General features: G+C 31.6%; 9 protein-coding genes and 1 non-coding gene across 13 annotated transcripts; 4 read left to right on the plus strand and 6 right to left on the minus strand.

Annotated features, from left to right (window-relative positions):
* Nucleotides 1-3,514: 3,514 nt before the first annotated feature.
* LOC17888280 (L-ascorbate oxidase homolog) lies at nt 3,515-5,876 on the minus strand. Its single transcript, XM_006296100.2, has 8 exons — nt 5,724-5,876; nt 5,519-5,628; nt 5,157-5,427; nt 4,946-5,045; nt 4,512-4,857; nt 4,065-4,430; nt 3,885-3,963; nt 3,515-3,768 (listed from the first exon to the last, which is right to left on the minus strand). Exons 1-8 carry the CDS (start codon nt 5,868-5,870, stop codon nt 3,565-3,567), a joined length of 1,623 nt encoding a protein of 540 aa, XP_006296162.1. The 5' UTR covers nt 5,871-5,876; the 3' UTR covers nt 3,515-3,564.
* Nucleotides 5,877-7,555: 1,679 nt separating this feature from the next.
* Nucleotides 7,556-8,878, plus strand: LOC17888749 (reticulon-like protein B13). The gene is made up of 4 exons (XM_006295588.2): nt 7,556-7,646; nt 7,741-7,927; nt 8,184-8,395; nt 8,592-8,878. The coding sequence occupies exons 1-4, from the start codon at nt 7,607-7,609 to the stop codon at nt 8,771-8,773; spliced, it is 621 nt and encodes a 206-aa protein (XP_006295650.1). The 5' UTR covers nt 7,556-7,606; the 3' UTR covers nt 8,774-8,878.
* Nucleotides 8,879-9,099: 221 nt separating this feature from the next.
* TRNAM-CAU lies at nt 9,100-9,171 on the minus strand. Its single transcript has one exon. It is a non-coding gene; the product is annotated as a tRNA-Met (tRNA).
* Nucleotides 9,172-9,490: 319 nt separating this feature from the next.
* LOC17890056 (LOB domain-containing protein 10) lies at nt 9,491-10,893 on the minus strand. The gene is made up of 2 exons (XM_006296453.2): nt 10,825-10,893; nt 9,491-10,512 (listed from the first exon to the last, which is right to left on the minus strand). The coding sequence occupies exon 2, from the start codon at nt 10,491-10,493 to the stop codon at nt 9,564-9,566; it is 930 nt and encodes a 309-aa protein (XP_006296515.1). The 5' UTR covers nt 10,494-10,512; nt 10,825-10,893; the 3' UTR covers nt 9,491-9,563.
* A 6,695-nt stretch (nt 10,894-17,588) lies between these two features.
* Nucleotides 17,589-18,261, minus strand: LOC17889725. Its single transcript, XM_006295070.2, has one exon. The coding sequence runs from the start codon at nt 18,174-18,176 to the stop codon at nt 17,682-17,684; it is 495 nt and encodes a 164-aa protein (XP_006295132.1). The 5' UTR covers nt 18,177-18,261; the 3' UTR covers nt 17,589-17,681.
* A 5,745-nt stretch (nt 18,262-24,006) lies between these two features.
* LOC17889678 (cold-regulated 413 plasma membrane protein 3) lies at nt 24,007-25,547 on the plus strand. 2 transcript variants are annotated; one of them, XM_023784968.1, is made up of 4 exons: nt 24,007-24,206; nt 24,315-24,428; nt 24,517-24,590; nt 25,158-25,547. In XM_023784968.1, the coding sequence occupies exons 1-4, from the start codon at nt 24,088-24,090 to the stop codon at nt 25,418-25,420; spliced, it is 570 nt and encodes a 189-aa protein (XP_023640736.1). In that variant the 5' UTR covers nt 24,007-24,087; the 3' UTR covers nt 25,421-25,547. The 2 variants fall into 2 exon arrangements, with proteins under 2 accessions (XP_023640736.1, XP_023640737.1); XM_023784969.1 differs by having other exon boundaries at nt 24,133-24,222.
* A 5,635-nt stretch (nt 25,548-31,182) lies between these two features.
* Nucleotides 31,183-32,044, plus strand: LOC17888446. Its single transcript, XM_006295068.2, has one exon. It carries the CDS (start codon nt 31,378-31,380, stop codon nt 31,870-31,872), a length of 495 nt encoding a protein of 164 aa, XP_006295130.1. The 5' UTR covers nt 31,183-31,377; the 3' UTR covers nt 31,873-32,044.
* A 3,106-nt stretch (nt 32,045-35,150) lies between these two features.
* On the minus strand, nt 35,151-38,912 carry LOC17889676. The gene is made up of 11 exons (XM_006293736.2): nt 38,432-38,912; nt 38,054-38,135; nt 37,870-37,956; nt 37,671-37,784; nt 36,928-37,584; nt 36,479-36,849; nt 36,290-36,389; nt 36,138-36,197; nt 35,962-36,048; nt 35,755-35,880; nt 35,151-35,659 (listed from the first exon to the last, which is right to left on the minus strand). Exons 1-11 carry the CDS (start codon nt 38,461-38,463, stop codon nt 35,354-35,356), a joined length of 2,022 nt encoding a protein of 673 aa, XP_006293798.1. The 5' UTR covers nt 38,464-38,912; the 3' UTR covers nt 35,151-35,353.
* Nucleotides 38,913-48,480: 9,568 nt separating this feature from the next.
* LOC17888501 (histone-lysine N-methyltransferase SUVR5) lies at nt 48,481-54,716 on the plus strand. 2 transcript variants are annotated; one of them, XM_006293501.2, is made up of 12 exons: nt 48,481-48,677; nt 49,444-49,748; nt 49,833-50,135; nt 50,250-50,360; nt 50,462-50,572; nt 50,655-53,324; nt 53,414-53,575; nt 53,717-53,833; nt 53,913-54,016; nt 54,109-54,246; nt 54,324-54,411; nt 54,495-54,716. In XM_006293501.2, the coding sequence occupies exons 2-12, from the start codon at nt 49,503-49,505 to the stop codon at nt 54,612-54,614; spliced, it is 4,170 nt and encodes a 1,389-aa protein (XP_006293563.1). In that variant the 5' UTR covers nt 48,481-48,677; nt 49,444-49,502; the 3' UTR covers nt 54,615-54,716. The 2 variants fall into 2 exon arrangements, with proteins under 2 accessions (XP_006293563.1, XP_023639595.1); XM_023783827.1 differs by lacking the exon at nt 48,481-48,677 and adding an exon at nt 48,846-49,110.
* Nucleotides 54,493-55,443, minus strand: LOC17888543. Of its 2 annotated transcripts, none has more exons than XM_023783829.1 (4): nt 55,243-55,443; nt 54,888-55,166; nt 54,677-54,797; nt 54,493-54,589 (listed from the first exon to the last, which is right to left on the minus strand). In XM_023783829.1, exons 1-3 carry the CDS (start codon nt 55,361-55,363, stop codon nt 54,733-54,735), a joined length of 465 nt encoding a protein of 154 aa, XP_023639597.1. In that variant the 5' UTR covers nt 55,364-55,443; the 3' UTR covers nt 54,493-54,589; nt 54,677-54,732. The 2 variants fall into 2 exon arrangements, with proteins under 2 accessions (XP_023639597.1, XP_023639596.1); XM_023783828.1 differs by having other exon boundaries at nt 54,677-54,812; nt 55,243-55,441.
* Nucleotides 55,444-61,545: the final 6,102 nt, after the last annotated feature.

The following is a 61,545-nucleotide window of genomic DNA, read 5'->3' on the forward strand; positions in this document are numbered from 1 at the left end:
ACAAAAAGGGAATGGGTAATTCAAAAAAAAATATATCTAAACTATTTTTCATCAAAAACAAGCCTATATAAAAAATTTGGAAACTTAAATTTAATTTTAACTTTCAAATATCAAATGACGGGTATGATACAAGAATATGAAATTTTAATAGCAAAAGTAAGTTTCACTTAAAAATTTCAAATATTGGGACAAGAAATAACGGAAAGGGAACGGGTAATTTAGAAAATAAAAAATTATTATCTTAACTAATTATAATAATATACAAAAGGGAATTATGGGTAACGGGCAAGCTGAAGACATACTATTTATTCATGTGGGTGGACCAAAATATTTCAATTTGTTGTAAGACATGCATAGTGAACGGGTTTGACTGTCCTGATATCTATATTTATGTTATTTTATTCAAAAGTTTTAATGTTTTCATTAGTTTATGTGATGTGATAGTTGACAAATTTAATTGATTTCTAATTTATCAGTCTTTCAGTTCACATTCGATCCGAGTCTTATATAATGTCGATTAAAATATTAGAAACTTAATGATAAACATAGTTTTTGCAACTAATCCCGCACGTACGTGCGGGTCCATGCCTAGTATATTATAATATATTATTACCATTAAATTAAAATGATAATACTAATCACAATATTCTTTATTACGAGTGAAAAAATTCTGAAAATGAAAATACATTTGTGTTAACCTAATATCATGTTTTGTTTAAAAAAATTTATGGAACTAGAATTAATTAGGTTACAAAATTTTCAAGATCAGATATTTTATGCACACTGTATACTGATAAGTAATAAGGATTACTATATATCAAAAAATTTGGTTTAAAATTGTGCATAGGTGATCAGCTTATCTTATTCTTACAAGCATTACATATAATTAAGCCTAAAAGTTGACTTTTCAGTTTATAAAATCCAGTCGAGCTGTCAATGAATGCTATGGGGTTTATTGAACAGTCACTGTCACCCAGCTAATTAATAAATTTAGTTGTTTCCTCTGTCATAGTTTGTTTTTAGTATTATTTGGTTAAATTTTGCGTGAGACTTGGAAGAACATCTTATAAAATGGGACAAAAAAGTAATAATCAATAAACTTAGTTGTTAATTGCCATATAATAATGCAGTATTAACTACCCAACAATCCAAAATACATATCACGTCCAAATCTACTCCAAAGAAAAAGATCTTGGTGGATTCTCAATTTATATTATCCCAAAAGTCATAGCTGACCTAAACATGTTAAGATACAAAGTCGTCTAATGATAGAATGGTCCCTATCCTCAAAGCCAAAGAGATGTTTTATGTCTAACACATGAACAAGTAACCAAAGAGATAAACTCTGTTTCGTCAAATTTCAAGTCCCTTTTTATTTGTTAATCGATGATGTTTAAATACACAAAATAGAAGAAAAAAAAAACTACCCATTAAATCTATAATTAAGAACATGACTAAGTGGAGATGTAATCCAACTAACTTAGGATAAGCAAAGACAACATGATCTCAACTCTACCGGTTACATAGATGATGTCGGTTTACTCCGGTTAACCGGTTATGTTCTCATCATCTAACTTGGCTGTATGGTTGTCAAATGTCCACTTATGTTTTATGTTATAACGTTATTAACATGATAAAGTAGAAACCAATAGATTTGTTTGAGAATTGAGATGATATTGCACTACGTCGAGAATGCCTATTTATATAAATGGGGATGAGGTCCATAATGAACATACCCGAGAAATTTTCAGAAATTTATATTAGTAGAAATCAGATAATTAATTTTAGAGTACATCAAACTTTTTTTTGTTCAAGTCTTCTTGGATTGATCGTTCCAAAGTTGTGACTGATCGTCTCATGACTTTGTAGATAGATCGTTCCAAAAGACTCAAGATTTATGATCTTCGATACATTGTGCTCCGAATTGATGAATAAACATTTTGATAGCATGATTTAAGCATCTACTAGCCATAAAGACAGTAAATGTTATTATTAGAACATTTTGAAATCCAAACAACATGTAAAGTGGAGACCTACCGTCCACGTCTCTTTCGTAGAGGACTCAATGATACAAATAAAACATGTGGTTTATATATGGCCGAAGATAATTCAACATTAGTAGGTTCATTCATTTACTTTTTCTTTTTCCTTGTTTTCTCTCATTCATCATTGTTCTTTGTTTTTGATATATTTTCTTGAAGTATTATTTAACCCATAATTTATCATTTGAAATTGACGGATCTAAGACCATCTTTAATGGGGGTACCCCACTTTTTCAAAGAAAATATTTTATATAAGAATTTTCTTTGAAAAAGTAGAGGTATATTAACTAAGATACCCATTGAGGATGCCCTAAACCACTTTATGTGGAAGAACCTAAACTACTCTATATGCATCATGATGTAATCTTTACAATTTTTTCTTTATTTTTTTGCATATATAGCGTGTCAAAATTCATAATTTTCTAAACTAAAATTTGAGGGTATAAAACTAGAAATAAAATTGATGATACCTCAATGTAGTGTATTTATAAATACACTTGTGCAACATCATTAATTATCTCAATTGATAAAAATTCTCCGACAAATCCTATATATATAGTCGGTCCGAGTGGCGTTTGGAAAAATGCTTTCGCCCCAAGTCTAAGAAGATGTATTTGTCTAGGCTAAAAGTCTTTGAGTAATTAAAAAAAAAAAGACATTATTAGTTCCCTTGTGATACATATATCCACTTCATATTACTAGAAAATATGCTTTTTGTTAACTAAATGAAATAATTGAGTTCACTTGCTCTAGCTTTCCATTCTCTGGATAACGTAACGACGGTGACTAGCTCTCCCGTTCCCGTCTATAGTGAGAAGGAAGTACAATAATTTTGCTCCCCACCGGTGGTTGAACCAATTCAACCTCCTACGAAGGAATATGGTATGTTATCAAATCCTCAGTTAAAATGTAATAATAGTAATAATAGAAATACGTTTTTTTTTTTTTTTTTTTTTTTTTTTTTTTTTTGGTAAAAGAATAGAAATACGTTTTCTCTAACGTTTTCCCTATTTAAAGTAAAAATAGAAATATTGAGTGTTAGGCCTATAACTCAATAAGAACATTCATGTTTTCTTTAACGTTTTCTCTATTCACCCGATCTATAGACTTTTGTGTGTACAACGAGTCAACAAAATATAATTTTCCAAAACGTTACATCCTATCTTTTTTTTCCTAGACGCCAAAAAAGACGTACACTTCGTATATTGGTACCCACATTGTTTTACCTCTTGTTAACAAACGTCGTCATCGATTTTGTCTCCGGGAAAAATATAGACAAAAGTAACTTTATTCTAATCTTGTTATATTGTTTTGCAAGTTGTTAGGCTCGTGATTTTGAAACGCATATCAATGAAACTAACAAAAGTGTCTTTTTGTTAAAACGTCACTCACACCATCGTCACCTAATTAATAATAAAGAACCTTACAAATATATTAAAAGTACTTAAATAAAAACAATAACGATAGGGTAATATATTATAGTTATGTATATATATAAAAAAAAAAAAAAAAAGAATGTGAATCAAAAGCGGGGACGTTTGGCTTTGCCGCAGAAGAGAGCGTTAATAGGAGGTTCGGCTTCAGTATAAAGAGACCTCTCGTCGTTCCATACACGAACATAGAGTTCTTGTCCTAAGTATCTCCTTGACCATATTTGTGACCTTAAATTCCACATTCCCTTATTGTCTAATGATACCAATACGCTCGTCCACGACATTGGATATACCTATTTTTTACACACATGTATAGAACATTCAAAACCATATATGTATGCATGCATGTATGTACTAGAATATGTGTGATTTATAACTAAAATTTTTAGTGTTGTTTTTAGGTTTTTACCTGAAAAGTGTGCCTTGAAACAGCATCAACCAAATTGTAACCTCTCCTCTTGGCCAGGTTCCATGTGCCTGGGCCGTATCTGATTATAATTCAAAACATCTTCAACTAATCTAGCAACCAAGTCTGACAAATCCAGAGTATAAAGATAGTTAGATATCGAACAAAAGGCTTAATTATTACCCGACAACATATGCGCTAGTGCCGTCAAGGTGCCAAGATTGTATAGATCTCTCGTTGTTCTGGAACACGAACTCGACGTACTCATGAAGAGCCACATCAAAGACTGAAGTTCCAAGAATAGAGGGTCCTGGTGTAGGAATGTTCATCATGGTTCTGAAATTGAACACCCCGGGAATGTTGAACCAGTCGGCTAGTTTCAGTGGAGTTGTTGGGTTAACGTATGACACACGGTTCACTGTGTACCGGAGTTTACCGTTGATCGTCGCTCTTCCGTTGGCTAAAACAAAAGTTCGATTTATCGGTATGGTACCGTAGTGAAAGGATCCTTGTGGATTTGGCCTTGCTGCATTCGCTGTCAAATTTAACCTAAATATGTATTGACCTTTTCAAATTAGGTGTTTTCATAAAACTTATCAGTTTAGTTTTGTTTGACCAAGTATAACTTACCTGATGCTTCTTGCTTGTTTCATGGACCAATGGATATGGTAAGTAGGACCAATGGGGAGGGGATGAGATGGTCTGATTTTGGAGCCTTGGTAACTGAGGATTCCTGTGGTGGTCAGTACTGGTTTGGTAAATCTTGTTGAAGCCACAACAAAGTAGTCCTTAACTGGAGCTTTCAATGTGACCAGCACGGTAACAGACTGGCCAACGTGTATGTCAAGTGACTCATATACTTCTTGCAGAGTGTGAGAGCCTTCTACTTCGACGAGAGTCATCATATGTCCTTGAATCCTAAAGTTAATTGATGTCGATATCCCGACATTCGATATCCGAAACCTATATATCTTGCCTTTACAAACACATAAAACATAACATCAATAAAGAGTACAATGGAGTAAGAGTAAGGAGAAAAAAAAATCTTGGTTATGAGGATTTACCATGTTGACCGGTAAAGACTAAACCTTTAGAGGCACCATTTATGAGAAGGCCGTCCGGGAGAGGAAGAGCACGACCTGAGTCAAGGCTCCTTCGAAGTTCCTGTCAAATACATCAATGAGGTAAAACTCTTTAGATCGTTTAGTTAAAACCCTAAAAGTAATTATGTTACTTGGAAACAAAGTTAACTCTTTGTATTAGCGATTTTACTACCTTGTGACCCATCTTGTACCAATCACTGACAAGTAGAGTGAAGTCAGCGTCTGGTTTAGGGTAAGGAACGAAGATGACTGATCTCTGGTACACGTTAAGTGCACCAAAAGCACCACTTGCTCTGTGCATCGACGTCGAAGCAAAGTATACATAAGTACCGATTTGGTCTTTGAGTTGAAAATGATAAGTCCAATTCGAGTTTGGTTGGATCGGACAGTTTGTTCCCAAAACTCCGTCTTGCCACGACATCCTCCTCTGTTTAATTCCGTTCCTACGTATTTTTCTAAAGTATCAAGTTCTTGTTCTGAATGGTGATTTATTCTATTCAATATTTAGTACTTATTCCTAAATTTTTTACGTACCAGGTAATGAGGAAAGGTTCGTCAAGCTTGTTAATGACATTAACAACGATGTTATTGTTTGTTACACCTTCAATTGCAGGACCAGGGAACTGGCCATTGATAAGAATAATCTGAAAAAATACAATACCAAAACATTATACTAAAATAAAATTATTGTTTATAAAATAAAACCAACAAAAAAAGAGAGACAGAACAGTGTATAAACCTGTTGAGGAACACCTAATGGAGATCTGGTTCCGTAAGTGACAGTCCAAGTGAAGTAAAGATAAGGGTCCTCTGCGTTTACAACAAAAACTGAGCTGAAACAATAAGCCAGTAAGAACCCTACAAGCAAGAGATTTTTCTGCTTCATTGTCTAGATAACAAATCTAAGTGTTACTATATATGATCGAGAGAGATTTTGAGAGACTTAATTTTCTTGAGATTACACCAATTAAGGTTGATCTTAAATATATACAAGTGACTAGCTAAGTCATGAGTATAGAACAGAGAGAAGAGTAAATAAAATGGAAGTGACGAAGTAAGTTCATATTGTGAATCCCCATGCATGCATATGTATGTACACAAAGGTGCCATTGTTCTTTTGCGCCGTAATTCATGCAATTGCCGCAACTCTCCTTCAAAGTTTTCTAATCGATTTTTATTCGAGTAATGTAAATATGAATTGTTAGTGTTTGATCTTGTAAAAGAAAATAATATAGAGAGTTAGAGACAGTGAAACTTCTCAAGACTTGTAACTTCCAAATCTTATATTTTTAATAGAAAAACTCCTCACATATGTATTCCGTTAACCATATTAATCTGAGTATCTTGGTATAATTTTTAAAAGTATACTTTCTTGTCATGCAAAAATCTTATAATTTTGTTTTGTTCTGTGAGAATATTACAACTGCGGTAATGATCTTATACAATATTAATATACCAGCTGTTGTGTTTGGCCGTGGTCGATGACCCGATGTCAGTAAAAGAGAAGTTATAGTCACCGCCACGAACCGCTTCTCATTTATTGCACCATTGGATCGTGGAATTTTAGATTGCAAGTTTCGTGATTAGAAAAAGGGAAAAAAACAAAACAAAACTCGAAAGCTATCTTTAGATCTTCATCCTAAGTTAAGTATATGCAAATTATATCCATTGTTTTGTTTGTCTTTGACATGTTAAGTTGGCAAACAAACTTGGTAAGAATAAAAGTTTTTTTAGGCTAAACGCAAATACATATATCGATTACTCAATTTATGAATTTAGTTGCATAAACTAACTTAAACATTACTTGCTTCTACACAATTCTCATGAGACACTAATTGGCATTAATTAACTAGTTATTAATTAGCTATGTTTAGTTTTAAAAGTAAAATGAAGGTGGAGTACGTTAATTACCAAACCGAGTGGTAACTTGTGGACATGGTGAGGCATCCCTAAAAGTGTTCACATTGGGAAACCCAATTTCATTATTTAAACCAATCCACACATGCATGCGTAACCAATAAGCTCGGTTTTATCATGTTGCTCTCCTTGAGATAAATTAGTTGGTTTAGTATCTTTTAATAAGAGCATATGTAATTATGTTTTATATAGAACAAAATAGAGAACTCGATCCGATAAAGCCTCCTAGAACCGCCAAATTCTAAACTCGAATGCTAAATTTAGAGGTTTATTCTATTTTACATTTTAAAGAAAGTTATATTTAATTGAAAATATACAATTTATTTATAGATGCATTTTTATGATATTATTACTTACGAGTACCTAGTGGAAATTTATTTTTCAGATGTTAGAATTAACATCTAAACTATATAGATCAATTTTATTTTAATTTGTCAATGAAGACCTCTAAGCATGACAGTACATATGCTTTATAAACCCTCCTTACTCGTCACCGAATAGTAGTCCTACATGTTAAACATGGTTTCATCCTTATCAAGTAACACATATCAACCATGCATGACTACCACGTCACCACAGCTTCACAACGACGTGTTACATCAAGAACTAATACAACTCTATCAATTTCCGATATATCTCGATCATAAGCCATAATTTTCGTATTTTTAATATATCCATATCTATCAGCTATTATCTAAAACAGCCATGTCTAACGACGTGACTAAAGACCCTTCACCAAAATCTGGTAAACGAAACATAATGCCAAAAATCTAAAAATTCTTCACCAACTAATTAAATTTTGTTCTGATTCTGTTTTGTTCCTTGTTATTATTTGATAGATATTGTGGAAGATGTTTACTTATGGAGGAGGAAGAAACTTGCCTTCTCTATACTCTCAGTCTCAACAGCTACATGGGTTTTACTCAACTTTTATGGTTTCAATTCCATAACAATTGTTTCTTGGATCGGTATCGCCGTCGTCTCTATGGTTTTCCTCTGGGGCAGTTTACTTCGCCTTCTTAGCAAGTAATTAATATTCCATCTCAAACTATTTGGAGATCTTATGCAAAGAACTACATATATTTCTTTTTTTATTTAAAGATTTTTTGAAAACTTTATTATATACCCAATATTACACTTACTCAATTAGATATGTTTGAGTGACATGCACCAGCTGATTATGTTAAACATACTGTTCATGTTTTAAAAGGAAATATTTCTAAAAACTAGTCCTATAAATAATCAATGTTGTAACTCATGTTTATGTTTTTTTTTGGGATAGGGTTGAACCGGAACTATCAGGGTTAGAAGTGTCGGAGGAGTTTGTAGCCGAGACAGTGAGGTCTTGTCGGATGTTAATGGAAGAAACTGTTAGGTGGATGTTCCGAGTTGGTGCTGAGAGTGAATGGTTTGTTTTCGCGAGAACCATTTTGGGATTGTGGATCTTGTCAAGAATTGGGAGCCTTTTAGATTTTCATACTTTTCTCTTCACCGGTACGTAACTAGATTTGTAGTACAACACAACTAATTTAGTAATACTGATTATTTTTAGTGTTTTGCGTTTTATTTGGGTGCAAATCTAAGCGTAAAATTCTAAAATTTTTAAGAATACATTAAGAAGACATTAAACTAGTTTTGAAAAAGACATTGAGTAGATGTGATTTATGTTTCTTATTTCTGGCATTTACAGGTTTGGTGATGGGCTTAACAGTTCCAAAGTTGTTGGAGAAGTATGGAGATCAAATTAACAAGCAATTGGCTAATGTTAAAGAGAGATCAAAGGGAGCGTATGATACAACTCATAAGAAGATTCTAATGATGAAGAACAAGTTACAGCATGGTACAGCTGAGAAAGTGAAAAAATCAGACTAGATTACTTTTTACCTGTCTTTCCAAAGTAAAATAGTAAAAATAGTTGTACTACCTACATGTATAAAATCGTAAACAAAATATCTAATACACTAGATTTGAGTATTTTTACATGTCTTTTACCGTTTTCACTACAGTAAAACTAATTAAAGTTTGCATAAAAAAAAATTTAGCGTATATTTTTTATCTTCTGTAAGAAAAAAACCTGATAAAGTTTAAGATCTTATTTAAGATTTTGGTATTGATTTAAAATAATTAAAGATAATGGAAAAAGACAAAAAAAAAAAATGGAAAAAGACAAAACACATAAAATGACAGAAGTAACTCTATATCAGAGCCAGGTTTCGATCCTGGGACCTGTGGGTTATGGGCCCACCACGCTTCCGCTGCGCCACTCTGATTTTTTGTTAGAAAAACCACCAACAGTTTATTTATATGATAGTCTACTTACTCTACGATTCACCCTTATGAAACAAACAAAGCATGTAAGAGACTAAGAGAGTTGTAGTTCCATCGTAAGTGTCTGTATCTTCAGAAATGCATAATCCATATCTTTCAAATGCGCCAAACTTCTAAACCGTAGCGAAAACCCGAGGCAGGATCAAATTCGTTTTCGGTATAGAGAAGTGATGCATATTGACAATGCTGAATTAGTAGTAGCAAAATAGTGAGACTGAATAATAAGGTTGATTAATAAAAAATATAATAACTCAAAAGTGTTAGTAACTATCCAAGAAATGAAGGAAATGTATTTTGTTTCTTTTTATTGCGATTAAGGTGCCTTGTTTGTTTCTTAATAACTAGCTTCCTTGCTCTCAGATTTCCTCCATTTAACCGGTGGTTCAAGCTCTGCCTCCCCCTCTTCTTCATGGAGATTCTCTTGTCCCATTGGTTGCATAAGAAACTGTGCTTCTTCTGTTTGCTCTTGACCTTCTTGTAATGGAGGCTGAAGCATGAGCTGTGTCTGAAGTTGATCATGGTTTATATGACCATGTTCTGTCTCTTGACCCATTTGATAAGGATCAGCAAAGTTTCCTAAAGCAAGAGATGGTCCAGACAATGACCCACCAGCACCATGATCATGATTCACATCCATTTGGTTATAACCTGTGGCTGTAACCGAGCCATTGTTGTCAATTCCGTAACCATTGAATATCCCTTGTTGGTCTCCTCTGTCCATAATCATTGCTGCCATTCTCTGAGCATCAGAAGCTATGTATTGCAACTGATCATCTTGTGGTTGATGCTGTTGAGACAAGTTTGGTTCGCGTATCATCAAAGGTTCTCCATGAGGGATCACTCCAGGTGGCATTCCATCCATAGACATCATGAAATTGGGTGGAGGATTGTTACCTAGAGGAGGAAGATAAGGCGGCGGAATCACAGCATCAGGTCCCATGTAACCAACAAGCTCTTCTTTAGCAGTGACAAGATCTTGTTGGACTTTCTTGAGGTATTGCTGCAAGAAAGAGATAAGACCAACACATCCATAGATTGGGTCGCGTATACGAGCCTCAGCTTCATAGAAGAGGGAGTTAACAGTCTCCTCGCGCTGGTCAGGAGGGAGATCGTTAAGGATCTTGGTAACATTGCTTGCTCCAAAGACTTTGTGAACACATATGAACTTTTGAGGATTAGTTGGTGGGAAATACGGAGCAAACACACATTCTTGTGTGCATTTACGCCTCAAAAGCTTGCATGCTGCACAAGGTGTTGAAGCCATTCTCTCTCAAGAAACAACACTATCAAAAATTCACAAAAAAAAACGGAATCAAAACATAGATGACAACAAGCTAAGATAAATGAGGCATGTCTATCTTTTTTATGCTTTAGCTTAAATTACAAGGAGGCAAAAACAAACTAAGAACATTTACATCATCCTTTGAATTAAAAAGATCACATCAACTCTCTCAACAAAAACAAACATAATAATTAGAAACATTTAGTTATTTTTTTTATTATATCAGTCTTCAACCAAAATCTATCTCATTTTAGAAAACAAAAATATTCTTAAATCAAATGGGTTAAATCAAAATGAAAATAAGAAATAGTACCCGATCCCTGTTCTCATATGACCTTCAATGAAGTACCTGAAATTTTCTTAACAATATATACAAAAAAAAAAAAATATATAGAATACAAAAGATGACCTAAAAAATATAATTACTGGATTAATTGGTGGGAGAGTGAGAGAGGAAATGAAGAAGAAAAGAAAAGACAAGAGATATATTCTAAGTACTGAGGAATCTTGATGGATGGATTGATTTTACAAAGCTAAGGAAAAAATGACGGAGAGATGTTTCTGAGAAAAGTTTAAGGAGACAAAACTTATGATGAGATTTAGAAACCTTAAAATTCACAACAACAAGAGAAGAGAGAGATGAGACATCGTGTTATTTTTAAATATCCTAACCGCTCATGCTAATATTTTTATAATTTTTTTTCGTAATTGATAGAGAATTTGAAAAGTGTCAATTGATAAGTTGGTAGAAGACCAATTCAATTTTGATTAGGGAAAAAAACAAAATTTAGATTTTTAGAAGAAAAAAGACTTATTTTTAGATATTTGTTTCATATTTTTAACTGATTATTCTTCAAATTTACTAGGTCTTGATCAATTTAACATAGATATTTAGAATCTATAAAAGAAGAAAAACACTTAGGTATTTTACATCAACGGTTCAGAATTTTAAATTCATAATGAGAAATTAGCATTTTACATTTGCGAAGTATATTTAAAACAATCAGTGAGTATTCTTTTTGTTTTTTCATATTGAAACTTGGTACAATGTAATGAGTTAAGATTGTTAGTTGATGATAACAAAGGAAAATTTCTTAAAATAGATAAAAAATAATAATAATATCTAACATCTAATATATCTATATTCTTTTTTAGTATTTACTCATAACAGAAAATTAAAATATAAACATTGGTAGAAAAATTGAGTTATTTTTAGATTTTTTTATATATTAATAACTGATTATTATTCAAATTTACTTGGTCTTGATCAATTGAATTTGCACATTTAGAATTTAAAAATTAATATAAAAATGTAGCATATTCTTAAGTATTTTACATCAAATTTTTATAATTTAAATACACATAATAAAAAAAAAAGCATTTAACATTTGTGTGGTTTATACAAAACGATCATTGAGCGTTCATTTTTGACTTCATTGTTTCAAGTATGATACAATGTAATTAGTGAATATTTAAGTGATAATAAAAAAAGTATATTAGAGTGTTTATATATTTCCTTGATTTAAACTTGATACAATGTAAATGAGTGAAGAATTAGGTGACAATAACAAAAGAAATTATATCTTGAATTTTACTTGAATGGGTGACAAAAATATCTTTATCTTTTTCTCTAAATGAACTATATTATTTCGTATTTTACATTATTTTCAAATAAATAATGGGAATTAAGCTTTTACTATTGTTTATCCCAAAAGAATAGGAACTCGCAATTTATGAAAAAAAAAAAAAAACAGAGTGATAAGTGATTTTGTGAGCAAAATGATAAGTTACTTTTGGGCAGCTCTAAAAATTTGTACATTTAAACTTGTAAATTGTAATATACAATAATCTGTGAACGCTTACCTTTTACAGACTTTATATACTTCACTGATTTACACGTGAACATGCAACTAAATAATAACCTAAATAGATTAGGTCTTGAAGTTATCATTTTAACTTGAATAACAAATACTTAAAATCTCTGAAGAGCTAAACTATACACTTTTTAGTACTTTCTGTTTAAATAAATAATAAGTAATTAGCATATTTTAAACTAAAAATTCCCATAAACAATGATCAGTGAACCATTAGTTTGTATCGTTTAACAAATACAATGATTAATAAATACAGATTTTCCCAAAGCAAAAAATTGTTCGGAAATACGTCTAAAGTTGTGATGAATGTTTTAACTGATATTGATAAGTTCTATTGATAAAGAACATGAATTTAAGCTTGAGCTTATCAAAAATCTGAACTTCTGATAGTTTAGTGATAATACAACATTATACCCAGCATGTTCTTTTTAATTCGAAACAAAATCCACAAATATACCTTTAAAAGTAATTTGTTTACTAGTCTATTACATTAACTACTTCTCAAAAACAAAATGCAAATAGCATTGAATTGTATGAGATTTAAAAAAAAAAACATATATATAAAAACAACGTAATTCTTAACCCTTTTTCAATTAGAAATTTCGTTATCAGTATGCCTTTCCATTTTTGTATCATTTCAATGTATTATCTCAACAATTTACAACACAAATAGCTAAAGTATCACCAGTCATACGCGAGATATTGACTTCAAATACAACCATGTTCATCATAATGATATTTCCTTACTAAATAACCTTGTAACAAGCCTAGCCTGAGTACTCTGATGCAACATCACGTAACCTGTTTTTTAGTACAAGAAAACAAAATTTTGAAATGAGGAAAGCCTTCAAACCCAAAACCCTTGCTCCCATTTGGCGTTGTCCAAGTTTAGCATCACCAAGTTCACTTGATCCCTAAGACATCACGACTTGAAAATTTTAAACTTTGGCCATAAGCAAAACTTAGAAGATGTCCTAAGTTTGCGAGTAATAATCTATTGTAGTATTGTTCAACCTTCTAACTGAGATCTCTTTGGAAAAGAAATTTCGAATTAGTTCCAACAAACAAAGTAATGCCATGTAAAGCTTTGTTTCCAATGCAATATATATATCATGCTTATCAGTGAAAACTCACAAAGCCAAAAATATAAAATCAAACTTCATATATAGTATAGATATTTCATTTTTATAACTAAAATTTAGTAATTTATTTACCTGTTTGAAGAAATATAAAGAATATAGCTTCGTCTTCTTTCTTTTTGCCTTTGAGAAGTAACATTACAAATGTATAAATCTAAAAAAACAAAAAAAAGATCAGTGGATGTTTATTTTGATGTCCCTACATACTTCATAGATTTAAGCTTGATACAATAAAATCAGGAAACAATTACCTAGTAAAGTTTCTAAATACTTTATCGATTTAAACTTGATACTATCTAATGAGTGAAGATATATACTAAACAAAATTTATTTCTTGAATTAACTTGCATGAGTTAGAAATATCTAAAATCTATTAAACTATTTTGTCAAATATTGTACATTTTAGTAAAAAGAAGTGTGGTAAACAACGGGGGAGCAACAGCTAAAGTAAGAACGGTATAAAGGTATATAGTTTCCTCAAGCTACACCTAAATACTCGTTTGAAACAAATTTTAGTTTCATAAATAAATTCTTAGAAATAAAATCCACACACATGAATTTTAAATGATATCAACATTCCAAATTTTAGTAAAAATTTTAGTAAAAATTTTGAAATTAAAAAGAGCAATACACAATCTTTTTACGATTTTTAAAAAGAGTTACGACTGATCTTTTTAGAATTTTTAAGTTTAAGTTTTCAAGCGAATGAGCTAACGTAAAAAAGCCTGTCGAAAATACACCTCATTACTTGAAACCCTATAAAATATGTCGTTTACTTCTATAAATACTACAATTTATGTTCAGCCTCCATAACTCCAGAAAGAAAAAAAAGATTAGCTTATAGCTTCTAACATGTTTACAAAATAATATTTGAATATTAATCTTTGTGCTTCATGTTATTCACCATCATATAATTTTTCTTTCCTTGTCGTCTAGTGCTTATCTAGAAAGAAGCAAGATAAAAAATTCCTACATCTTTGTCTTCTTTGTCTAGCCTCACTTCACCTTTTAAATCAGTTATATTCTTTAAGTTTATTTGTTTCATTTTCAATTTTGGTACATTTGGAATAACTTTTTTCTGCTAATTATTACCTTAGCTAATTATTGAAGATGATCTTATAAAAGACGTTAAGTTGGACTTTGGAAATAATGAAAATATCTTGTAAACTTAAAATATCCTGCGGCGCCAATAAATAATCTTATAAGTATGTCGCTTGGAAAACATTAACAACTCTCATTGAATAACACAAATCAGTATGGACCACAAAGAGAGTTTGATGCTAGGTCCAATTTGTTTTCAACCTTAAGTTATTTATTGGCTGAGGCAACTCAATCCGTGATCGTTTCTGAATTTGAAGTAAAAATATTTTGTATGTTGTTAAAATCAAAACTTCACTTAAAATTATAACTTTACTTAAATTATATAAAAAAACCTTAAAACTTAATCGTTAAATTTTACAATACATGATAGCATGTTGAACTTATACACCACTAACGGACCACAAAAGGGACTGGATGCTCGGCCCAGTTTGTTTTCAACGTATTAAAAATTTAACACTTAAATTTAACCCCAAAAAAAGTATTAAAAAATAAAACTATTTTTGCTTAAAATGTGATTTAAAAAACCTTGATATTTAGTTGTAAATCAAAATCAATTGTTCTTAATAAAAAAAAAAATTAAAGTTAGAAAAGTTGAAATATACCTGTGATCTTTAAGTATCCTGAGGGCTGAGGCAACTCAATCCGTGTTCGTTTCTGAATTTTGCTACACATAACACAAAAACAAACCCATCAGCGATTTCACAATCGTCAAAAATTCAATTATTTTGACAAAACTAAAGACAACTATCACGAACATGCTTATATACCTCTGTTCCTCTCTTCAATATATATAAATCCTCATATAAATATTCTCCTAGTCTCCAATGAAGGCTAGATTCAATATCATGCGACATTGATCTTGACTATGAGATTCAGTTCTGTATGTTGCAGACAGGTAATAAAAATTCTATATGTGGTCGAGAAGCAACATGAGCTCAGTAGTAATAAAATAAAACAAATGCCAATGAATCTCCCAAATCAGATCAGTATACCTCGGTTATAAATGTAGTAATGCTGATGCTACATGATCATCAAATCTTCATGATAATAGAGAACAACATCAAAGACCTGCAAAGACAATATATATATATACTAATAACTAAAATCAAAACCAAGAGAACAACAACAGAGAATTAGAAACTAATAGCTCACCAAGAACAAACATACCTCCTCCTATCAAAAGGTCTGAAACCTTTGTCTACAGATCCATGGATTTGTAATATTTAAGCAAAAGAGGAATTCTAAAGGAGACAGAGAGAACCACGAATACTCATTACAAAACCAAAGAGAGGAACACTAACCAAACACGTAAATCATAAGGCCAACATTGGCTTCCATCAATCTTATATACATATACGCCTATAATATTCAATGAAGACACAGAATCAAATCAAATTAATCTTAATTCCAAAAAGCAAAAAGATGATGATTGCTACTTAATATAACTCCTAAAATTAGATAAAAGTTCAATTCTAAGACACAAGACATCAACAACAAGACCATATCCAGCACAGAGGAACAAGAAGAGATAGAGCGGTACCTTGAAGGGAAAAGAGGAAGCAAGAGCATCACCATGAGGAAGAAGCAGAGAAGAAGCAAGAGCACCACCGTGAGGACGAAGCAGAGAGGTAGATAGATCTCAAGAGGAACTAAAAGAGAGAGAAACGACGAGGAACCAAAAGCCTCGACGACCACAAGGTCTCAAGCCACACCACCGTTTGATCTCTCTGCTTCATATCTTTCTCAGCCTAGATCATCGAACCATATCTCAAAAGTCACAACAACAAATCAACGAGAGAAAGCTAAAGGTACAAGCTTTTTCAGCAAAGAGGAATCAGAGAATCTAAAGGTACAAGCTTTTTCAGCAAAGAGGAATCAGAGAATCCAAAGAGAACAAACAAAGGAGATTGATTTAGTTTTGGTTTAGGGTTTAGAAGATGAAGAAGTAGAAGTGGTGAGAAACAGAGAATTTTGATTTCTCTCGAGCAAGGAGAACGAAGAAGAATCGTTAGAACTAAGAGAGATTAGTTTAATAAACAGAGCAGTGTACCTTGAAAGGGAAAGAGGAAGCAGCAACACCACCATGAAGACGAAGCAGAGGTAGATAGAGATCCCAAGACGAACCAGAAGAAGAGGAATCAAAAGCCTCGATCATCACCACCATGTCTCAAACCTCAGCATTCTATGATCGCCCTGTTTCTCGATCATCAAACCGAATCTCACAACAACAAATCAACCAGAGGAAATCTATAAAGGTAGAAGCTTTACACCGATGATGAATCAGAGAATCGAAGGCGAAGAGTGATATGCTTTGTTGTTCGACAAGAGAACGAACTAAGGAGATTGATTTGTAGGGTTTAGAAGAAGAAGAAGAAGAAGAAGAAGAAGAAGAAGAAGAACAAGAAGAAGAAGAAGAAGAAGAAGCGTTGAGTCGAGAGAAACAGAGAATTTTGATTTCTTGATCAAACGGAAGAATGGAGAAGAAGCATTGAGTTGAGAGAAAGAGTATATTTTTAATATTTAAAAGCAAAATTAATTAAGAAGTTAATTAAAAGAAAAGAAAATTGATAATATATTAATATCACAATCACAACGGTTATATTAATATGAGTTTAAGGAAATCAATACCAAGATTTTGTTTCCGTTAATTTTTTTCCATCACAACGGTAACAATTTAATTTCAAAATGTAAAACATTTAGAACCTTGTTTAATTTTAAAAGAGAATTTATCGAAAAATAGATATATTTAGTTTTCAATTAAATATAAAATACAAATATTATTGTTACCATTGATCAATTGAAACGTTATGTAAAGCTAAAACTTATTATTATAAGAGCCACACAATTTAGTTATTTTTTTTTTTGTCAACCCACACAATTTAGTTATTTTGCATGGAAATAAAAAGGGAAAAAAATCGAAACTAAAACAAAATAGACCACATAGTTCCTATCTTCTTCATCTCTGAGTTTATGATATTACAAAACTTTGATTTAACATAAAAATTATTTAGACAAATCTTTTCTTTAATTCCCAAACAGAAAAGTACATTTCAATCCTAGGATTTCTGAGCTTCTGGTCCTAAAATCCCATTCACCACTGACGTGGCGACAAGAACTCCGACTAACTCAGCAGCCACGACTGCTCCGGCCTGTGTCAATCCATTAAAACTAACCGCCGTCACAATTTCCTCCTCCGCCGTCTCTACACCTCTCTCCGCCGCTTCTAACCCTCTCTCCGCCGCATCAACACCTTTCTCCGCCGTCTCGAAGCCTTCTTTAACGATCTCCACCGCTTCTTCTTCTGCTTTCTTCAGCTTCTTTCTTATACCGAAGAACGGAATATTCTCCGCCATTGATGCTGGCTGAAGTCCCGTCACCACCGTCGCTGCCGTCAAAGAAAACAACAGGTTCCTACGAGACGCGCCGGATAGTGAAAACGAAGGAGGCGCTGGTTTGCTAAGATGCGCGGCTCGTGGTGGGCTAACATGCGCACGTGCCTTGAGAGCTCCGCCGCCGCCGCTGAGGAGAGAAAGCGAAAGAGTCGAAGCCATTTTTTTCTATGATGATCGATAAGAAAAATGCTAAGCCAAGCAAAATTGATCAATGTGATGTGATACAGAAAAATTAAATATATAAGATAAACCATATAATTTTATTGACCAATTGACATGCCACGTGGTCTTCTTTTGGAGATGAAAATTTTGTGTCACTCTTTTAATATTTCTACTAACTATGAGAAAACAAATAAGTTAATATAAATTTAACTCATTAAATACAATTTTGATATTTTAAATATTTTTTTCGGTTTAACAATATCAAGTAGAATCGCTAGTGATTCCGGATGCATCGATTATTCATATAGTTGCTATATACTGATTACTGAATGTTTTGAGAGATGACTAAGATATAGAGAATGTAGTGTATGAATAAAAATTGATTTTTTTTTTTATACTGAAATGCCAAATCATTCTGAAACTAAATCTGAATTATTTTGAGCTAAATCTTTTAAACTAAACAAAAATCTTTAGTTATATAGAAAAACAAATAAAAGTTCACTTTTAAAAAAAAAATATTGATGGTATTAGACAAATATTCTTTCCCACATGACATAAATTGCAAAAAATGGATGGAAACATACTTGTCTACATGACATAAAGAAAATCGAGATACCGAAGCGCAAAGATGATGCAGTGCAAGCCTTTTTTCTTGATGGGCCTTATCGAGTGATTTCTTGCCCATCAAGCTATTTAGTTATTTGTTTTCTTTCCTTCTTCTTAATTTCTTAGGATTTGCATAATTTTTGTTGCATTTGGCTTCATCTTCTACGATCTATCGATTCTCTATAATTAGAGTTGCGAACAACATGTAAGATATATTGGATTTGCATTTATAAAGAAAACCAAAAAGCGAAGTCTTAACTTTGTACTTCACCCTATACCACAAGAGAAAATTGGAAACATACCTGTATATAAGAACAAAGTTCTAAACAATACAAAATCTGAAATTGGAAAAATTAGTTAAAGAATGAACTACATTAAGAGTATAAGAATTGTGTCATGAGTTTAAACAAGACAATAAGAAGTGTGTCATGAGTTTTAACAAGACAATAAGAATTGTGTCAGATAAAAACCTATATTAAACAAGACAATAAGAATTGTGTCATGAGTTTTAAAATCGAGAATTTCCAGTAAAATTATTGAAGAGAAATCTTTCTTTTTATCAACTAATAATAATAACGAGTTGAGAAATTTTCTAACAAAATTCAAAGGACATAAACAAAAACTCTACCAAAAAAAATCATAAGTGAGAAGCACACATGTTAACCACGTGAATTACTTAGTGATATCTACTGTTTTTATTGGTTTTTAAGCATTGTTTATAAGTTAGTTTCATGCATTTTTCATCATGTTTAGTGTGTTTAGGATTGCAATTTGCATTAGTTGAGTCTTTGTAGGTACTTGGAGGTTCATTAAGAAGTTTGGAGCTTTTAAGGTAAAAAAAAGAACTTAATTGAAGCATTTTTAGCAATAATGATGATGGAGGAACCATGGAATGAAGCAAGTGAATCAAAGAAGCAAAAATGGACCAAAGAAAAGGAGAAACAAGGAGGTGAAGTGTCTCGCCCGATCCGGTTGGTCGAGCACTCGGTCGTGTCGTTCAAAGATCGATCCGAATGAAGGTCTTTTCTTGAGATTTAGCTTCAGAGTCCTTAATCAAAGTTGTAGGAAATTGAATTAGCTTTCGAATGGTGGTGGTTTCAAGTCAATCCAAGCTGTCGTTAAAGATTTATCGCTATTTTACTGGACGTATATACACCGTGTCCGACCAGACTGGTCGGGCATGAGGTCGGCGGGCCTAAGGAATTCTCAGAACAAACCTGAAACGAAATTGAAGAAACTGGTGCTCGACCAAAGGCCCGACCGGGCATGAATAGTGCCAAATTTTGACCTGGTTTAATAGGGGTTGACCCGGTTTTCTTGTAATCTTTCTATAAAAACCTCAAAAACTTCATTATTGAGGATCTATGCTATCTTTTGTGCTTGTTTTCAATTTCTTTTCTATCTTTGGAATATTTGTATGAATCTTAAGTAAATTTATGCAATTTAATCTTGTTCTCTTTTAGTTTTATCTTCTACTTTTCTCTAATTATGTTTATTCAAAGATCAATTTCATTGCTTTGTGGTTACATGATCATGAGTGAGTAGTCTTTAAGAGTTCTTGGGTTTTGGTAGATTTGGATGATTTAGTAGTTGGGTTATAGAGTTTAGGATTAGATTGTTTAAAATCATTGCTTATTGGTTGCTAATAAGGCTAAATCAACCTTGATTATGTTGATTTAGAGCTTAGGAATTTCACGCCCGGAAGGTGTTCGATGAAATTCCTGAACCAAAACTTTTTTAAGTGTTTTTCATTCCTATCCTTTGGAAATTGTTGATTAGGGTGATTAGTGGTTAGATAGACTTGTTTATAATGCTTATTGATCATTTGATTACCTTTGAAAGAAGTTGATAATTTATTGATTAGTAAAGAGATTAATGTCATGAAAATGTGTTAGTATTGCTTAGTGTTCTATGTCCTAAGGACCATTCTTTGTTATAAGTTGTTTGAGACTCCATAACACATCTCTTTGTCATTCTAGTCAATTGCCTTAATCCGAGAATTCGTCTTTATTTATTGCTTAGTCAATTGCTCTTTTCCCGCTTTGTTTCAAGTCGAATATTGTTAGTCTTTTGATTATTGTTTTCTTTCATCTTGTTTTGCATTTCTTGATTTAAATTACATTGTTAGTTACATTTAGAAATCATAGCTCATCTCTTATTAAGCAAATTTGTGTACTCTTGTGTGTTAATTAGTTGCTTCTTGAGGTTCGATAATTTAATTGATAGGGTAAAATTGCTACATCACTTAGCAACAAATTAGGACAAGAAATTAGGGAATCTCATTTACAATGTCTAATTTATCAAGAGAATTAAAGCAATAGATTATTTGACTAAGTTACGTATAACAAGTTATTTTATAAATTGGATGTTTAAAAAGGAATATTAATGTTTTTAAGAACAATTATCTTGTGGTTAAAATGAAAGGAATAAAATTTTCCCAAATACACAATAATACATTCTTGTGTGCATTTATATCTCAAATGCTTGCATGCTGCACAAGGTGTTAAAGTCATTCCCTCTCAAAAAACAACACTATTAAAAAATTCACAAAAAAAAATGGAATCAAAACATAGAAAACAAGCTAAGACAAATGAGACATGTCTATCTTGAAGCACAAGAAATACAACCATATATGCTTTAGCTTAAATGACAAGGAACCAAAAACAAACTAAGAACATTTAGATCATCCTTTGAATTAAAAAGATCACATCAACTCTCTCAACAAAAACAAACATAATAATTAGAAACATTTAGTTATCAACTAATAATAATAACGAGTTGAGAAAGTTTCTAACAAAATTCAAAGTACATAAACAAAAACTGTACAAAAACAAAATCACAAGTGAGAAGCACACATGTTGACCACGTCAAATACTTAGCAACAAATTAGGACAAGAAATTAGGGAATCCCATTTACCGTGTCTAATTTATCAAGAGAATTAAAGCAATAGATTATTGACTAAGATAACATATGTATAACAAGTTATTTTATAAATTGGATGTTTAAAAAGGAATATTAATGGTTTTAAGAACAATTATCTTGTGATTAATATGAAAGGAATAAAATATTCTCAAATACACAATAATATGATCTATTACATTCTTTCCTAATACTATATTACATTCCTTCTTAATACTGAACATTTTACCGCAAAATAGCTGTTTACAACTGTTACGGGTTCATTGATTTATAACTCCTATGAGATTTGTATACTCTAATTGATTTTGGAACCAATTTTTAACTATTATGGTTTATTCACATATTTGAATCCTTCTTCTTCACTTTCAAATTCATTTAAGATTTAATGTAGATTTCTAAATCCAACATTAAACCAGTAAACCAGTAGCAAATGATTTTAGTATTTAGAAATTAATTGGTTTCCAAAAATAAAAAATAATTAATTAACAAACGTGATTTTGAAATCAATAATCCTAGTAATGGTCATCTTGCTCCTATGATGGGTCGCGTCCTTTCATATAGTTTCGTCAAATCTTTCATGTCTTAATATATATTTGTGATCGTTTCATATTTTTCTTTTGTTTTTATTTGTTTGTGAAGTCTTAAGAATAAGATCGAACAAAGTGGGAGTACTCAAACAACATTTTTTTACTTCACTTTTAGATCGTTACATATTCGCTAGCCTTCCTCCCACTTATTTTCAAGTTATTGAGTTAACAATCAATACACACATAAGTAAGGATTTTTGTTATTATCTCATGAGCATGTGACAATGATCGGCGTTAAATATTCATTTTGAAAGGTTTGGGAAATGGACAGCCCCGGCTCAACATTTTTCTAGTCCCTTGGGCAAAATTTTTTTTTTTTTTGCTATTTTTTAAATAAAATTTTGTTTTGAGATTTTTTAAAATTTAAAGTTAAATTTTGGACCTTTTTAAGAAAAATTACACTATTATAAAACTTTTTTAAATTATATGGGCTTTTATAAAATAAAATTAATAGTTTTTAAAAAAATCTAAGCCCTTTTACTAAAACTTTTGGACCCTTTTCTTATGTAAATTTTTTAAAAAATGTCATAGTCCCCTGGGCTGTGATTCCTTTGCCCACCCCATTTGGGCCCATCCATTTCAAATGTATCGGTATCCTCACAGTTTATTTTAGCCTTTTCCGGTACGCAATTTTAGAACAGTACCATCAATATGATATTAATCTTCAACATTTATGAATGGTAATGTTAGAAAATAGTTTGGGAAATGAATTGTCAATTTAGTAAGAATTTCTAGAGGTGCACATACATACTAAACGTGCTAATAAATAATGAGATAACATAAATTACGACTCTTATGCATTGACGAAAGTTTTACGTGGTGACAATGTCTAATGTAGTTGCTTACAAAGCCAAGGAAGGTAGATGGAGCCTCGTTGGACCAAAAATGATTATGAAACATTTATTGGGTTTGGTAGGACTCCCAAGTTCCATCTGGTGTTTGTTTTAAATTGGCTGATTCTGGTGGAAACAATGAGATTTTACGAGTTGAGATGTTTGGTTATGGTTTAGGCTAAAAACAAAAATCTGTGAGCCGATTATCGACCAAGGATGAATATCCGTTAGAAATTTGGTCGTAAAGCAAGATTTCGTCAAGAAATTACCGACTAATTACCAATTAAGTTTTATATTCGTCGATTAACGGTTGGAAATTGGTCCAAATATATGCCAACCTATAAATTCGTTCTTATTTTGAGGTTAGATAGTTTAAGATCACTTCTGTTGTACCCGCATATAAAAAGCGCTTTGAAGTGAATAATAATCATCTTAGAGCATATATATTAGCGTGTGTACACACTGTCCTACACAAAAAAACATTTAAATTTAAATCAAAAATAGAAAAAAAAATAAGAAACGTACTTACAAAGTCACAATTGCGACGTCCTCTACTCTCTTTCTCAACTGTTTATGGGCCCCACTGACACGTGCCGGTCTGCGATTGGTCACCTTTTGTTTTTTTTTTTTTCTTTTTTAAAGACTAAAAGTAAGAAAAAAAAAGTTTAATGGGACAAAAAAAAAAAATGAACCGATGCACATGGTCTTAGAGCTTTGCATGCAAATAAAGTTCTTAGCATATTGTATTGTAGTCATGGAATTTTCTTCTCCACACTTTTTCAACTATGGATGTCTTATTAATTAATAAGATATATAGGATTAATAATATTAGCAAGTCCGTGACAAAACTAATAATAAGATAAGTAAACACAACGGCGAAGACTTCAGTTTGGAGTCTTCTTGTTCTGTCTCTCCTTTTTTACAACTTGAGTTGTGCTTTGCTTCTGTTTTTGGTATCAAAAATGGAAAAGATTGAGTTTCTGGGTGAGATTCAAGTCACCACAGAGAGGCTAATCCACAGCAACGGAGTTCTAGCTATATTCACCTTATCCCTAAGATGGATCGCGTCTTTGGCTGCTGTGTAAGAAACTAAGATGGTTTGTTTTATGTCTTAAACTGTTTGATTTATGTATAACTTACACTTTTTTTTTTTTTAATATGCTTCATATGTTTTATTTGTGGGTTAAAGTTTGCTGATGATTTTGGATGGAACGAAATGGAAGTACTCAAACAACATGTTGACTTCACTATTAGCTCCTTACCTCTTTGCTAGCCTTCCTCTCGTTATCTTCCATTTCTTAAGGTAAAGTTTTTGTTCTTGGTTCTTGTACTTGTTTTTGACTCTTGAACATGTATAACAGTTGGATTAAAGTATTCTATATGTATTGCAGGGCTACAGAATTTGGGAAGTTGATGGCACTCCTCGCAGTTGTTTTCAGGCTTTTCTTACCAAATCATTTTCCTGGTACGCAATTTTCATAACTGTACCATTGGAAACAATATTGATTATGATATTAATAATCTTTGAAGTTTATATAAAGATGCTAGAGAGCAATTTGGGATTTCTAACATTAGTATTGAGCCTCTAAAATTTTTGACATTTTGAGTAAGAGAAATAGGCCCAAAAAATATTTTGTTTTCACAATATTAGGTCCCAAATTTTATTTTATTTTTTGTAAAATTATGCCCCATTTTTATTAAATTTTAAATTTTGGTTTCCGTGTTTTAAATTTTATCTATTAGCAGAAAATATGTCCCATTTTTAAAAATTTTAAATTTTATCAATAAAACCTATTTAAAAAAATTATTTTGTTTTGGGCCCCAAACTTCACATGGCCGTCACTGAAGATATAGTAGAGAATCCCGTAAAATTCCTTATATAAGAGCTCAGAATTAAATGCTTTAACTAGGGTTAACATACTCAATATCCATTCAAATCCATCAATCCCATTTAAGTATACAATTTCGGTGATAACATGCAATTTTGTGGTTTTGAATTTTGGAATCTCATACAAGTTTAAAAACCTTGCAGAATCGCTAGAGATACCAAGTGCAACGGTTCTTCTTATTGTGGCTACACCAATAGAGTTGGTGGCTGCATTCAGAGACGGCCTAAGATATACGGGAGCTAATTTATGCCTTATCGGTAGCATTTTTCTTCTTAGTAAACACATTAAAGCTTGTGATGGATACAAAAACGCATTCACTCACAAGGACAAAATCACTTACACCATTTGTATTTTTATTCTCGTTTTCTACCTTCTGTTCACCTCATTTGCTTCCTTATTCTACTAAGGAACCCAACGGTCTTGCTCATACTGACAGACTGTGATTGTTAGTCTTTTAAGTATATCAAGATTTTGAATCTTTTTCTTTTAAAGGTTTTCAAAGATTTGTAAATATATTTAGATTTTGAATCTTATTCTTGTAAGGGTTTTTAAAGATTATTGGTTAATGTTTTCACCACAAAAGAAAAAAGTATTGTATAATGTTTAGGTTTTGACCTACGTTACAAATTACAATCGTTTCCACACTAAATCATAACCAACTCCAAATTTATCAACAATAAACTGATTCTTTAACTTTCAACTTTCAAGTGCAAGCTCAAGTTTATCAACATGTACAAAAAAATGACAATAGTAAAAACCAACAAAAAACGTAATAACAATGAGCGCAGGAGGAGGTTTATAATGTTTTCTATATATTTTTATTTATATTATGATATTTCATTGTTTTTTTTTTTGCTTTTTGTTAGTTTTTAACTATTGTCATTACTTGTTATTCTATTTTTCATATGGATTAATCTTTCAAAAACTTTATATTAGTTTTTTTTAACTCTTGATTTATTATTTATTGCAAATTATGAGAATTGTTACAATGACGATTCTACTACCGACAATTCTGTCCGACCCTTATAGATTCACCACAGATTACACCCTTTCCTGACGACATCTCTTTCTCCATGCGTAAAATCACGGCGAACGGCTCTAATTGTGCATTGTTATAGATCTCCTGTAAGCTTATCTCCTTGATCTGCAAATTAAATAAATCGCATTACCTGGGCGTCGAACCCCAGTCCTCTTGGTGTAGAAGCTTTAAACGACCCTTCGTCAACCACTAGACTAAGGGAGCTTCCACATTTATATTAGTTTAGTATTTGAAAATTTTATATTAGTTTATCTCTAATATTTATTATAGAGACCAAATTATTCTGTAAAATTAATTTTTGATCAAAACACACAAATTACAAGTATCATAGCCAACAAGTGTATTATTAATTAGAAAAGCCTAAATTAAAAAATAATTTAACTTCTAATATTAACAACATTTTTTATTTTATTTTTGAAAAAGCATTTGCAAATTTTATAAATAAGGTTCAAAGGGCTATTTCCGGATTTAAGCCCATACAATTGCTACTAAGGGTGCAATCCGCATACACCAAACCGAACGAAATTATCAAAACAAAATCGACCTTGTGTCACTCTCATGTCTAAGCATGGAGTGTCCTCGATAAAGGTAAGCTCGGTTTTCTTCTTCCTCCTTTTCACGGTTTTACGATGGCAGAATGGTGATGGATCATGTGTCACTTTTTCCGTTCGGCTCACATCGTCCAGGTTTATCGGTGGTCTTGTTCTAACGAGTATCTACAGATGTCGGACGGCGGTTTCAATAGTGTTTTACGATTAAAGATTAGGGTTTTCTTTACAACATGCCTATTTGTTTCTCCTTCCATTGCACGAGAGAGTATTCAAGCTCAAAAGACTTAACTTAATCATGTATTAATACTTTCAATCTATTTTGTAATCCACCTTTCCTTAAGTAATCACCAAAACAACATGTCTTAATGTTGGAGTACAAGTATTCATCACAAAGTTTTTAAAAATAAGCAAAACAAATAAAGATAAAATAGGGAATACACAAGTCACTTGTGGTTGGCATCAATGTGCTTAAGTTGACAATTAACTCATTGACCTATCAAATCATCATTTAAACTCCATAAAACAGCTAAACATCCATCAATTCTTAATAAAACTACATTTCAAATCACAAATTACAGCTAGAAAGAAAACATTATCTAAGATTTCTAACGTAGATATATACTACAAAATATGAAAAAAAGATTGTGACCGGGTAATAAGGGGGACTTGATGACAAGCTTTACTTCCTTGTTCTGCAACAAGTTGTCGAAGTCAGAGCGGTAGGACTTAGGACAACGCTTATTGAAGGAGACACGTCATGGGAGTTCGTATTATAACGTGGCAGATCTAACCACGTCATATAGATCCCAATCACTCGGATGGTTTTGTCACTGTCCTCATGATCAAGTCCATCACCAATTAGAAAATTTCTCTTTATCTTTGTACATCGACTTCATGAACTCTATAGTGAGTGAGCATGTAATGTATTATCCAAAGGTGGTACAATGTAATGATGAACATAAATAGAAATATAGAATTGTAGATGACAATTACGATTCAAATGGTTGTGATGGTTTAGAGCTAACAATTTTGTTCTAGTATTACCATGAAAATTTCTATTTCGTATTTTGTAATTAATAGTTTATAGGGAAATTATTTTAAATACCATGATAATATTAAATATGTATTTTTCCAAAAATACCATTACAAGTTTTGTTTTCCAAAAATACTACTAAAATACATTTTTTCCAAAAATAACACAAAACTAAAACTAATATTTTGAACATTTAAAATTAATTTCTAAATCCTACCTCTAAAAACTCTACGCTAAATATAAATAGTCAACCCAAACATTAAAGAAAATAATTATACATCTTCAAAAATCACCTTTTACGTTTATGGTATTTTCGGAAAGATAAAACTTTGTGGTATTTTTGGAATAAAAACAAACTATGGTATTTTGGAAAAAACTAAAATGATAGTATTTAAAAGTATTTCTCTAGTTTATACAGTTCAAATAAAAATAAAAAATAAAAGAAACTAATCACGGACCAACTATATATTAATTTTTATATAAAATAACTTTAATATGCGACGGATTGTTACTTTACTAATGGTTTAATCCGCTTCGATTCACAAGATCTATTCACAGCCTTAGATAGCAATTATGTACATAGATTGATTATGTATCTTTGAAACGTCAAGTTTACTTCTTTCAAATTTGTGTCTTCCACCAAATGACATCTCTTATCCAATCGTCAGTCATATATCCCAATCACTCTCGATTTTTTTTGCCACCGTCTCTGTGAGAGCCACCAATTCTAGTTTTTATCTTCACTTTAACATTATTTTGTTATTTGATATATAAAAAAAACATTATTTTGTTAATGGTTTTTATTTATTTTCAGTGCATGTTATGTTATATTTCATCAATTATAATCAGAGGTTACTTGACTTTGACAATAGTTGAAATGTTAACATTTTTTTTAGATTTAAATACATTTTTGTGCGATACTTGACTAATTTAAAAATTAAATTATTTCATACTTTTGATGTCAAATAATACATTAGTTTTTAACAAAAAAAAGTACATTAATAATCTAAATTACAAGTCTTTGTTTTGGACCTTCTTAGCTTGTTTAACTACTAGAAAGTTGTAGAGCATAAATCATATGATAGGTTTCTTTGTAGTGAATTGATTATTCGTAGCAAATCATCTTTTGAGTGGTACTATAAACATACAACCAATGGTTCAAAATGATTGCACATATGGATGTCAATGAGAATCCAAAATATGTGGATTGGACATAAATTTTGATCTCATTCATTAGTCATGTTCGTAAATCCAAATTAACGTTCAATCATAAGTCATGTTAGGGGTATATAATTTTCTAAAATCTTTATTAAAAAAAAATGCAAGATGGCTTTGTTAGAGCATCTTTAAAGGGATAAATGGAAAGATGTAACTTAGAGATTTTTAATTATATTAATAATGTAAGAGAATAAATTAAGAACCAAAATTATAAAAGTGTTTATTGGTTGAACCTCAATTTTTAAAATTAAATGAATAACTTTTAAATTGAAAACTTATGAAAATAAACATAAAATTGATTTGAAAATAAAAAGAAACAGAAAATACAATTCCAAAATTATTAATAAAAACAATGAAAATAAGAATGGGAAACATAAAAAGATACAAACATATTAATTAAAATGAGAAATATAAAAAGATACAAATATATTAATCAAAGCACACAAACATATTAATTAGCCACTCACGATTTCACACCTGGCAGAGGAACCCTCTCTAAACAAATCTTAACGAAAACCCGATTACTCCTTTCGATTACACTGTTTTAATATTTTGCCCTTTCTTTAATGGGTTAAGGCACGTGGGATTGTGGCGATAAAGATGGCTTTATTAGTTTTACGTTAAATTTTTGCTACATTCAGTTTTGCTCTCATTATTATATTTTTGTATGGTTAAAATTACCTAAATATATAAACCTACTTCTTTAAAATTAACTAAAGATGAAAACTAAAATATTTTAAAAGTGTAATTATTAGCTTATAATATGGGCAATGAATAATTTGCCATTTTAAGTCATAGAGTCCATCCCTACATACTCGACAATGAAATTAATTAACATTCAATGGTTGTAGTAATGTATCTCGTAGCTTCTTGACCATCAAAAACCATAGACTTATTAAAGTGCTAGCAAAAGCTAATCATCTCTTCACGTACGTAAATGAAAAAAAAAAAAACAAATAATGCGTTGAAGAAATTGCAACTTACTAATAAATGAGAACCATATAAACGCATGGTCCTTCTTTTTTCATATTTTATAAAAAGAATCGAGTATCTGTTATCATCAGATATACTAATAAATTTTCAGATCATGTAACATATACACATCCCCACATCGATCACCATCAGATATATACTACTCCTTAGTCGCAAAATTGAATGCATCACGAACAGAACATATGGTTTGATGTAGATAGAATATAATTATCAAAAAGAAACAAATATACTCCAACAAAGGTTAAACGGTAATCTTAGAAATATGTATAATTACTTTTCAGTTTTAACAAACCTTATCTTAACACTTCCAACTACCATTATACATTGATAAAACTTGTTATTTTATAGTCAATTTGCACTCATAATTTGGCAGTATTTAGTTAATCAATAGTTATGACTTATGAGATAATATTGTTATCACTAACTCCACTATCTAATCTACTATAATAAACATTGCAAAGACTACTAATTTAGAGGGTTTTTTTTTTTTTGCTCAAAAGCTTGTTTCTTATTCAATCACTCAAATGTAGTACACGGTTTAGAATAAAAATAGAATGACAGTTTTGTATTTGATCCTTAATGTTTGACATAACAAGGTTAAAAGTAGAAAGACTGATCATAAAAAGAGAAATACAATAATCCCACGATAGTTCTATGATAGCGTGGAAACAAGGATTTTAAGATACCATGCCACATGCGAAAAGATGATACATTTGAAAGCTTGATAGTAATCTAGACTAGAAAAAAATATATATATTTGTTTTGAGAAATCAACCAAACTAAATTTTAAACGTATAACAATCTCTTTCGTGAACTTTTCATCCAATTTTCGAACCCGATTCAAATATTTTTTTTTTTCGTTGAATACCACTTTTAAATGTCTAACATCTCTTTCATACAATACTTTTCAAAAACTATTCTTAATTGCGACATAAATATCAACAATAATCTCATATCGATTGGTCTTTTTTTTTTTCTTTAGTCACTCCAAATTTTCATTTAAATTAAGCGATTACGAAAGGGAATCGAACAAATCCGAAGTAAGAGAACAGAAACTAGAATACTAAAGCATACAAATTGATAAAAAGATAGAGACACAAACTTACAAAAATTTGATGATAATGTGAGTGAAATAGGTATCGACCGGTTCATTTATCTATCTATCCTTATTATTTCAAGAAAATAGAGGTCATTAGTTAAACTAAGCAAAACGAGTTTATGATTCACACAAAACACAGTCCCTAAACTCGTAATTAAACACCAAACCAAAGGGTAAAACAACAAAAAACACAACTCAAAGCTGTCATCCTCCCAACTTACTTACACAGCCTGTCATTGCCCCCACTGGTCGTTCAAACTTCAAAAACAAATATTAAAAACACACATAAACCACAAAATGACAAGATTCCTACGTGGCACTTCCCTTTTATATATAAATAACATGCAAAAACACCTTTCACTTCTCATCACCTTTTCTTCTACTATTTCCCCGGAAAACGAGTTCGACTCACTGAGTTAGACCAAAAACCATGGGTATATGCAGCTCGTACGAGTCGACACAAGTAGCGACGGCGAAGCTGATCTTACAAGACGGGAGGATGATGGAGTTCACGAGTCCGGTCAAAGTAGGTTACGTGCTACAGAAGAATCCGATGTGTTTCATTTGTAACGCCGATGATATGGACTTCGACAACGTCGTGTCCGCCATTAGCGCCGACGAGGAGTTTCAGCTTGGTCAGCTTTACTTCGCTCTTCCTCTCAGCGCGCTTCACCAGTCTCTTAAAGCAGAGGAGATGGCTGCATTGGCTGTTAAAGCTAGCTCAGCTCTCATGAGGAGTGGTGGCTCTTGTGGCCGAGATAAATGCAAGTGTCGTCGGAAATGTGTACCTCCGGTGATCTTTTCCGCACGGAGAGTCGCGGCGGTAGGATCTAATGGAGAGACGACGAGGAATGGGAAAAGACGCGGTGGTGGTGGTAGCGGACGGAGGAAGTATGCGGCGAGGTTGAGTAAGATAGAAGAGTGAAGGGTAGTTTGGTAATTTCTTAGTTATTATTTTAGGGTTAAGTATTTAAGTATGTGAATATGTAGTTATTGTTATTATTGGAGGTTGTAATGCAAATTGCATTTTGCAACGTGGGGGAAAAAAATGTGATTGTACTTTGGTTTTTTCTATCATATCATATGATTAGAGGATTTATATTCTACACTTCCAAAACAAAAAAGATTACGGATTAAAATTACTAATAAGTATGTTTTAGCATTACGGTTAAAAATTACGTTGCAGAACTATTATTGTTTTGGTAATGTGTGATGGACCACACTTGAAACACACACAAACAAGCGTAAGATCTAATCATAGTAATTAATATAAGGATTAATCTTATTGACTAGTACAAAAATTATAAACAGTAATTAGTACAACTATTCTCATTCGATATATTGTTTCATTTGCTACCGTTTGAAGTGTTCATTGTGTTTTGTTTTGGTCTAATGACACTTATCCCATCCAATGTGTTTCTCTCTTACATTATTGGTTTCGTTATCACCAACCAAACTTCAAATTTAAGATGACTTTGTTATATATACATAAAGATTAAGATATGACTATAGAGTATAATCCAAGTAGATTACATTTTGTGAATAAGAAAGGACCATGTGTTTGATCCTCATGACTAGTATTTTTGATTGGAATTAAGGTAAACACAACCAAACAAACAAACAAAACTTAGAAAATAATATAAGTTGTAACACTGTTAATCATGGATTAAAACTCCAAACTAATTAATGAAACTTGTTAAAAAGATTCGATCTTTTGCGTCAGTTTAACACTTACACACTGACCAATTTCGAAGTTGGCATTTCATGAATATTTGTCAGTAGTTGCATCGGTGAAATAACAATAATGTCAAAAACTTAGATAAATATAAAAATATTTTACAATGTTTGTAGTGTTTTCTTTTGGTTTCGCTAATCGTTCAGAATCCTTATTTTTTCGTATGAGTTTTAGATTGTAGGAATATTTTTGTTTTCCGTCGGTTTAAGTTGTACACTAAATGTATCATTTTAATTTTAGTAATATTTTTGGATGAATTATGTAAATCAAGATGAAAATTAGATAAGTCTGCCTAATACCTTTTTTGTAGATTTTTGAATAGTAATGAGATAATACTATAGTGACACAATATGAATTATGAAACATGCATAATGAGTAATGACTAAACTACAATGGAGACATCACATAGACTCAGTAATTTGACTTTAAGTGACCCTACGCATTAGGAGGGGTTAGGTTTGAGAGAGGCATCACCCGATTTGGTCCTATGCATCTGATGCATTATGACGAAGTCAATTTCTTGGCATTACAATGACATTTGATTTTTTTTTTTTGTTTTTGGATTTTTAAATTTTTTGGTTACAGGATTACAGCTATTGATTTGATAAACTATCTGATTGAACCACATCACGTACTTGATATCTGATACGATGTGAGATCTCTATGTTTGGTTTTAGTTTTTGAGCTTGCTTCTTATCCCGGTTTGATTGGTTTTATGGATACTATTACCGAACCAATATATTTCGGTTTGGTTCCAGTTGGGTTTGATATATAATTACGATTTTATTCGGTTTGGTTTTAGTAATTTTTTTTAAAATCCAATTATAATTAAATTATTTCAATTCGGTTTTAGTTATTTTGCTTTCCCATTAGTATAAGAATCGGTTTACAAAGAAAATTCGGTACAATGTTGATCTAAAATATGTTGATTCGTTACGGTTTGGTTTTTATATGGTTACATATGCTTTTATCTGTTTGAGTATGTCAACTATACAAAGCAAATGCTGGAAATCAATAATGATTTTAAAAGTGTGTTTTTGAGAATTTCCATATATTCATTTACACTAAAATTGTCTCAATTCGGTTTGGTTATTTTGCTTTCCCATGATTATAAAAATCGGTATGATGTTGATCTAAACTATTTCGATTCGTTTCGGTTTAGTTTGGTTTAAATTTCGTTACATGTGTGGTAGTGTCCATGTCAACTAGGTCAACTACACAAGCAAATGCTGGAAAGCAATAATGAATGGGAAACAAAAGAATTGGAGTAATAATAAGTTTGGACATGTCTTTAAATGAGAGAGCGACGACGGTACGTGCGGTGCCAAACCATTATGGCCTACTTTTAAAAGCCCACTTCTTTATTTTTATTTTTGTATATTTTTTCATTTATACAATCATGTAAAATATATCTAAGATTATATATATATCAAAAAAGGCTAAAATGTGAGAAAAACATAAAGTGAAAACACTCTTTTATATATGAGGACTTTAAAGTGTATATATGTACGAAGAAAAAGAAAGAATAAACCAAAAGAACATGAAAAGAAAGAAAAGAAAAAGACAAAGAGAAGTTTGGCAAAAGAGAAAAAAAAATAAAAAAACAGAAGTTTACGTTCATAAAAGCCTATCCACCAAAATTTTATTGAAAGTGTTGTGTATATAATAATAATGAAATATCCCACAACTAAAAAAGCTTATGAGTTTGTTTGTGTCCTTTCATCTTTCAAAAGAATTCATTGGTTCTCTTTATGCTTTATTATGATAAAAATGGTAACATGTTTATATTATAAATGTTCCATTAGATTCGTGGAGCGTATGTGATTAAAGAATATTAGCTATTCTATAGTTCCATCTTAACTCTTAACTCAAAATTAATGATTTAACTAGGTGTTTAGTGACTTTAGTGTGAATGTAAAATGATTCTTAATTCAAAACTAGTCCCGGTCATTCGAATTTTTATTTTTTGGTTTGGTACTTTTGATTTTTGGATTTTCGGGAGCTTGAGTTTAACATCTATTTCAATTTTCTTTTAGAGTTTTAGTTTTGTTTCGGATTTTGAACTGAGTCAATTTAGAACTAAAATATTTTCGGGTATTTTTTTTGTTTTGGCTCTAACCAAAAAATTGAGTATTTTTGGAATCTTAACAAATATTTTTGGTTTGGTTTTTCGGGTATATTTTTGGTATATTTTCGGTATTTTCGATTTTTTAAATACATATTTATTATGTTTTCGGTTCGGTACAATTAAGTTTCGGTTCTTAAGTTTAGTATCTATTAGATTGGTACATCACTTTTGGTTTGGTTTTGGTTTGGTACATTCAAATCGCTTTCTTTACCCAGGTCTACCCAAAACTAGGTTCGATCAATTATCAATTTCAACATGTAATTCCAAGTGGTAGTCAACAAACCTACAATAAGCTTTTTGAGTTTGTTCACCCATCTTATGACCTATATCAATAATTGACTTTGTTAACTTGCTGAAAACATATGATGTAACAATAATGGAATTGAATTTGTATGTACACACTAATCTTCTACGACAAAGACAATACAAGCCAAAACATCATCTTCCCTATTTCTACTCTCTACACTCACAATTCATTCTCCTATGTACTTAACATTACAAAGAAACTTAGGACCTGAAATCAAAACCCTTAAAAAAAGAATTTCATCTAACAAGTTCTCTGGCTATCAAATACCGAAACACGAAACTATGAGGCGTCCATTCGATAATGCTCTTTCGGGATCTCCCTGAGCTAAGTTTCTTTATAGTTTTCTTCATTGTCTCGGGGAGACATTCTTGAATCATCTCCATCAATGCCGCTTGACTCAAACCTGAATCTTTGCTAAAAGACTCAATTATCTTTGGTAAGACTAGTTTCTGGTCTTTCTTTACTCCAAACATTGCGCGAATGTATTCCTCTTTAGCAGCTTCTAGCTCTTGGTATATGCCCTTGGGCGTATACACACGAATCTGCAGCCAAAAGAAAAGCACATTCAATATCTCTTTCTTTTAAGCTTTCTTTTAAGCAAGATATAGCAGAAGTGTAAGCTTCTTTCTCTACTTACCGCAGGGTCAGAATGGTTGCCTGAACAAAGGGCAAAGTATAAGAGAGGCTCGGAATGGTCAAGGGAATATTCTTGATGTTCATCTCCGGTTCTGAACTTTTTTGGAATGAGTAATAACTTCAGCCACTACATATAGAAGAGAAAAAGTTTTAGACAAAGTCACATTAACAATGTGGAGTTTAGAGATACAGAAGAATTCAGCCTTACCTGGCCAGGACGAGGCATCTTGATGCGAAGAATATAACTTTGTATTGCTTCTATGCTTACCGTGCGACCTCCTATTTTATAAGCAGGCTGAAAATATACAAGCAGAGACAAACAAATTCAGTATTTTTCTGAAAGTATCTCTTGAACTAAACCAACAAGAGTGCTAATGATATTACCTTGGAGAGCAGTAGAAACCGTTTCCCATTGTTCTGTGGAATCCCATTTACCAGAAATGTCTGCAATGGTGAAAAGTCCATTATAAGTTAGAAAACTACAATAAAGATAAGACAAGAGATTAGATCAAAGGAGCATAGAGAAAGCCACGTACATGCATCACAAGTGCGTTATGTATGTTAATCCAGAATGCAAGTTTCTCTTGATGAGTGAGCTTTGTCGGATCAACACTCTCCAGTTGCTTAATAAGTAAGCTGTATAAGAACAAACCAATGAGAACTATCCTGAAGTTGAGCAGAAGAGCAAAGGAAAACTCTGTTAGCTGTGATGTAAAGACTAAAACCTGAAGTTTCGATTCATCAGGTCAAGATCACGGCCTTTCCTATGGCTTCGATGAATGTGTGACACTTCGATCATTGAGTTATAAGGTCCGCTGAATTCAAACTGGTCATCGAAAGACGAGTTCTTTCTGAAGCTTGGACTCCACATATCATATTGGTCTTGAGGTGAAAACTCACTTGTTGATGATGGAGATGAACTAGGGGATGAGAAACCGTGGTTTATCGATGGAGGATCAGCTAGCTTGGAGTATATAGCAGAGGCACACTTAATCATTTCCTCTGATAACTTGTTTGGAGTCATAAATATGTGATCAGATATCCGAGTTCCCATGTGTTCTGCAAGGCTAGCAGTATTTGATCCATTTTGTATGTACTGTTGTATCAAAAGTGAGTAAAGTTACAGACTTTATAAACTCTAAGGTAAATACAAGATGATATCAATGAGACTTACTTCATGTATGGACAATGGTTGGGAGTGGCAGGCGAATACCGAGTCTTCTGGTGGAGATATTCGGCTCTTGTAGGTGGAACGTTGATTAAGAGTGGATTGGCAACGGCGAACACATGAATCAATGTCCTCCTTCTCAATAAAAGATTGATCTTTAAGTCTATTGTCAAAGGAGAAACACCGAGAATCAATAGCCGAGTTTTCTTGATTAAATTGCCGAGCAGCAGAGACTGGTTCTTTCACTCTATTATCAAAGGGGAAACACTGAGAATCGATTCTTGAGTTTTCTTGGTTGAGTTGTCGACCAGCAGAACCAGGTTCCTTCAGTCTATTGTCAAATGAGAAACATCGAGGTTGAGTGGCTAAGCTTTCTTGTCTGCATCTAAGGTTAGGAGACTCAACTTCCTTCTCCACCAACTGTGGACTCTTCAGTCTGTTGTCAAAGGAGAAACATCGAGATTCAGGTGTTCTTGAGAAGTCTAGACGTTTTCCTCTGAGAGTGGATTTAGGTGAAGTCGAGCCATGTTGTTTCGATGTTGGTGGAGATACTGAAGATGTTTGTTGATCAAATGCTCTACGATACAAAGATAGAAGGTACTGTTCCAAATGCGAAACTTCCAACTCCAACACCGCGATTTCTTTAATCAATTCGGTTGGAGGCTGCAAAAACATTTATAACATCATTCATGAGCTGCACAACATCTACATTATGTCACCTACTTACATAAAAAAAACAATTACTTTACCTTTGGTGTAGAGTCACCTTTGATGTCTCGAGAAGGTGTCTTATAGCCTAATGCCTTCTCTAACGCACCACGGACATCAAACTGGTTCTGCAATCTTTTCTCAAGCTCTTGAATCTAAATATAACCAAAGATCATAAGGAAATCACTTACGTGAATAAACCAAATGATCTTGAAGTAAAAGAGAGAGAGCTATACAAACCTCTTGCTTCAAAGAGCTCTTAAATGGTACATCCGGGGATAGATCTTTCTTCGTTTCAACAGATTTATCTCCACAACGAGGCAAGTCCTGTGACAAAAACAAGTTGAGAGAAGCTAAAGAATCAGCTGTACTGAAACAGTAAAAACTCATAAATCAAAAAGAAGCTTTTGGGTTTAAAACTCACGAGCTTGAGGCGTTGAGAAGCATCCAGAGAACAGTCAATGCTATTCTCATCTTCAATCTTTTTCTTCTCAGGAACAGTACAGCTACAATATAAAGTAAAAAAATCAAGATTCAAAGAATCAATCAAACCCAGAACAGAAACAAAACCACATTCTATGACAAGTACTTAAAGTTCCAATCTTTAAGTCCCTAAAAACCTTAAATTCTTCAATAAAGAATCAAACTTTAACACATCTAACAACAAGATTACTCTGCATCTGAGTAAACTTCAACTACCCATGTTGTCAAATTTGAGAAAAATCACTCATAATCATCATACACAGAAACAAGTAACCTCGAAGCTATAAAAAAACAGAGCTAAAAGAAGAAATTGACAAACCTCTTAGAACGCTTATGTCTCTGTCTCAGCATTCTCTTGTCTTCAAATCCCCTCACTATGAATCTTTTGTAACAAAAGCTTACTTCGTAACTGATCTCAAAGACTCAAAGAGAGTAAGAAGAACAATTTGCAAATGGGTTTTGACTTAAGAGTTAGAGACAGAGGAAGAAACAGATTTGATGCTGATGATCCTCAGATTTATGAATGAATCATAAAGAAGAAACTAAACTCCAAGAGATGCACACATCACTTGTCTTCTTCCACCATTGGAGAAAAAAAAAAAAAGAAAACAAATCTGAAGTTTATGAAAGCGATTATTTTTGCTTACTGATATAAGAAAGAACATATATACGGATACGACCAAAGAGAAGTAGCAAAGATTTGATGTTTTTTCTTTTTCTTTCTTGTGTTCTCTTCTCTATATCTCACGCGCGTATACAGAAGAAGGAAAGACACAGAAGAAGCAAAAAGAGTGTGGGATTAACTTTTTTGACCCTAGAGAGAAGAATCTCACATCATCACCTCTCCCTCTTACTTAGCCTTTCTTTATCAATCTTTTGTTTTTTTGGGACTTTCTCTTTTTGCATTAAAAGCACAACATTTTACGTGGGATATCGATATACGTAAAATTTATATTCTATAGTTGAAACTTTTTCACGAATTATAATAAACAATTGATACTAATATATGTTGTATTTTGGGTGAATTTTTAGCTTATTTGTATTTTGTTACCCTATTATTTTTGTAAGTGAAACTCCAACTTTTTGTCATGTATATATATAATTAGTGATAGTAATTCCTAATTTTTAATTTATAAATTGTTTGTTTGATTAAAAAATATCGTGTAGTCATATATGCATGAATATATGAATTTTATAACATAATTTATCTAGTTTTTTAAAACAAAGTAATGATGTATCTATTTTTATCTTACAAATAATGCTACAAATAATTACAATACTTTTCTCCCCTCAAAAATAACTACAATACTATACGGGTAAATTTAGTTGATAAATCAACAGTTTTATTAAAATTATAAAACATTATATATTTTTTCCCTTTTTCACAAATGACAAAAAAAAACTAATGTCAAAACATATTATATAAAGAAAAACAAAAATACTACATCAGTTCTATTTCCTCAGAGTTTTGTGATATAGATAGTTCATATATTGATATAATATAGTGATATAACTAGGAATGTAAGAATCTTTAGAAACCTTAATGCTTCTATGTATTACATATTGATATAGTGATATAACTTAGAAATTATAAACTCAGTAAACTTTACAACTTCTTCAATATATGATTTTTTAAAACATCACTCATCAAGCATGAATCATGCATGGTCTTGTAACACATTGGAATTGTACATCATTTGTTACAGCTTTGACTACCCGTAAAGACTGACAAGTAAAACAACGTCCGTTACAATCTCAAGTCTCCAAGGAAACAAAGAGTTTTAATAATTGTTATATACAAAAAAGTAAAACAAGTCAAAAAATGAAAATGTACAAAGACAAACCCAAGGAAGTAAAAGAAAAATAAAAATAATCTTCCGTTACTATTTTTGTGGTGAAACGAGAAAGAAAACAAAAACGAAAGGAGACAAAAACTATATATTATATACTATTTATCTACTCATTTGTCAATATTTGAACGACTTTTTCAATTAATCAGAATATAATATATATTGCACTTATCAAAGAGAAAAAGTTACTCAAAATAAAAAGGTGAGCAAACAAAAACTAAGTATTGTATTGTATTGGGGCTTTGTTGGAATGTAAGTGGGAGTTGTTGAACCATCGCATTGCTCATTGTCTCGTTCTGTTTCTTTCTTCTATACTCATAGGATTATTACTCGTAGGATCCTACGTTTTTTGTTTTCTTTTGTTTCTTTTCTTATTACATTCTCTTAACTCTTGTACTTATTCCCTAATGTTTTGATTATTTATTATTCTACTTAGTACTTAGGTTTACATATTGGAATGTTTAGAAGTAATATAAGAGATAAGATAAGTTTGCATCTCATTCGAGTTGTTGGTGCATTAGGCCAACTAATTAAAGATGAGATCGATTACTAAACCACTCATCAGTACATGAGCTATTTAGACATGTTAATTTGTCAAACTATACAAACAACCACACTTCTACTGATTGTCTAAATGATTTGACGTTTTAATGTTCATTTGTCTCAATTTAATTACCTTTGCATATTCACTTTGTTTGACTTTTTTGCTCACTATTTTGTAACCATTAGATACTTTGTTGTCGTCAACTATTGTACTATAAAAGATTCTGATAACATCAGATCACAGTAATGTGAATTAAGTGGATTAAGGCAGATGAATATGGTGTGGTTAATGTATAATGTAATTACTATTATAAAAAAACTAATTATTTTCTAATATATAGTTTGAGTGATCGAATTGTTTGATAATCAAATATAGTATTCTGTAATTCGGTTATTAATTATTTTTTAAGAAGTTAAACCAAATTTAAAAAACAAAACATAACCGAATAATATGAAAAAGTAAATATATCAATAAAACCGAATGTCCTTAACTACAATTAAAGATCATTTGAGAAAACAAAAGTTTCAATCATAGAAACTTCGAAAGATTGTTATTTTGGAATCAATGTATAAGTAAAAATTAAAATTAAAATTTTATAATATTATTCCCACCAAAAAAGAAGACAATAATACAATATCTAAATATATATATATATATATGTGTGTGTATAAATATATAACTTTTCTTTTTTGTTAATGGAAATATTTCCCTCCAAAAATTGGTTTCTCCAAGACATAAAGGAAAGAGAGACATAGGATGCTTGCTGTAAAGGGAAACTTCGTAATGTTTACTTTTCTTTTCTTCTTCTTACTAGGATTTAGCCCGTGGTGTAATTTAATATATTTCTTTGGTTGATCATTTTCGTAGTTGATTTATATAATTTAGTTTGTATATGTTTATTTTATTTAATTTAATATAATTTTATAAATTTGTATTATAAGTAAATTCATAGATATATGTGCTAAACCCGCGGTACATCGTGAGACAATTTTGTTGTAAATAAAAAATTATATTTTAACTTAACCTGTAAAAGATTTTAAATATAGACAACCCGCAGAAAAATATAATCATATTTTTGTAAACTAAAACTCGTTCAATCATAATATGTCCAATATTATTATATTTTAAATATTTTTAGAGTTAAAATATTAGTAATACTTTTAATTTTTGTAGAGTTTAAATATTTTTCATTATTTTAATATTCTATAAAAATTAAATAAAATATCAGAATTTTCAGCTTTTTAAAGTTTTAATATTTATCACATTTTAAACTTGTTAGAAAATTAAGCTAATAAAAGTTTTAATTTGGATACTTGAGAAATCAAAGTTCATGCTCATTTGTAGTTGTAAACATATTAATCTTATTTATAAAGGTTTTGAACTATTATCTAAAATTTTCTATCTTATGTAGACGTTGTACATATATTTTTTTCTTTATTGATTGAGTTAACTACGTCCGTTTTCAAAAATTTAAATTGCAAAATGTGTGGAAAAAAATTTGTATTTTTATTATAAATATATTTTATGTAATAATATAAATTTAAAACAAATAAGATTATATAAATATATTGGAGAGAGATTCGGTTTATTAAAGAGAGATTTTAGGAAAAATTTTGATGTAATAAATATTTGGTTTCCAATTTTGGGATTTGCTTGTGATTTAATTACAAAATTTACTTTTAAGTTTTGTTATTTATTCAAATGGCAAGAGTTTGATTATGCAAATATTACAAAATAAAAGGTTATAAGCCAAAATATATTTTAGTACAAAATGTACTTCAAAAATGTTAAGATAGATTCTTTCATTTCACTTTTTATATATATACAACTTTTTTATAATTTATGTAAAAAATAATTTAACATCTCAATCTCAAAATAATCAGATACCCGAATTGTCTTCCAGTACCAAGAAGACTATCATTTGTCAAAGAATCCCACATGGAAAAAAAGATATAAATAAAAATTATAACCAAAAGTTACATCTCTCTTAGAATAGGGTTTTTAATTATAATTCCTTTTATCATTAGTGTTGTTGTGTTATTGACAATAACTTAATAATATTATTAAACAGACTGCTTTTTATCTTTATTTTCACCTGCTCTTGAAAATGATACATTCCCTTAGTTTTAAACTGATTAAAAGCAAATATTTTTTTTTATCATATTTTATAATATATATATATACAATTTGGTTGGTATATTTAGTAGCTCATTAAGTGTCAGGAAATTTAATCATTTATCTGAGGTGCAAATCATGAATAATGATTTTGAAATCGTAGACCATATATATACCATAAAGAAATTAATTAAAATCCAAGGTTTCTAAAAATTTTACAAAAAAAAAATACAAATGATGTTTTAATATTTGTTTTTAATATAGAGAGTATAGAATTATTTTAGATAAATTTTAGAACCAAGTGGTTTATAAGGTTGTTTAAAAAAAAACTAATTAGGTTTTAAACTATATAGTAAGTGATGTGATTCACTTAAACAGACACTATTTTAGTGAGAAAGATCCAAAACTTTCTTACATTGAGATTGAGGAAAAGGCCAAAAAGCTTTGTCGATTATATATTTAAAACTAATTGGACGTTAGTGAATTCTCAAGTGTTAGTGAGATTGACCAGTTTTAAATTTTTGATTGTTACTATTATATAAGTAAATGTAATTTGTGATAATCTATGCAAGTCGAGCTCGGTAACAGTGTTACAACTTCTTATTTGCACGGTGTCGGGGACACACATTACGGTAAAAATTCAAGTTTCACCACTCATGACCACTGTTCCTTTTCATAATTTAAATTGTGTTTAGATAAGATAGTATAAATAAACAAACTTAATTAGTATTTTTTTTATTTTTCTTTTGTATGAAGATTAAGAAATGTGAGACTAGTGACAAGTAGATCAGTTTAGAGTAGTCATCAGAATTTGGATTCTAGATCGGGTTTAGATAATTTGAATGGGGATTTTATTATCCATTCAAGTTTAAAATAAATAAAAAAATCGTTTTGGATTCGATTTATGCTGGTGTTTGGGAAACAAATAATTCATTTTCAAAAAATGGTTTTATTTTATAAGATTTGGTTGAATTTTTGTAAAAATAATCTTAACTAATATGGCTATAATAATTTGGATATCAAGGTTAATTTTTAGTTTTTGTTATTTGATATATTTAGATATAAAATTAAAACTATATAACTAATTTTTGGATATATATTTATATTTTGGGTTTTTGGTACGGATCAAACCTTCGAATTCGGATATTTCGGATAGGAGAATTCATTATGCGTTCAGTGACTATTCTGATATGTGATTTTATGACCATGCCTACTTTTAGACTTCGGTGGCATGTGAAGAGCAAAGTATGAATAGATTTGCCAGCTGAGATTTGAGAGAGACAAACATGCTTTAAATGAATACTTATTTAAGATACATTTGAGTTACTAAATATTTATTACAAAGCTGTTTAAATGTACTTATTTTTATTTTTTTTAATGTACTTATTTATTACTCAAAGAAACTTAATGATGCACATGAATAAGTAGTGTACTTATATTGGATTCCGGTATGATTCAAAATTACATCGTGCCGTAAAAAACCAGTTTCTTCTAATCGAGCTTAAACATTTAATTACTCAAAATTATCATCAGGTTGAGATTAGGACTTTTAAGGGGATTAAAAAAATTAGAAAAGAATTAGAAAAGTTTTGGGGCAGTTTTAGGATTAAAAAATAAAAAGGGGTTGAAATTAGAATCATGCAAAAAGCTGAAGTTTACAAAGGCATTTGGACAAGAGAGTCAATGCCAATCATAACTATCAAAACCAAAAACCACAAAAAGTGTTTTTTACTTTAAAGTGTTCACTTTTTTTTTTTTTTTTTGGCTCATCACATGTTTGGTATTGTAACACGCGCCTATGACCATATACACCAAATTCGTTATATATATATCCACAAGTGATTAACTTTTTTTTTTGCAAAATACTACAAAACCAATGAATTTAATATAATGTATTCATTTCTAGCGTGACCCATGATGCAATAATGAAAGTTTTTGCAATTATTAATTTTGTTCTTTCCATGCATCCATGTATAGTAGTAGTGACATGAACTTACGATCCCATATGCTAAAGAAACAAGTTACTATTATGTATAGTATAGTATAGTACTAACTAGTAACTAGTGATGTTGGTTTCAAAATTTAAACTAATCTTGAAGGTCTTTCATTAATTATATGAGATTTAACGTATATAACGATTGAAATCGTAATATATGTATGTATCCTTAAGAAAAATTATGAGTTAACAAATAAATTTTGTGTTAGAAAACTTTTTATCAATCAATAAGTCTATATATATCTTGCGAACTTTATAGTATTGTAGAAGTTTAATGAAAAGTTGTTTTATATTATTGGTTGGGAGGTGACTTTGTATTTTACGTAGATAAAAATTTAGTTTCACACTCTTAACACTCACTATATACAATCATATAATCGTATTTAGTCTTATTTTTTAAGAAGTATATTTTTCTCTGAAGTCAAAATGTATAATAAGTCAACTATTGAGAGTCAACTTCCTCCTCAGTCATCCTCATTGTCAAATGCATTATACAGATCAATTTTCAATGATTGGTTTTGCCCGATATATATATATATATATATATATATAGACGATAATTTAATATATTAATCATATATATAGTTTACTAAGTATTTTATAACGTGAAGAAAAATCATATACCTCAGTGAAATGAAAACAAGAAATGCTAAAACAAATGGAAATTGGGATATTAATCTGGTTTGTTCAGCAATTCTTTACCCACTCTTATGTTAGAATCATGAAAATAAAAAGTGAACATGAGGGTGGTACCACCGGTGGCCTAATGTGATATGGGTCCATTATATTGTTTTATACGTTATAATCTATAGTTTTGGTAAACTAAATCTAACAAGAGCTACCATCTTTTTTGTTGTTTTTTTCCTTTCTTGTTAAACACATTTATCATTTTATAAGTTTTCGCCCTTAAAAGGCATATACAATAGTAATTATCTAGGTAGGTTAATATACATGTAGCTTTCATATTGTACAAGCCCAAGTCCATTCGTTTGATTAACTTAACATCTTTATTGTTAATATTTGTGTCTTATCATCGATCAAGAACATAAGTTCAAACTCCAAATTTGGTGGAAGTAAGATGGTCCAAAGAAGTATATATGGCCTAAGGGTCATAACCATGATGGAGCTTTAGTTGTTTCGTGTGGTTCAATCTAGTGTTACATAAAAATTCAACTTCTTATTAGTTATTGTGACAATCAATATGCCATGCAACTTCCTTCAATCTAGTGTTTCATGAAAATACCAAATCCATTGTGACTGATTGCCATTTTATTTCGCGATACAATCTTAGCAAGGATCAACAAACTGATCATTGATGTATGTTCAATTGCTCATACCTTAACAATGCAGTTCGTTGGGACCTAACGTACATTGTTTGTTTCCATACTTTGCTCGACAAAAATGAACATGGGCGTAGATAACATGCATTGAAAGAAAAAATACGAATTGTTCCCGTTTATGTTTAGGATATAATGGACCATATATCATATATGGGCCTCAAGAATTTATTTTAGATATAGTAATGGGCTTTCTGCAAATAGCAAACCAATCCCTCTGGTTTACTTTACACACAAGTGATTTGATACTTGTCATGTCAATTTGCTCATGGAGGTCACTTGTCATGTCAATTTGCTCATGGAGGTCACAAAGATTTTACATTTTTACTTGCAATAGAAGAACAAACCCCAAAACTCAAATACATAGTCGTCGTAAAAAAATATTTTAGTAAGCCTAGCTAGGGTAGTTCTTTCATTATCTCTCTATGTTTGTATCCAAACATAACCCTATAATATACAAAATGAAACTCTTTTTAAACAAAAGTAGAGTTTAAAAATGACAATATATATGAAAGGCTTATTAAGCTAACAAAAAAAAAGCACATAGCAATATACATATAAAGTTCTTTAATTTTTGTGTTGTCTTCGGTATAAAGTACTATTTAAGAAAAGAATATATCAAGACAATAAAAATGACACGATATTCTTGCGTCTAACCATACGTTTTTTCTTGCTGTCAAAATTGTCATTTTTGATTTGCATGTTTTGACAACTATCTTTTTTCTCTTTTAAAAAACTTAATAATGGTTATTTAAATCTAAAATTGCATTTAGTTATTGATTAAATTTTAACCAATATATTTTTTTCCAAATTTTCTGCTCATTTGAACACTTTTTTTTTTGTAAAAACTACTTGATTTTAATATTTTCTTTACTAATGTCATCAAAACAATAGATGAAAAATTTGCAATCATTTACTATATTGCGTAACTTTTATAATTTCAATTAAAAAAACTCAATAAATTTATATTAAATAGGAGTATCAATTTTTGGATTTATAATTTCATCACTATATAATATTTTTAAATCTTTTGTAAAAGTCAATTTACATTTATTTTCTTTAGATATAAAATCATATACTATTTTGCTCAACTTTTTTTCTTCTCAATAACTTATGTGCCAATGTTATTTGCAATAATTATTTATTTTTTTCCATAATTATGATTTTATCAATATAAACTATTTTTGACCAATTTTCGCGAAACAAAAATTACATTTATCTCTAAGAAGTAACTATAATTTAACCTTTTTTGGTCCTTGACAGCTAAACATAATGATTAACAAAATCCAAAAATCCTTTACATATACATACATAGATGATTGAAACGTATACATTTTTTTCCTTTTCTATTAATTTTGTTGTTGTATGAATATTTTTTCTATCTTACTTTATCTTAAACTGTAATCCAATTTATAACCACACAATATTAACATCTGTCCTTAAGCATAGAAATTTATCTTCCCTAATCCTAGTCCTTACACCTATATAAACCATCTCAAACCAGAAGTGAAAAATCATATCCAAGAAAAAAAAAACCATAGATCTTGAATTCAAAGTGTTCTCTCTCAGTTGCATCCATCACATATCATTGAGGTATGACCACATCTCTGCTCAAATCCCAATCTTTAGTGTATATATCATTTACTTTGCTTGGTTCCTCTTATGATTTGATTGCGACATGACTGTTACCATGTGTGCCTAAACAAGTTTTTGTGTTACATGACCTCTAAATTAAGCATAATCCTGTAACTTTTCCAAATTTCATTTTCCTTTGATTTTAACTATCTAAATGATAAAACACAAAATTCATTTTGTTTTTCTTCCTACTCTATTATTTATCAGTTAATTTCAAACGTTAAACACAGAAATCCAAGTTACAAACCTTATATTATAGATCTCTGAATTCTATCTTTGTTAATTTAATTTATTTGTGGATTAAAATTGTAACTATTGTTAATCATCACTGCAACCCGCTTTTTTTTTACTATGATATTACTTTATTAATATATATCTTTATCTATTACGCCGATATAGAAATCATAAACCATCATAATTAAAGCCATTCACTCCTAAAAACTCACAAAGTTTTTTGGGAAAAAAATTATTTACAGTATTTTGACTGATTTATACAATACTGAATTCATGATTGTATTTTTTTCTATACTATTCATGAACGATATATTACCATCTCAAGTAATTTTTATTTCAACAAACTTTTAATCCTTTACTATCTTAGGTAAAAAAAATATCCCTTACATAATAATTGTTTTAAATTTCTCATAAAAATCCAAATTATTATTCAAAGTAAACAATAAATTTTATTTTGACACTGACAGCTAACATAACCATTGATTAACATAACCACCCTCCTCATTTAACTCAGCCTTTTACTACTTTATCTTATATTTATATAATAAGCTCACATATACATACACATACACATACACATACATAGACCTATCTATATAAATTTCATAAACCACACAGAGAAATAATAATAATAATAATAATAATCCCATTCTTCGTTTTTTTTTTTTTTCTGCTTTCGACATTTCTGGCCATGGTACATGCCCAAGTACCGATGCCATCGACCAATAAATCATCTTTCATAACCCAGAAGATAAGAATCATACCAAAATTTTCATTTTAAATCTGCAAAAAAATTCGTAGATTCGATTTCACAAAAACCTTTCTCTATCGCACCAAACACAGATCAATCAAAGGTGTGTGTATGTATAACCTTCTCATCCCATGCCCAAAATCCAAATCTTATAGATTAGAGACTTTAGAGTATACAAAAAAAAAAAAAAATTGCTTTTTTGATATTATTATTATTTACTTACTATGTCACATACATGATGTGTTGTTGTTGTTCCATTTCACACTTTTTTTTTATATATAATTCTCTTTTTTGGGTTTTGGTTTCCTCTTCCGTGACCTAGCCTTTGATTCCGCCATGTCTGTTTCCATGTGTATCCTAACAAGTTATTGTGTTACCTGACCTTCTTCTTAGAAAGTTTCATTTTTTTTTGTTTTATAATTATTACCCAAATGTTTGGTTCGTGCATTTTTTAACATTGTTTTGGTCACCCAGCCTCACCACACCACCACAACCACAACCACACCTGGGTTTGTTGTTATTGATCTTCGATATTGGTATTTATCTCTTTGATCCATCTATGGACCAACCCTTTATACATATCTCTATTGGGTTCTTATCAATTCTTGATTTTTTCAGGGTTTTAGCTAAATTGTTCATCATCAATTAGGAGTAATTAACTTTATAAGATCTGAATTTGTTAGATTAACAAGTTCTGATTAGAGTACCCTAACAATGTTCATGTAATAATAATATTGTATAATTGACTTCGTATGTCTGAATATCTTTTGCCTTAATAGTGATTTCGTTATGGTAAATGTGATAAATTTTTTGATTAGGAAAGCAATTGATGTTATGTGTTGATTGGTTATATATCTTTCGTATTGCAGAATTGTTATCAAGTCCTGGGTTAAAAGAAGTGGGAATATATATCTAAAAGTGGTGAGTTATGGAAGTTGAAATGGATGAATTGGTTCTTGATATGGATGTTGAGGAGGCAGCAGGAGCAGGTAGTGAACTGTTGGTGAAATCTGAGCAGGAAGAGGATGGTTTAAACGCGGTGAAGCGTAGTAATGATTCTGTTACTGTTATGGAAGTTACTGGACCTATTGGTAATAGTGTCGAAGGAGGCGAGTCGTCTCCTTCTGAGCCTAAATGGCTGCAGCAAGATGAACCTATTGCTTTGTGGGTGAAGGTAAATAAAGACGAATTTATCGCTTTCAAGAATTTGGAATCTTGAATTTTCTTGTTTCATATGGTTAATGTTTTGGTGTTATAGTGGAGAGGGAAATGGCAGGCTGGAATCAGATGTGCCAAAGCGGATTGGCCATTAACGACTTTGAGAGGGAAACCGACTCATGATAGAAAAAAGTATTGTGTGATATTTTTCCCGCATACGAAGAATCACTCGTGGGCGGATATGCAGCTTGTTCGGTCCATCAATGAGTTTCCTGATCCTATTGCTTACAAGTCACACAAAATTGGACTTAAATTGGTTAAAGATTTGACTGCTGCTCGACGTTATATCATGCGTAAGCTTACTGTTGGGATGTTCAATATAGTTGACCAGTTCCCCTTGGAGGTATAATTTGGAATTTTAAGAATTTGATATAAAAAAGTATTTAGATTGCATTTGATTATGATGTTTGTGCACCTGTCCCCAGTGGAAGTATTTAGATTGCATTCGATGTTGCAGGTTGTAGCTGAATCAGCTAGAGATATAATAATATGGAAAGAATTTGCAATGGAGGCTACTAGAAGTACAAGTTATCATGATCTTGGAATCATGCTTGTGAAGCTTCATAGTGTAAGATTCTCTCTTGCTGTTAATGTTTTGAGTATTTATTTTTGTTTTTGGTTTGATTCTTCTGTAATAATGTCTTGGCTTTGTGTCATGTTGTTGTTCAGATGATCTTGCAACGATACATGGATCCCATCTGGCTTGAGAACTCATTTTCTTTGTGGGTACAAAAATGTAACAATGCAGTGAATGCCGAGAGTATTGAATTGCTCAATGAGGTAATGGCTTCGCCGGAAACTGATTACGTATTGGTCAGACATGTTTTTCTTAACTAACTCCATTTTATCTGGTTGTGTTTAGGAATTTGACAGTTGTATCAAGTGGAATGAAGTCAAATCAGTTTCTGAGACTACAATGGTGTTGTCGGAGTGGAAAACATGGAAGCATGACATTGCGAAGTGGTTCTCGATATCCCGCCGTAGTATTGGCGAGATAGCACAGCAGAATGGTGAAAACGTGTTTAACTCAGATGTTCAGACTAGCCATAAAAGACCAAAACTTGAGATACGACGTGCAGAGACAACAAATGCATCACAGATGGTTACTGAAACTTCACCACAAGAATTAGCAGCAATGGATTCGGAGCCTTTTTGTTCTCCAGGCAACACAAATACTCCTGAGGTGATGAAAGAAGAAAATCCGATAACGAATGCACCAGCAAATGGTTTGGACCTATGGGATGGCATTGTTGTTGAAGCGGCTGGTTCACAACTCATGAAAACAAAAGAAGTTAATGGATTATCTCACCGACAAGATCCACACATAAACGAATCAGTTCTGAAGAAACCTTTTGGTTCGGGAAATAAGAGTCAGCAATGCACAGCTTTCATTGAATCAAAAGGAAGGCAATGTGTGAGGTGGGCGAATGAAGGTGATGTATATTGTTGTGTGCATTTAGCTTCTCGTTTCACTACCAATTCTATGAAGAACGAGGGCTCTCCTGCAGTTGAAGCACCAATGTGCGGAGGAGTTACTGTTCTTGGTACCAAATGCAAGCACCGATCTCTACCCGGATTGTTGTTCTGCAAGAAACACCGCCCTCAAACAGGGATAATGAAGCCTGATAATTCTTCATCTATTCTGGTGAAGAGAAAGGTACCGGAAATTATGTCAACCTTAGAAATAAATCACTGTCAAGATTTGGTGCCTTTTGGAGAACCAGAAGGTTCATCTTTCGAGAAATATGAGCCCCATGGAGCCACGAGCTTCAGTGAGATGTTTGAACGTTGTAGCCAAGAGGATAACTTGTGTGTAGGTTCTTGCTCAGAAAACAGCTATGTTCCTTGCAATGAGTTCTCGACAAAGCACTCATTATACTGTGAACAACACCTTCCTAACTGGCTCAAACGTGCAAGGAATGGTAAGAGTCGAATTATATCGAAAGAGGTGTTTATAGATCTCTTAAGGGGTTGTTTATCGCGTGAGGAAAAATTGGGTCTACATCAAGCTTGTGATATTTTCTACAAGCTCTTCAAAAGTGTCTTATCTTTGAGAAACTCTGTTCCAATGGAAGTGCAGCTTGATTGGGCGAAAACAGAAGCTTCAAGAAACACTGACGCTGGAGTTGGGGAATTCTTGATGAAGTTAGTATCCCATGAAAGGGAGAGATTATCTAGGATATGGGGTTTCGGTACTGGTGCTGATCAAGAAGATGCATCATTATTATATGACTCTCCTAACCAACTGCTTGCCATCACCAATGCCTCTGGTGATGGAGAAGATACCACAGACAAAGATAAATGGTCATTTAGTGGATTTGCTTGTGCTATTTGCTTAGATTCTTTTGTGAACAAAAGGCTTTTGGAAACTCATGTGGAAGAGAGACATCACGTGCAGTTTGCGGAAAAGTGTATGCTTCTTCAGTGTATTCCTTGTGGCAGCCATTTTGGAGATAAAGATCAGTTGCTATTACATGTGCAAGCTGTGCATCCTTCTGAATGCAAATCCCTAACGGTTGTTCCTGAGTATAATTTGACTAATGGTGAGTTTTCTCAAAATCCTGAAGCAGGCAGTTCACAAATCGTCTTGAGCCAAAACAATGAGAATACAAGCGGCGTACATAAATTTGTTTGCAAGTTCTGTGGGCTGAAATTCAATTTATTACCTGACCTTGGCCGCCACCATCAAGCCGAACACATGGGACCGAATCTAGTTGGTGCCCGTGGTCCAAAGAAAGGTTTAAGGTTTAATACCTACAGGATGAAATCTGGTAGGCTTAGTCGTCCAAATAAATTCAAGAAAAGTCTTGGAGCAGTCTCATATAGGATTAGAAACCGGGCTGGTGTAAATATAAAGAGGAGGATGCAAGGTTCGAAATCGCTCGGCACGGAAGGAAACACTGGAGTATCGCCGCCTCCAAGTGATAGTAGAAACTTTGATGGCACAGAAGATGCTCATTGCGCAGTGGTTTCGAATATATTGTTGTCAAAGGTTCAGAAAGCGAAACATCGCCCTAATAACCTTGATATCATGGCTGCTGCTCGATCAGCTTGCTGTAGGGTGAGCCTTGAGATGTCTTTGGAGGCTAAATTTGGGAATTTGCCTGAGCGTATATATCTCAAGGCAGCAAAACTTTGTGGTGAGCAAGGTGTACAAGTGAAATGGCATCAGGAAGGATACATATGCTCTAACGGATGTAAGTCTGTTAAAGACTCAAATCTTCTACATCCCTTGATAACGCGACAAGGGAATGATAGATTAGGAATAGCTATGGAGGCTGGAGAACATTCTAATACCGAGTTGGAAGTGGATGAGTGCCATTGTATCATGGAGGCTCATCATTTTAGTAAGAGACCGTTTGGAAATACCACAGTTTTGTGCAATGACATAAGCTTTGGTAAGGAACCAGTTCCAATTTGTGTTGTCGAGGATGATCTTTTGGATTCCGAAAAGTCACATGAGAGGCCTTGGGAAAGCTTTAGTTATGTTACAAAATCAATACTTCATCCATCAATGGATCTCGTAAAGGAGGTATTACTTGTTGTAGCTCGTTGTATCCTTGAGACAAAATTGTAACTCCATGTTGTAACCTTATTTTTTGTCCGCTATTAATGATGCAGAATCTGCAACTCAGGTGTGGCTGTCGCAGTTCAATGTGCTCACCTGTAACTTGTGATCACGTGTACCTTTTTGGTAACGATTTTGAGGACGCTAGAGACATATATGGCAAATCCATGAGGTGTAGATTCCCATATGATGACAAACAACGGATCATCTTGGAGGTAAATTTTAGTCTTACTTCTCTGTTAAAGTAATGTTCTAGTAAATTTTGATCTTGTTCCTACTAGACAACATATTCGCTGATCCTCTTTTTCTGGCATAACACCATGTGATTGTTGTTGTTAATTCTGAATATGTTACAGGAAGGTTATCCTGTTTATGAATGCAATGAGCTCTGCGGATGCTCTAGAACATGTCAGAATCGGGTTTTGCAGAATGGAATTCGCGTTAAACTAGAAGTTTTTAAAACTGAAAACAAGGTGCGGTCCTTTTTGATTCATTGCCTTTCTTCCATCTTTCTTACTTCAATTCCAATATCCATAACTGGTTGATCCACAGGGATGGGGATTGCGAGCTTGTGAACATATACTCCGTGGCACATTTGTTTGTGAATTCATTGGGGAGGTTATTGATCAGCAAGAAGCAAACAAGAGACGAAACCAGTACATAACATTTTCTTTAATATATTCACCTTTTTGACTTCCGGCATCTAAGATTTGGAGCAAAACTTAAACTCCTGCTTTTGATTTCATAGGTATGGTAAAGAAGGTTGCAGCTACATACAGGAAATTGATGCTAATATGAACGATATCGGTAGATTGATGGAAGGAGAGTCTGATTATGCTATGGATGCTACTACTCATGGCAACATTTCTCGGTACATCAATCACAGGTGTGTTTTAAAAACAAAACTAAAACTTTTGCATTATACTACATAGACTGTTGATTTCAATCTGTTTTCATCTCTAGCTGCTCGCCAAATCTCGTGAATCACCAAGTTATTGTGAAAAGCATGGAGTCCCCTCTCGCTCATATCGGTCTATATGCCAGTATGGATGTAAGGCCCTTCTTCTCTCTTGCTTGAAAGATGTATCATAGTGGTTGACCTGAACTGATCTCTTTGTCATGCGCGTAACACAGATAGCTGCAGGAGAAGAGATCACTCGAGACTATGGTCGCAGGCTGGTAACATCTGGACAAGAAACTGACCACCCTTGTCATTGTAAAGCAACTAACTGCAGAGGTCGTTTATTGTGTTAGATTTTGGTTCCTAGGAACATTCTTTACAGATTTCTTGTAATAAATTTTCTTCAGACTCTTACCTTTTTCTCCATTGAACCTTAGACAGCTTTGGTTTATTCATTCTGATTAGCCTCCTTCAAATCTTGATTTCTCCTTTCATAACTGTGAAGAACCAAAAGGGAAGTCCATAGCCAAAGATTACTATTGCAACCATCCCTGACATCATTAAGAACAAATCAAAGTTCCAAACTTTTTTTTAAAGATTGAATCTTTCTTTCTTCTTGTTCTTACCAAAGTCAATGGGTTTTGTGGAAGAAGCTTGTTGTAGTTGCAAAACCATGGAAGCTATCACCAAACCACTTCCAACCTTCTCTCTAACCACTCTATGAGTAAGATCCAAAGACAAGACTCCAACTTTCTCTGTAATCACATCCTCTGCAACAACTTTAACTAACAAGAACAGACCCAAGCCTAAAGCTGTTCTCACCATCATTTGTTTGATTCTTCTTTTGCAGTTAATCAGATTAACTACACAAGCCAGTGTGTATAGAGGAAACCAAAAGTACCAATCTGCAGAAACACACAAAAAGAATGAAAATTTACATAATCTTGGAGGGAGATCATAGATGAAGAAGATTTTGAATACCAGGATCATTAAGCTGGACAGATGCAGAATAAGCAAACAAAAACGCCATTAGAAGACAGCAAAACCAAAAAAGATTTCTGGGTTTTGTGGCTTTTGTGGCTTTTGTCATATGTTCGTTCATTACAAGTTTTCAAATTTGGAAGAAATGTATGATCTTTAAACTCAGATCGCTTTGTGGAAATGGACTCGCAATGATTTTATGAGCCATATTCTTATGACGGCTGCTAAATCATATATCAATAACCGACACAGAACCTAAAAACCCGGTTCTTTGGTATGTTTACGGTTCTGTCATCGATGATTGTGGATTTGACATTCTGTCCAAAAGCCCATTTAGGATTTTCTTTGTTTATTTTGTTACGGCTACATCATATCCGTGATTAAGTAGTTAAATTTAAGTATTTTTCTTTTGGAAAAATTCAAAAATCTGTCCGTGTTACAAAAAAAATTTGCAAATAAATTTCGAACTTAAAAAGAAAATACAAAAGATATTGAAAATTTTATAAAAGCAAATCTTAAAACAATATATGTTTTGTCAAAAAAAAAAACAATATATGTAGACATACAATTCATAATCAATAATCATAGCAATAACTCAACGTGTAAAATACAATACAATTTGAAATCCAAAACTATAACAATTTTTTCAACGTGTTGTAAAATAACATTAATTCAGTTGAAATTTTGTGCAGCTTAAGTTCAGTTTAAATGTATGACTGTTTATTTGTAAATAGTTCTGATTTTAATTTGATTAATATAGAAAAAATTACAAAAGAGTGTTCAACAAACAACATAAAAAATACAATAGATATCCAGTTGAAAATGGTAAGCGATAAATTTTAATTATTGTTATTCTTTTATAACGACTGCTTTCATTTTTGCTGATCTTTCTTTTAACACTATGATCATAACATCTGATGTATATAAAATACTCAAGCAATCCATCACTTTGTAACTTTACACGCTCTCAAGTCTCAAGGAAACACAGTAGGTTTTTTATTAATTGATGTTGGCTTCTTTGACTAATTTGACCATTTTCCCTTTTTTAGATTTAATTAATAAAATTCAATATTATAAATTTTAAAATATTTGGTTTTGAAAAATTTAAAAATATCCAAATGTCTAAAGAATAAAAAATAAGAATATTCAAATGTGGTTGTCATTTGGAGTTAAAATAAACAAAATAAATTGTAGATATATTGTATTTAGTGAGGAAAAATTGTGTTGGCTTAAAACAAATTATCAATTACTACTTATGTGAATGCATATTTTTGCACAAAAGAAAATAAAATGTACATGTGTAAAATAGGCCTGGGCATAAAATCCGAATCCGAAAATCCGAACCGAACCGAACCGAAAAAATTGGATTAAAACCGAACCGATATTGGAAAAATAACCGATCGGTTGTTAGCTTTCATTATTTTTGGATATCGGATTAAACCCGATCCGAACCAATATCCAATAGATATCCATATATAACCAAACTTATAATATATACTTTAATATCTTTAGGATATATACAATATATACTTTAATATCTTTAGGATATATACGTTTGCCGCATAACGGATGAAAAATTATTTTTAATTGATTTAGGATGTCACTGAATTTTGCTACTTTTTCATTATGAATTTATGATTTAGTTTGGTTTATTTAAAGCTTTTATGCATCGACACAGTTTTATGCTTCAATTTTATATATTGGTATGGTATTATGTTAGTTGGTTCTTTGAACTTGTCATTTGCCTCATTTCTATTTTTATATATACTTGGATAGTATGGATTATTTGAGTATAATTGGATTTAAAAATATCCAAATAAAACCGAATCCAATAAATTTTTGTTAAAATTTAATTATCACAGTTATATCCAAACCGAACCGAAATCCGAAATATCCAAACCGAAACCGAACCGAATTTTATAAATATCCGAATGGATGTTAGAATCAATATCCAAAAAATCCGAAAACCGAAAAATCCGAACCGAACCCGATCCGATATCCGAACGCCCAGGCCTAGGCCTAGTGTAAAATATGAGAGGCCACACTTCATAGTTCACAGAGAGATAAGACAACAAAAAGATACGACGGATCTATGCTCTCTTATTAATTATTCCAAACGATTGTGCACCATCACTGTTCTCTCCCATCATTCTATTCTCTCTATCCAATTCAATTATTATGTAGTTAATTATTTATAATATTGGATGCATACATATAAGCGTACGTAGCTATTTTGTCGACACATGTAAGTATGTAACGTTGTATGTATTATAGCTGCTTATGATTATGAATCAAACATGACCTATATCAAATATTTTTATATGGGTTAGGTACGCAATAAGCTTTACATTATTCATATATAGGGTCATAGACGATCATAGTCATAGCTAGCATTTCAGTATACGATCCTTATATCTTAACAAGTGCTTGGTAAAATTCCCAAAAATAAACATTTAGGCATATGTTCATATGTAGTAATAATGTATGTGAGGCCGAGAATATTGAAACAATTGGTTTTAGTGAGGGGACCTATTTGTTTGGTCATGAAGTATATGGTTGTATCATTGTATGTGATGGGGTACTCATCGGATTCGACGATCGCTAAATTCTTGTAATGCACAGATTGGCCCAAAGCCCAGTACCATTCATATGGGACCGACCTCTCTTCTCATTCTTAGACAATATAAAAGTCATATAGGACCCAAACCCCTCCAACAAGTTGGTTTTTCAATCTTTTTCTATTCCAATCCATTCGATTCAATTAGCATTACAAATGTTAGATATCTATGGAAACAATGTAACATTCGAACATATAAATATATATATATTTTTGTCATCGATTCGAACATATATTTTGACCTAGTATAGTGAGAAGTTTGCCATTTTACAATGACCTAATTTAGTGAGAAGTTTGCCATTTGTCATTGTTCAAATGCTATTTCGATTAATATTTGTCTAAACCCCATTTAATTTCTCTTTACTGAGAGTAAGATTAATGGAATTTTGGAAATTAACTATCGATTAACTAACCTGGTTTGGTATAATATCAAATTTTGCGTCTTATAAACCAACTAAATGGACGTGATACCAATTAATCTCAAACTTATGATTCATACGAGAAAATAGCATGTTTACTTTGTTGTGTGTGATTTAAGTAAATAACGTTAATGTGATATTTAAACCAAAAAAAAAAAAACAACTTAAAATGTGATATCATTCGGTGTTCAAAAAATAAAATAAAATGTGATATCATTCATGTAAAGTTATGTATCATCCGAGAAATTAACAATTTTTTTTAATAGCGAAAAACATTGCGATAAATGAACCAACTTATTTACATTTTTTCTGCAAAAGAATGTAATTAAAATTTGGGTATATATATATATCAAATAATATTTTGTTATTTTTGCAATTTTATGTATATGTATGTATGCATGCATGACAGAAAAAAGTTACATCATGCGTGCAAATATAAATTATAAACATGACATTGACACAGAGACTGTCAAAATGTATTCGACAGCAAAATATATATATATATATATAAATATGCTTTGCGTATTGGATCATTAAAAGGCAGAGAGGCCCTCCAGTATTAAAATCAAGAATCTAACATACACTCATGCATTTTGATTTTCTTGTCACGTTCAGATCTGCTGCATTGATATTTTTTCTAATAACAAAAGAAAAAAAATAAATTGCTATATATTTTGTATTTTTGTATAGCATCCAAAAAATAATAATGAAATTAAAAATCAGTATATGAAAATTTTCCATTTTTAAATAATATTCGTTTTATAAGAGTATAGTAAATAAAAGGACAGCAGTGGTCAGACAAGAAAGGTTAAGAAATGGACCACTACTATTCGAATAAATGTATTTTCTTGGATTAATAAATATAAGATCAGGCTGCATATTTATTTAGTCAAAAAAATAAAAAATGGATCACATGGTTTAAAATGGAAACTATTTTCACAAATTCATTACTATATTTTCGTGTAAGGCCTTGTTCGTTACTCCATTTTGGATCTCCATCCAGATGATCCATTCAGATGGATTCATCTGAATGCTAGATGACTAAACGAACAAAAAATAAAAAGATTCATCTAGATGATCCATTTGAATGAATATGTGTTTGTTTCTCCATTTTGCATCTTCATCTAGGTGGGTTAGATTTTAAAAATGACTAAAATACCCATGTATTGCTCTAATTTTTTCACATTAATATTAATTATAGTAATTTTAGTTAATGATTAAAAAATAAACACCAAAAAATTATAAATTAATATTTTGACATTTAAATTATTTATTTCATGAAATATAATTTTTATAAGATTTAAAACATTTTACGGTTTTGGTTCAAAAACATGACTTTGTGTTTTTGGCGGGAAACGTGTTTTGCGATTTTGACGGAAAAACGTTATTTTGCGTTTTTGGGTGGGAATTTTTTTTAAGAAAAATTTGGCGAGAAAATATGATTTTTCGTTTTTTGGTGGGAAAACATGATTTTGCGTTTTTGGCGGGAAAACATGATTTTTTTGTTTTGGCGGGAAAACACGATTTTGCTGTTTTGGCAGAAAAATGTCATTTTATATTTTTGGCGGCAAAACGTTGTTTTGCGTTTTTGGCGGAAAAATATTTCTTTTAATTTTTGGAGGAAAAACATGATTTTGCGTTTTTGGCGGGAAAATATGATATTTTTGTTTTGGCGGGAAAACATGATTTTCATTTTAGTGGAAACGTGATTTTTTAATTTAAGCGGAAAAATGATTTTTTCGTTTTGGCGAGAAAACATGAATTTTTCGTTTTGGCGGGAAAACGTGATTTTGCGTTTTTGGAGGAAATATTTATTTTATTTCTTTTAACAAATAAAATATGAGATATTTGCAAAAAAAACTTTTTATAATTTTTGTGGACAAATAGGATATTTGGATAATAAGGGTATATTTGTCATTTGTCATTTTTGGATGAATCATCTCTATCCAAATGCTCCAAACAAAGTCATCCAAATAATTTTCAAAATTTTGCCTATAATTTTAAAATTCATCCAGATGGATCATTTGGATGATCATAGATAATGTTTTTTTTAGTGTTAAACGAACATCATCTGGATGATTCATCTAGATGGTTCATTTGGATGGAGAAACGAACATGGCCTAACTGTTGTCTTGTCTGAGTTGGGGGGTAAAGGTTTAGTTACCGCACTCTTGCATTCACTTCCTTGGGGGCTTGTATCCCAAAATTAGCCGTGCGGCTTAGCTTTCCTAAAAACACACTATCAAGTTAGACGTGTATGCATGAGTACCACAAAAGTAAGTAATAGAGTACATCTTCATAAGGTGCTTATAATGTGTTCAGTCACCTACCAACTTGTAAGGTGCTGTTCGTTTCTTCATCCAGCAGATTCATCTAGGTGGAGATGAAAACTGATGTTCGTTTAAGCCAATTTTTCGGAACAGTTAGATGGTGCAGTTAAATGAGTTTTATAAAACTCATCCAAAAAAGGCTGAAAATTCGGCTGAGCCGAGACGGAGCAGCTGGCTTGAGCCGGTTCAGCCAATATCGCAAAAACCCTAAAATACCCTTGTATAATTAATCATATTGCCTTTTCTTCTTCTAGCCTCCAGAGAACAACAACGAAGAATAGGGTTTTCCTTAGACTCTCTCCTCTTTCAAGCTCTCGCCGGATCAAGCTCTCGTCGGAGCAATCTCTCGCGGCGCCGGATCAATCCCTCACCGGATCGATCTCTTACCGGAGTATAGGTTTACAAACCCCCTTCTCTCTCTCTCTCCATCCCTATCTCTCTGTCTCTCTTGCTTTCTCTCTTTATCTCTCTGGTTTCTCTCGCTCCCTCTCTTTATCTTGCAGTAAGAAGAAGGATTTGTTCTTGGGTTTACTCTAAAATGGTTATTTTGAAGTAATAAGTTGTAGATATTAGTTGGTTTTGATTCATTTGAAAACGAGATTAGAAAACTAGTTTAGAACTAGTCTCAAGCTTCTCTCCGTTGTTATGTTTGATTCATTTTTGATTCATTTGAAAACTAGTCTCAAGCTTCTCTCTGTTGTTATGTTTATGTCAAAATGTGAAACAATGTTGTATTTAAGTCTTGTGATGATGATGGTTTGTGATTACTCGTATGCTTGTGATGATTATGTTACTCGTATATGCTTGTGATGATGGCTTGCTGGTCATGTCCTTGTGTTTTTGGCTAGTTTCTGCTTCATGTTTATAGCTTCTGGTTGGATTAGTTAGTTGGTATTATTCTGTTTTTGTGTTTCGTTGCCGTTTATGGGCTGTTCCT

Source organism: Capsella rubella, unplaced genomic scaffold (assembly GCF_000375325.1).
Source record: "Capsella rubella cultivar Monte Gargano unplaced genomic scaffold, Caprub1_0 scaffold_4, whole genome shotgun sequence".
NCBI classification, from domain to species: Eukaryota; Viridiplantae; Streptophyta; class Magnoliopsida; order Brassicales; family Brassicaceae; genus Capsella; species Capsella rubella.

Coding starts and splice junctions, on each gene's coding strand:
- LOC17888280 (XM_006296100.2), bottom strand. CDS start 5,870: ATGAAGCAGAAAAATCTCTTGCTTGTAGGGTTCTTACTGGCTTATTGT. Junction 5,428..5,518: donor GAACCTTTCCTCATTACCTG/GTACGTAAAAAA, acceptor AAAAATACGTAG/GAACGGAATTAAACAGAGGA. Junction 3,964..4,064: donor ACTAGCGCATATGTTGTCGG/GTAATAATTAAG, acceptor AATTATAATCAG/ATACGGCCCAGGCACATGGA.
- LOC17889725 (XM_006295070.2), bottom strand. CDS start 18,176: ATGGCTTCGACTCTTTCGCTTTCTCTCCTCAGCGGCGGCGGCGGAGCT.
- LOC17889678 (XM_023784968.1), top strand. CDS start 24,088: ATGGAAAAGATTGAGTTTCTGGGTGAGATTCAAGTCACCACAGAGAGG. Junction 24,207..24,314: donor ATCGCGTCTTTGGCTGCTGT/GTAAGAAACTAA, acceptor TGTGGGTTAAAG/TTTGCTGATGATTTTGGATG. Junction 24,591..25,157: donor CTTACCAAATCATTTTCCTG/GTACGCAATTTT, acceptor AAAACCTTGCAG/AATCGCTAGAGATACCAAGT.
- LOC17889676 (XM_006293736.2), bottom strand. CDS start 38,463: ATGCTGAGACAGAGACATAAGCGTTCTAAGAG. Junction 37,957..38,053: donor CTTCTCAACGCCTCAAGCTC/GTGAGTTTTAAA, acceptor TTTTTGTCACAG/GACTTGCCTCGTTGTGGAGA. Junction 36,198..36,289: donor ATAACGCACTTGTGATGCAT/GTACGTGGCTTT, acceptor TCACCATTGCAG/ACATTTCTGGTAAATGGGAT.
- LOC17890056 (XM_006296453.2), bottom strand. CDS start 10,493: ATGGCTTCAACACCTTGTGCAGCATGCAAGCTTTTGAGGCGTAAATGC.
- LOC17888446 (XM_006295068.2), top strand. CDS start 31,378: ATGGGTATATGCAGCTCGTACGAGTCGACACAAGTAGCGACGGCGAAG.
- LOC17888501 (XM_006293501.2), top strand. CDS start 49,503: ATGGAAGTTGAAATGGATGAATTGGTTCTTGATATGGATGTTGAGGAG. Junction 49,749..49,832: donor CTATTGCTTTGTGGGTGAAG/GTAAATAAAGAC, acceptor TTGGTGTTATAG/TGGAGAGGGAAATGGCAGGC. Junction 54,247..54,323: donor TCTCGGTACATCAATCACAG/GTGTGTTTTAAA, acceptor TTTCATCTCTAG/CTGCTCGCCAAATCTCGTGA.
- LOC17888543 (XM_023783828.1), bottom strand. CDS start 55,363: ATGAACGAACATATGACAAAAGCCACAAAAGCCACAAAACCCAGAAAT. Junction 55,167..55,242: donor TGTCCAGCTTAATGATCCTG/GTATTCAAAATC, acceptor GTGTTTCTGCAG/ATTGGTACTTTTGGTTTCCT. Junction 54,813..54,887: donor CACAAAACCCATTGACTTTG/GTAAGAACAAGA, acceptor TAATGATGTCAG/GGATGGTTGCAATAGTAATC.
- LOC17888749 (XM_006295588.2), top strand. CDS start 7,607: ATGTCTAACGACGTGACTAAAGACCCTTCACCAAAATCTG. Junction 7,647..7,740: donor AGACCCTTCACCAAAATCTG/GTAAACGAAACA, acceptor ATTATTTGATAG/ATATTGTGGAAGATGTTTAC. Junction 8,396..8,591: donor TCATACTTTTCTCTTCACCG/GTACGTAACTAG, acceptor TGGCATTTACAG/GTTTGGTGATGGGCTTAACA.